At 39.5% G+C, this 64,919-nt stretch overlaps 11 protein-coding genes and 6 long non-coding RNA genes across 44 annotated transcripts; 5 read left to right on the top strand and 12 right to left on the bottom strand.

The window, feature by feature from the left end:
• Positions 1-11,089: 11,089 nt before the first annotated feature.
• Positions 11,090-17,996, bottom strand: LOC116928685 (Fanconi anemia group M protein homolog). Its single transcript, XM_032935777.2, has 7 exons — positions 17,427-17,996; positions 16,971-17,369; positions 13,358-16,910; positions 12,449-13,287; positions 12,102-12,347; positions 11,838-12,030; positions 11,090-11,527 (listed from the first exon to the last, which is right to left on the bottom strand). The coding sequence occupies exons 1-7, from the start codon at positions 17,821-17,823 to the stop codon at positions 11,431-11,433; spliced, it is 5,724 nt and encodes a 1,907-aa protein (XP_032791668.2). The 5' UTR covers positions 17,824-17,996; the 3' UTR covers positions 11,090-11,430.
• A 189-nt stretch (positions 17,997-18,185) lies between these two features.
• On the top strand, positions 18,186-20,499 carry LOC116928688 (kelch domain-containing protein 3). 5 transcript variants are annotated; one of them, XM_032935784.2, is made up of 12 exons: positions 18,186-18,364; positions 18,478-18,525; positions 18,695-18,806; positions 18,879-18,985; positions 19,048-19,299; positions 19,359-19,463; positions 19,520-19,628; positions 19,725-19,811; positions 19,897-20,005; positions 20,064-20,182; positions 20,249-20,327; positions 20,395-20,499. In XM_032935784.2, the coding sequence occupies exons 2-12, from the start codon at positions 18,487-18,489 to the stop codon at positions 20,456-20,458; spliced, it is 1,182 nt and encodes a 393-aa protein (XP_032791675.1). In that variant the 5' UTR covers positions 18,186-18,364; positions 18,478-18,486; the 3' UTR covers positions 20,459-20,499. The 5 variants fall into 5 exon arrangements, with proteins under 5 accessions (XP_032791675.1, XP_032791674.1, XP_032791676.1 ...); XM_032935783.2 differs by having other exon boundaries at positions 18,443-18,525; XM_032935785.2 differs by having other exon boundaries at positions 18,186-18,377; positions 18,458-18,525.
• On the bottom strand, positions 20,456-22,307 carry LOC116928689 (upstream stimulatory factor 2). Of its 2 annotated transcripts, none has more exons than XM_032935787.2 (6): positions 22,068-22,307; positions 21,714-21,847; positions 21,529-21,651; positions 21,302-21,456; positions 21,106-21,237; positions 20,456-20,996 (listed from the first exon to the last, which is right to left on the bottom strand). In XM_032935787.2, exons 1-6 carry the CDS (start codon positions 22,097-22,099, stop codon positions 20,817-20,819), a joined length of 756 nt encoding a protein of 251 aa, XP_032791678.1. In that variant the 5' UTR covers positions 22,100-22,307; the 3' UTR covers positions 20,456-20,816. The 2 variants fall into 2 exon arrangements, with proteins under 2 accessions (XP_032791678.1, XP_032791677.1); XM_032935786.2 differs by having other exon boundaries at positions 20,456-20,999; positions 22,068-22,306.
• A 311-nt stretch (positions 22,308-22,618) lies between these two features.
• On the bottom strand, positions 22,619-25,465 carry LOC116928622 (synaptic vesicle membrane protein VAT-1 homolog-like). Its single transcript, XM_045178139.1, has 11 exons — positions 25,306-25,465; positions 24,991-25,240; positions 24,790-24,928; positions 24,509-24,724; positions 24,142-24,441; positions 23,876-24,070; positions 23,455-23,803; positions 23,247-23,306; positions 23,129-23,134; positions 22,912-23,052; positions 22,619-22,801 (listed from the first exon to the last, which is right to left on the bottom strand). Exons 1-11 carry the CDS (start codon positions 25,463-25,465, stop codon positions 22,788-22,790), a joined length of 1,830 nt encoding a protein of 609 aa, XP_045034074.1. The 3' UTR covers positions 22,619-22,787.
• On the top strand, positions 23,709-25,566 carry LOC123475456. Of its 2 annotated transcripts, none has more exons than XR_006650566.1 (3): positions 23,709-23,848; positions 23,940-24,965; positions 25,028-25,566. It is a non-coding gene; the product is annotated as an uncharacterized LOC123475456 (long non-coding RNA). The 2 variants fall into 2 exon arrangements; XR_006650568.1 differs by having other exon boundaries at positions 23,711-23,848; positions 23,923-24,965.
• Positions 25,567-26,301: 735 nt separating this feature from the next.
• On the bottom strand, positions 26,302-29,392 carry LOC116928687 (synaptic vesicle membrane protein VAT-1 homolog-like). Its single transcript, XM_032935780.2, is given in 13 exon segments — positions 26,302-26,440; positions 26,569-26,679; positions 26,748-26,837; positions 26,900-27,037; positions 27,103-27,384; positions 27,387-27,501; positions 27,572-27,766; positions 27,842-28,147; positions 28,207-28,422; positions 28,493-28,631; positions 28,698-28,947; positions 29,018-29,190; positions 29,257-29,392. Coding segments are annotated over 12 exon segments (2,007 nt in total). The 5' UTR covers positions 29,172-29,190; positions 29,257-29,392; the 3' UTR covers positions 26,302-26,429.
• A 988-nt stretch (positions 29,393-30,380) lies between these two features.
• Positions 30,381-31,028, bottom strand: LOC116928691. The gene is made up of 3 exons (XM_032935791.2): positions 30,947-31,028; positions 30,784-30,868; positions 30,381-30,706 (listed from the first exon to the last, which is right to left on the bottom strand). The coding sequence occupies exons 2-3, from the start codon at positions 30,833-30,835 to the stop codon at positions 30,480-30,482; spliced, it is 279 nt and encodes a 92-aa protein (XP_032791682.1). The 5' UTR covers positions 30,836-30,868; positions 30,947-31,028; the 3' UTR covers positions 30,381-30,479.
• A 474-nt stretch (positions 31,029-31,502) lies between these two features.
• Positions 31,503-32,516, bottom strand: LOC116928690. 2 transcript variants are annotated; one of them, XM_032935789.2, is made up of 3 exons: positions 32,114-32,516; positions 31,937-32,056; positions 31,503-31,850 (listed from the first exon to the last, which is right to left on the bottom strand). In XM_032935789.2, coding segments are annotated over exons 1-3 (360 nt in total). In that variant the 5' UTR covers positions 32,115-32,516; the 3' UTR covers positions 31,503-31,611. The 2 variants fall into 2 exon arrangements, with proteins under 2 accessions (XP_032791680.2, XP_032791681.2); XM_032935790.2 differs by having other exon boundaries at positions 31,937-32,019; positions 32,114-32,513.
• An 816-nt stretch (positions 32,517-33,332) lies between these two features.
• Positions 33,333-38,770, bottom strand: LOC116928686 (embryonic protein DC-8). Of its 4 annotated transcripts, XM_045178135.1 has the most exons (32): positions 38,633-38,770; positions 38,388-38,554; positions 38,224-38,316; positions 38,053-38,154; positions 37,930-37,995; positions 37,804-37,869; positions 37,559-37,732; positions 37,290-37,496; positions 37,109-37,225; positions 36,998-37,036; positions 36,867-36,932; positions 36,719-36,805; positions 36,565-36,651; positions 36,390-36,497; positions 36,191-36,277; positions 36,043-36,129; positions 35,895-35,981; positions 35,699-35,818; positions 35,532-35,618; positions 35,335-35,421; positions 35,176-35,262; positions 35,022-35,108; positions 34,866-34,952; positions 34,717-34,803; positions 34,570-34,656; positions 34,411-34,497; positions 34,251-34,337; positions 34,132-34,185; positions 34,001-34,054; positions 33,825-33,938; positions 33,629-33,760; positions 33,333-33,553 (listed from the first exon to the last, which is right to left on the bottom strand). In XM_045178135.1, the coding sequence occupies exons 2-32, from the start codon at positions 38,488-38,490 to the stop codon at positions 33,543-33,545; spliced, it is 2,844 nt and encodes a 947-aa protein (XP_045034070.1). In that variant the 5' UTR covers positions 38,491-38,554; positions 38,633-38,770; the 3' UTR covers positions 33,333-33,542. The 4 variants fall into 4 exon arrangements, with proteins under 4 accessions (XP_045034070.1, XP_045034069.1, XP_045034072.1 ...); XM_045178134.1 differs by lacking the exon at positions 38,633-38,770 and having other exon boundaries at positions 38,388-38,612; XM_045178137.1 differs by lacking the exons at positions 34,717-34,803; positions 38,633-38,770 and having other exon boundaries at positions 38,388-38,612.
• Positions 38,767-42,769, bottom strand: LOC116928621. The gene is made up of 13 exons (XM_045177934.1): positions 42,605-42,769; positions 42,357-42,527; positions 41,926-42,264; positions 41,647-41,793; positions 41,448-41,530; positions 40,966-40,992; positions 40,807-40,887; positions 40,658-40,694; positions 40,462-40,567; positions 39,615-39,704; positions 39,399-39,456; positions 39,171-39,286; positions 38,767-39,071 (listed from the first exon to the last, which is right to left on the bottom strand). The coding sequence occupies exons 1-13, from the start codon at positions 42,703-42,705 to the stop codon at positions 38,961-38,963; spliced, it is 1,467 nt and encodes a 488-aa protein (XP_045033869.1). The 5' UTR covers positions 42,706-42,769; the 3' UTR covers positions 38,767-38,960.
• Positions 42,770-44,271: 1,502 nt separating this feature from the next.
• LOC116928692 lies at positions 44,272-46,956 on the top strand. 11 transcript variants are annotated; one of them, XR_006650572.1, is made up of 9 exons: positions 44,311-44,521; positions 44,579-44,701; positions 44,810-44,973; positions 45,033-45,097; positions 45,158-45,284; positions 45,357-45,529; positions 45,603-46,204; positions 46,274-46,377; positions 46,438-46,870. It is a non-coding gene; the product is annotated as an uncharacterized LOC116928692 (long non-coding RNA). The 11 variants fall into 11 exon arrangements; XR_004397366.2 differs by lacking the exon at positions 45,603-46,204 and having other exon boundaries at positions 44,272-44,381; positions 44,596-44,701; positions 45,357-45,602; positions 46,438-46,955; XR_006650569.1 differs by having other exon boundaries at positions 44,313-44,521; positions 45,357-46,204.
• A 635-nt stretch (positions 46,957-47,591) lies between these two features.
• LOC116928683 lies at positions 47,592-48,821 on the top strand. Of its 5 annotated transcripts, XR_006650561.1 has the most exons (8): positions 47,592-47,606; positions 47,663-47,814; positions 47,895-47,946; positions 48,015-48,126; positions 48,210-48,385; positions 48,450-48,554; positions 48,615-48,702; positions 48,773-48,821. It is a non-coding gene; the product is annotated as an uncharacterized LOC116928683 (long non-coding RNA). The 5 variants fall into 5 exon arrangements; XR_006650562.1 differs by lacking the exon at positions 47,592-47,606 and having other exon boundaries at positions 47,654-47,814; positions 47,902-47,946; XR_004397356.2 differs by lacking the exon at positions 47,592-47,606 and having other exon boundaries at positions 47,656-47,814.
• Positions 48,822-49,615: 794 nt separating this feature from the next.
• LOC123475454 lies at positions 49,616-50,725 on the bottom strand. 2 transcript variants are annotated; one of them, XR_006650564.1, is made up of 3 exons: positions 50,366-50,725; positions 50,200-50,297; positions 49,616-50,118 (listed from the first exon to the last, which is right to left on the bottom strand). It is a non-coding gene; the product is annotated as an uncharacterized LOC123475454 (long non-coding RNA). The 2 variants fall into 2 exon arrangements; XR_006650563.1 differs by having other exon boundaries at positions 50,200-50,292.
• A 147-nt stretch (positions 50,726-50,872) lies between these two features.
• On the bottom strand, positions 50,873-52,497 carry LOC116928682. Of its 2 annotated transcripts, none has more exons than XR_004397345.2 (3): positions 51,653-52,497; positions 51,506-51,586; positions 50,873-51,081 (listed from the first exon to the last, which is right to left on the bottom strand). It is a non-coding gene; the product is annotated as an uncharacterized LOC116928682 (long non-coding RNA). The 2 variants fall into 2 exon arrangements; XR_004397344.2 differs by having other exon boundaries at positions 51,657-52,497.
• A 116-nt stretch (positions 52,498-52,613) lies between these two features.
• LOC116928680 (focadhesin) lies at positions 52,614-57,723 on the bottom strand. The gene is made up of 13 exons (XM_032935773.2): positions 57,521-57,723; positions 57,193-57,416; positions 56,799-57,126; positions 55,918-56,730; positions 55,635-55,843; positions 55,223-55,579; positions 54,842-55,162; positions 54,608-54,785; positions 54,448-54,549; positions 53,967-54,391; positions 53,774-53,903; positions 53,534-53,719; positions 52,614-53,467 (listed from the first exon to the last, which is right to left on the bottom strand). The coding sequence occupies exons 1-13, from the start codon at positions 57,581-57,583 to the stop codon at positions 53,336-53,338; spliced, it is 3,468 nt and encodes a 1,155-aa protein (XP_032791664.2). The 5' UTR covers positions 57,584-57,723; the 3' UTR covers positions 52,614-53,335.
• A 32-nt stretch (positions 57,724-57,755) lies between these two features.
• On the bottom strand, positions 57,756-60,460 carry LOC116928681 (nuclear pore complex protein NUP214). Its single transcript, XM_032935774.2, has 5 exons — positions 59,982-60,460; positions 59,528-59,626; positions 59,328-59,444; positions 59,004-59,221; positions 57,756-58,934 (listed from the first exon to the last, which is right to left on the bottom strand). The coding sequence occupies exons 1-5, from the start codon at positions 60,374-60,376 to the stop codon at positions 58,060-58,062; spliced, it is 1,704 nt and encodes a 567-aa protein (XP_032791665.2). The 5' UTR covers positions 60,377-60,460; the 3' UTR covers positions 57,756-58,059.
• A 134-nt stretch (positions 60,461-60,594) lies between these two features.
• Positions 60,595-63,442, top strand: LOC116928684. Of its 2 annotated transcripts, XR_006650560.1 has the most exons (5): positions 60,595-61,588; positions 61,655-61,794; positions 61,914-62,205; positions 62,714-62,878; positions 62,944-63,442. It is a non-coding gene; the product is annotated as an uncharacterized LOC116928684 (long non-coding RNA). The 2 variants fall into 2 exon arrangements; XR_004397359.2 differs by having other exon boundaries at positions 61,655-62,205.
• The last annotated feature ends 1,477 nt before the right edge of the window (positions 63,443-64,919 follow it).

The raw sequence follows: 64,919 nt of genomic DNA, 5'->3' as shown, positions 1-64,919 counted from the left end.
TCGTCGCTGATATAGAATAGGCATTCATTCAAGCGCGAATAGAGCAAGCTAACAAAATCACAACCAACCTAACAAAGAAATTAAGAAAAAAGAAAGGGCTTCTAATTTGATCGGCAAGCTGTATAAGGAGGAAACTCAAAAAAGCGTTTCAAATGACTAAGATGTGACAAAATCAACTGATCACATTTTTCTTTGATTTAAATTTTTAAAATATTATGATTGAACACATCGACATATTCATTCCGCCTTCCCTGGGTCACATTTGCTTAGACGTAGATGGAGCGGAAGTGATCCAATAATGTCGTGTTAAGACTCCCTCGCCCCACTCTAACGGAGCCATTTGACCGATTCCCTCTAGTATCGTACATCCTTCACACCTTATGACCTTAACATAATATATTATCCCACTCTCCCCTCCGTCTTGTTATCTGTTGAAAGTTATCAGTATCAGCCGGCATCGTATAGCTGGTGTAAAGTTTTTTCTCGAGTACGGCGGATACGGTACTTGTTGTGGAGGGTGCCATACTACTCTTCAAGCTGCGCTTTCTCGCCATTGCCGTTACAGAAGAACAAACTCGTGCGTATACTACACGTTTTACTCAGAACAGCATCAGGCTGATTGTGTTTGCTATACCATAGATAGTAGGGCTGTTTGATTTCCGTGGAAAGAGAATGGGAGAAATGTAAAGGAAAACTTTGTGCCAAAAACAAAAGTGGTCCCTATATACCGGCGCCATGGGGTTTCTGCTAATATTTTACTGTTTTCGCATTGTCACGATTTCTGAAATGTGAGCCCCGGCAAGGTTTTTGCATATCGAATGCAAAATAAATGTGAATACATTTAATGAGAATGGAAAATGGACTTTTTCATGTAACAATTCACTGCGATTCAGATGTGCGAGATAAACAATAAGCAGTAACTAGCAGAGAAATAGCCTTGGAGTAGAGGCTTTTTGTTTTCTCTCTTTCATCACTTTCGCTGCGCTTTCTATTTAATCGTTTTATTCCACACTGAATCTAGAGCATTACCTCCAATCCCACGTCCGACAGAGATCTAATACCATCTAACACAAAGTCCTTGGAGCTTCAGCACTCGCTGATTAAGGGAATACTCTAACGATATTTGGTGAGTGCGTTGGTGTCGGTCCATTATTCTGATGACTTATGTGGGGTTTATTTTATGTTTTCAAAATTCGACCCGCTTACGTATTACATAACGTATTTCTGTAAGCTATAAGGTATGAGTCCGAATAGCTGTAATGAAAAACCAGGAGACAAGACTAAAAAAGCATATAGCTACTGCCCAAGACCTATACTGTTGTATGGCCCTACAAGCACTGCAGAGAATAAAAAGCAGGTCTATTATTGGTTGATGTCATCCGTTGCCATAAGCGTTTTTCTTATTTTCTCGACAGATTTCGAATAGGCCTACAGTCATCTTAATTAGGAAACGTGTCTAATCCTTACATTATGACGTTGGATTAATAGAGACGATGAGATACGCAAAGATAGGATCTATACGTATATAATCGAGTTGAAAATACCGTCTGGTATATTTCAATTTTTGGCAACGTGTCCCCGTTTGGCTTCCTATCCTCTTCTGTTAGGCTAAGTCGATATCACGGCGCGTCTGGCCTACAGGGCGCAGCCGTGAGAAAAGAAGAAAAACGTCGAGGCTCCACATTCAATCGGACGTAAATCCTAGAGAGGGATGCTGATCTTTTTAAACAAAGAATGAGAAAGAAGAAAGAGAGAAAAAAATTCATCAAAAAACAAAACAAACAAACAAAAAACACGTCGTTTTATCTTCTATAGGTGTGTTTCTGCTCAATCTTTGCAAAGCAATAGGCCGGAAGGTAGATCTATCTATATGTACAGCCGCATTGAAGTAAGAACAATAAAAATGGAAACGTAACTATATACTTATTCTGTATAGGTAAAATAAAAGCAGACCTAGTAGAAAAGCACAACATTGGCAATCCCAGCGAACGCTACACAAAATACGATCGAGTTGTTCTTAAGCCAAAATACCATCCGGGAAGTTCGGAGGGATCGTCATCAGCGGATGTTGTTTGGTCTATATAGCAAAGTCGGCGTGCCATTGAAGCAGAAAGGAAAAGTAAAATAAAATTGGCGGCCTCCTTTTTTTGAAGTACACGCCACTCTTTCCATCTCCCATCGAGAAGATGAGCCCCTCTTTCTTTAGCAGTTATAAATAAATGATGGGAGACGCCAGAAAAGGAGTGAAAAAGAGAGAGGATGAAGCAAACGAAGAAGGAATATAGTAAAGCTTCTACCCCACGGTGTGATTCCCCCCCAAAAATGATGTGCGAACCAATTGGATGTGGGGTTTATATGTCTTGATATCTTTTATATATCCACCTTTGGGAAATGAAAAACAGCTACTTGGTCAACATACACCCCATGAGAAAAGAGAAGAAAGAAAGATAGAAACAGACAACGAATTCCTTTTTTTGTATTTTATTTTATATTTAGGTGATCGCCTTTTTGTCTCATCTCTTGCGTTCCCGGTGCTCGGCAACGCTCCATTACTTGCTCAATAATAACTGTCTGTGAGACTCGTTGAAACTATTCTGTTTCCTAGAGAAGGAGTGAATGAAAGAAAAGAGATGAAAACATACTTGGACACAGACAGTGAGAAAGAGAGGGGAGCGAAGAGAAATCGAGCGCTTCACTGGCGCATAGAAACGGAGCTATAGCCAAGGATATATACCAGTCAGACTTATATCCTTTGCAATAATGGCTCTTTTGATAACTGTGTTTTTGTCACATCGCTGGTCTTACTTGACCGAGTTTCTCTATCCTATTGATTTCAGTTCGTTACCTGCCATTAATTGCATTTCATTGCTGGGTCGTTTGCACCAGACACACGATACAAACTAAGACCAGCAACTACAAAAGCGTACAAAAGAGACTCGGGCATTAATTGAAAAAGATGTAACGAATGGAAGTAAGAAACATGTAATCGGCTCGGTCTCAATTTAGCTGAGAAATGTACACATATACGAACCGATGCAATCCGATTAGAAGTAATCAATGAAACGAGAAATGGTCGCGTTTGAAATAGGTCTAATACAAAAAAAAAAAATCTCAATTATCTGTGTCACTAGTTTCAGATTACTGGAGATAACATTTAGCAGCAACCAGTCCTTTTCTGGTTGCCAAAACATGATGCTCTTCTGTTGCACTCTACAGTCGGCCACTTGTTCCTATAGCAACTTATTTGCCAGCTTTCCTCCATCTAAATATCTCTTGTTTCTGCATTGATGCTTTCCGCTTTTCTCTCCGCCCCGTGTATATATGTTGATCAATGCATCGTATGGAACTAATTTGCTGAACTCAGGGATGCTTGCTGTTGCTAGGAGGAAGGCAACGCTTCAAGTTGTAATGGAGATTGAGAGGAGTTGAGCTAGAAGACGGGCCGAGTGCTACAAAAGCTGCTGCTTCAAGCGAAGCCCGATCAGTTCGTAAACACATATCGGCTCATATACTCTTTGCTCTCTAATGCACCTGCTTCAATACATGCAAAAGAAGGAAGGAAAGAGGTTTACAGATCGGCCTTTTCCTATAATGCCCGGTCCAAATGGATCAAGGCAATTCAAACAGGTTGAGTGAAGTCTAACAGATGGGCCAGGGGACATATATGCACGTGTACAAACAGATAACCAGGGGTCATTGTTCATGTATTTGGGCGAGTGCGTGAGTAAAAACACAGGTGGTTTGCATTATGTGATTTAAGTTAGGCTTCACATTGTTTCGCATGTATTGTTGATATGTTGAGTGCACGAAAAATTAAGACGAGCTACATTGTGTAACACACAAAATCAGATAGTTTATTTTTTAGAACGTGAAATGTTTACTTTGTTAGTCTCGTTCTTTGAACGAACAGCGAAGTCGAAAACTGGCGCCATGTCTAAAATGCCATTAAAATGTAAAAAGATCACGAAAAGTGAATTTTCTTTTTTTCGATCTCCCTTTGCTACTTCCTTCTATTTTTTAAGCATACTTGAATTGGCTGTAGTGTAGCATGCACGAAAAAGAAGGGACAAATCGTCATTGCCTTGAGGAATTGACCCGAGAGGCTGTCGCTAGGAGCAGTCGGTGACATGGACAGGAAAGAACTTCCGCCTTTTTCTGGAGATAAGAAAAAGAGAGTTCTTTAGTCGTCAATAACGACGTAGAAAAGATGGCTCCAACGTGAAGAAAAGAATAGTTTCTTTTGGCTCATTCAAATTCGTTAAGCTGGGAGTGAAGTAGACGACGATATGGCAAAGCCAATTAACTTTGCCATTGATCAAGTCTATTATAAAGTTGGCATTCAGACGATGAGAAAGAAATAAGGACGAAGCTTCTTATCGCTCGTCAGTTGGTGTCGAATAGAATTAAAAGCTGCTGTTATGCCAACGGAAAGAAAGCAAATAAATCCGATTTTTTTATTCAGGAATTTCTGTGATGATTATATACAAAAGCGGGATGGACAGACAGCGTATAATAATCTTAAAGAATACTGATCCAATTTGTATTAGGTAAATTAGATACACGTACTCTTCGAAAGTGGACATGAATTGGAATATATTAATATTTGTCCCGAATTCAGCGTTTAATTTAGATCATAACGTGCAATTTTTAACGATTCCAATAGATCAATATTCGCATCCTACTTCAATTATTTCCTAAAAATTTAACTAAATATAGCAAAATATGGATGATTGTGGTTTCAAATTAAACGAGGATGACGAATATCGAATTTATATTGACCTAGCAACGATAGTTTTTGAGAAATAAAAATTCAAAGTTAATGCCCTAAAAAATGCACTTTAATCGCAATTTACTCAACAACCGCTCAGCGTATGGAAAAACTAATCATTTATTCAGAATCAGCGTTGAATTTTAATTATAATGTGTTATGTTTTATGGAATTCCAAGAGATAAAAATATTTACAGTTTTTGAAAAAAAAATAGAGGAATCCCCCGGGGAAGTCCCGGGCAAAATTTGCAACATTTTAGTTTTTTTTCTTAAAATTAACTTAATTACAGCAAACTATGCATGATTTGGGTTCCAAATCAAACGAGGATGAAGAAACCAAGCTTTATTTTAAGCTAGGATGCATGGTTTATGAGTTATTCAAATTAAAAGTAATTGGTCTAAAGAAAAGCGCTTTTGATTTCTATTATTTTCTTGAAATTAAGTTAATTATAGCAAACTATGCATGATTCAGATGCAAAATGAAGCGAGAATTGCAAAAATGTGCGTTATTTTGATCTAGGATACACAGTTCTTGATTAATTCTAATTAAACTTGATTGGCTTAAGAAAAAGCGCTTTTGATTACAATTATTTTCTTAAAATTAACTTAGTTATAGCAAAATATGCATGATTTAGGTGTAAAATAGAATATTAATTTTAAAAATGTGCCTTATTTTGATCTGGCACTCATAGTTTTGGAATTATTGAAATTAAGAATCATTGCACTTAGATAAGTTTCACTCTTATTTCAGTTATTTCCTTAAAATTTAACTAAATATAGCAAAATATGGATGATTGTGGTTCCAAATTAAACGAGGATGACGAATATCGAATTATTTTGACCTAGCAACGATAGTTTTCGAGTAATAAAAATTCAAAGTTAATGCCCTAAAAAATGCACTTTAATCGTAATTTACTCAACAACCGCTCAGCGGATGGAAAAACTAATCATTTATTCAGAATCAGCGTTAAATTTTAGTTATAATGGGTTATGTTTTATGGAATTCCAAGAGATATAAAAATTTGCAGTTTTTTACAAAAAATTAGGAGAATCCCCCGGGGAAGTCCCGGGCAAAATTTGCAACATTTTAGTTTTTTTCTTAAAATTAACTTAATTACAGCAAACTATGCATGATTTGGGTTCCAAATCAAACGAAGATGAAGAAACCAAGCTTTATTTTAAGCTGGGGTGCATGGTTTATGAGTTATTCAAATTAAAAGTAATTGGTCTAAAGAAAAGCGCTTTTGATTTCTATTATTTTCTTAAAATTAAGTTAATAATAGCAAACTATGCATGATTTAGATGAAAAATGAAGCGAGAATCGCAAAAATGTGCGTTTTTTTTATCTACGATACATAGTTCTTGAGTTATTCTAATTAAACTTGATTGGCTTTAAAAAAAGCGCTTTTGATTTCAATTATTTTCTTAAAATTAACTTAATTATAGCAAACTATGCATGATTTAGGTGTAAAATAGAATATTAATTACAAAAATGTGCATTATTTTGATCTGGCTCTCATAGTTTTGGAATTATTCAAATTAAGATTCATTGCGCTTAAATAAGTTTACTTCTTATTTCAGTTATTTCCTTAAAATTTAACTAAATATAGCAAACTATGCATGATTGTGGTTCCAAATTAAACGAGGATGACGAATATCGAATTTATTTTGACCTAGCAACGATAGTTTTCGAGTAATAAAAATTCAAAGTTAATGCCCTAAAAAATGCACTTTAATCGCAATTTACTCAACAACCGCTCAACGGATGGAAAAACTAATCATTTATTCGGAATCAGCGTTAAATTTGGGTTATAATGGGTTATATTTTATGGAATTCCAAGAGATGTAAAAATTTGCAGTTTTTGACAAAAAATTAGGGGAATCCCCCGGGGAAGTCCCGGGCAAAATTTGCAACATTTTAGTTTTTTTCTTAAAATTAACTTAATTACAGCAAACTATGCATGATTTGGGTTCCAAATCAAACGAGGATGAAGAAAACAAGCTTTATTTTAAGCTAGGGTGCAGTTTATGAGTTATTCAAATTAAAAGTGATTGACTTAACGAAAGTGCTTTTGATTTCGATTATTTTCGTTAAATTAAATTAATTGGAGCAGAACTATGCATGATTTTGGTTCAAAATAAAATTATATTTTACCGAAAAAAGAACAAAAAAAACTGACATTTTTTATTTTTTATTTTTTAAGTTCAAAAAATTTCATGGTACTGTGCCGTTAGTTTGGCTGTATTAGATTACTTTTTTCATGTTCTGTTAGTATGGCGGATGGCTGTCGTCACTATAAGTGGAGAATGCCTGGTTCAGGCAATAGTCGTATATGTGTTCAAGTGAAGTCTTTCTCTTCTTATAGTCATCCCTTTCTATATGTCTCTATGAAAATTATTTCTTTTAAAAATTTAAATTTGTCAATGCCTTTCGGCTTCAGACGTGATATAGCAAGTTAGGTAGACAAGCCTTAAGATGAAATTCAAGCCTGACACGTATTTCAGAGAAAGGTATAGCACAATATCTTCCATAATTGCCTATATCAGAGTTGGTTGGCAAAAACAACCTTTCCCCGAATTTTGCAGTTCTACCTCTTTCATTTTCATTATGGTGTATTGCGTTTCGTTGCTCCTCGAAATCAAATTGTCTTATCATCCATGTCATGCTTCCATACTTTTGATCAGCACAAACAAGATTATACTCGGTGATTCCGTTTTGCCTGTTTTTCTTTTGAAATAAAAATGGAAGATATCTACTGTTAACTGATGCGCTGGATATTGGATGCGCTTCGTCGGCTCTCACCGATTTTTCTTTACAGATTACAAGTAAAACCCACAGCTTGCATTACATAAAAAGAAAAACATTTAAAGAAGAAGAAAAGAAGGAGAAAAGAAAGCAGACAGAAAATATACTGAGAAGAAGACAAACAAAGAGAGAAAAAAAAGAGTATATCCTCGCAAACGGCCTGTTTGATTCCAAAACCTTCTAGAGGATATATTCAGCGAAGAAGGAGTTAAGTAGAGTGGAGCTAAAGTATAAGAAAGAGAAGAGAGAGGAGTGAACCGAGACGAGGGAGAAGACAGCGTGCGCGACACTCGAGCGTGCTTCTATGCGTGAGTGTGCGGCACAGTGGTTATTGATTGCTTTTAAAAGCGCATCTCGCTAGCTCTCTCTCTCTCTCTCTCTCTCCTTCTCGTTTTCGTTCGTTCACTCTCCAGTCCCCGTCATTTAATCTCGGGCACGTCTCGGATGATTTCCAGGCCAGAATCTGACACGAAGGCGTCCATTGCTGCCTACTCTTTTCACCATTTCTCTGTCTCCTTTTGCTCTTATACCTTTGCTATCTCTTTTCTTATTTTTATTCCTTTAGTTTGGTAACAGAAAATCTTCTTGAAAGTATAGCATGTATAGCTACATGCACCTACCTTGCCATTCGATAGAGCCTCCTTCCTCCGGCGTCCGTCCAAGGAGCCTCTTTATCATTTAAGTGAATCCATTCGTAGCAACGATGGAAACTGGCAAGACGAGGTCGTAAGGCTGAGAGAGTTAATGTGTATGTGTTCTTTCAAAAATTCATGTACAACTACTAACAGACTCTCTGCGAAGATCATGGGTTGCTTCGGGCTCTCGTGCATTGTTTATGTTTCGTATAGAACCGGCTGCACAAACACTTCGTGGTTTTTCTTTCGCATCCAGGCACTTTCAATCTTTGATGGCTTCCATTGTCTTTATTTTTGACGTATCCGTTAAGTTCTGTCTATACCAGAAAAAACAGCAGTGTAGGCATCTTGTAGGAGAATATCGTTATACCGTTTGATTCCCTTTCTGACTGGAATCTTTCGTTATGCGACGTTCTCCATCTGCATGATCTACGCTGAAGTGGGTGGGGCTATAACAAAATGAATAATAGACGACGTGTCCGAATAGTTAAAGAGCACTGCGTCCCGAAAAACCTCCCGACTTCCAACTTAGGTTTATGTCGGAATTTGAATATTTTATGTTTTGGGTCTACGAACTGTGGCTGTTCCAAGTTTCACCAATACACCAAAACTAATTAACCAGGTGAGGAGGTAATCTGCAATTCAGGCATGATTTTCAAAGCAGAATTTGTGAGGGGATGGTGGATGTATTAGTCCCTTCAAGAAAATCGGGCAAACTTTTAAGCCTGCCCCAAGCTTTCCTCTACTGAAGCGGAGTAACTCGCGTTCCTCTTATCTGTTGCTCCATTTCTGCTCTGTTTCATTTCTTAACAACAAGTTTCCATCTCTCGCTGGTGCTCTCCACATTTTTTAAAATCATTTTTTCCCCCCTCGTACTGGGGTTTTGTTTATTTGATAAGCATACCTCCGTGTCTCTCTTTATTTTAATCCTTTCTCTCGCTGCGAGCAAAGAACAAAGAGCACGAGAGCAGGGGACCGTTGTGTGGCCCTGGATTACTTGGTGAATAAATGACATCTAATTAGTGGTTTCTCTTTGTTATTTTCGTCCCACGCTCTCCAAGTTCTCGCTAAATCAATCCCTCTATTTTTGATGATTGAAAACTCAATTTCTGTTAGACTTTAACTTGGTAGACTTGCACAATGAAAAACTATTTGATTGTTTTGTAAACATTCGTGCACATTCTGCGTGAATGTAACGTCAACGGCAAATGATTTTGTTTCATAAAGGAGAAAAAGGGCAAAACATATCGACATAGAAAAAAAAACGAGACAGTCGGCATCAAAGGTTCTTTTTACAGACGGTCAGAATCAGAAGTTACGAGCAAGGCTAAGCCAAAAGAAAAAAAAACGAGAGTACATTCGCGAGTGCGACGCGAGATTCCGTCCACCTACTCGCCCATGAGACAGAAGCATCTCGGATATTGCCGACTGAAAGAAACCAATTACACCCGGCGTCCCGACCATGAGGTATTCACGTGTGTATAAGTCTTACTGTATTCTACACCAGACGAGCCACGAGTTTGATGCAGAGCCAAAAATACCAACAACAAGAAAGCAGGACGTCTAAGATTTTCTTCAGCTTCTTTTCCTTTTCCCTCCTTTTTTTTTTACTCTTCCATCGCAAACAGAGATTGGCTCTGTCTGGCAATGGCGTGTCCGGTCCACCCTCCATTTTTGGTCGTGTGAGATGACGAGACGAGTAGAACTTCTCTGTATAGCGGCGTATATGCAAGTTGATTCTTTTCTAAAGAAGAAACGATGAAAAAAAAAGACGATCTGCCATATTTCTCTATTGACTTGAATCTGGACCCCAAATCCAATCATAGGCGCTATACAGGTTTAATGCGGTAGATAATAACGTCGATATTGCTTACTGTATATAACGTAGACAGACATCTTTCCTACAATTCTTGTTCCGTCGCTCGTTCGTATTTAGAGAAACATCACTATGGGGGGCTCTTTCACTTGATTATCCAATCCCTCGATCTTGGACGCGTCGCCCTCTCGTTCTCTTTTGCGAAATTTTCAAACGTCCTTTCTGATGGCGGGCTCTAAATAGATACTGTCGAAATCAGGTCTATATACTCACTGTTCAAACTACGGCATCCAGTTTCCCCGACGACGAGGTCGACGGGAAATGAACGAGGAAAAGACTGAACACCATCCAAACGACAGCTGCCTCAACTCACGAGAAGATCTTATCACATCCAATGAGTTGCAACGCTTTTCGGTGATATCGTGTTCGTCTTTGAATCGTTACAAGATTTTACTAGCTGGCCAAGCGAGACGTCACAGATTCATCCGATCCCTCCAAATAGCCGATTTTAGAAAACAATTTCGTTATTTCCCTATAGTTTTACGTAGGATTTCATAGTAGCTACGGAGGGTAGCTATAAATAAAAAAGGACATGTAGCGTCGATCGTGCACTTGACGCGATCAAGTTGACTTCAACGTGTCACCAGAGAGATGAAACCCAAAGATTCCAGGATTCGTCTCCAATGTCTTGGGGAAATGACGGACTTCATCATACGATTGGTTGCTCACGATCACCAGCAACGAGAATCAAAAGCAGCACATTCAAGTGCTCTGCGCTCGGTCATTACCTAGCGACCCCTTCAGCCTCCTTGGTTTTCGTCGTTAACGACGCAGTGCTGAAACGAAATCCTCGTTTTAGAAAGAGCGTGAATTTGAGTGGTACCATGGATTGTTGTCTGTTGGTGTCGTTGCATTGAGGACACGATGATAACTTTGTTCCAAATACTTGCACAACATGCATACTCTTTGTCTACATGCCATTCGTTACGGTTGCCAAAAGGAATGCATAAAGATCGCATCCTTGTTAAATTGTTAGGTGGAACTGGGAAGAAGATGAACAGACGACACGTAAATGTGGATGTATTGAAATGCTTTCACGCGTGATCCGCCTGATGAGATGCGACTATCGTATCAAGAGAATCACAAAAAATTGCCGAAACAAAAAAAAAAATTTAATAAAAATACAAATTAATAATAGTAGTAATAATAAGACAATTAATGACTTCATTCTTCCCATCATTAAAATTCGAAGTTTCCACGTAAAAAACGCATTTTGTAGGTAAACGTAGCAACCAACACATACCCATGTTTATAAAGTAACAGCCGATGAAGAATACTACATATATCACAGCAATATTTAATAATTTCGGGTATAGTTTAAGGCTACTGCGGCACGATCCAGCCATCATCTAGACGGTGCCTGGTTGACTCGAAAGGCTTGGGCGATATTCCGAGCTTTACCGGCAGTGATTTTACAACGCTGGGTAAGCACTTCGACGGAACTGCAATAACAAATACAAACAGAAAAAGAGATATAGATTTAACAAACATAAAAAGTCAAGTGAGACAAAAAGAAGTTTACGGAAACAAAAGGCCATAAACGAATTCCTTGCCGGCCATATTACGCAAAAAGACGAGAACAGTAGGAACGAAAGGGAAGATTTCCATGTTATTGGAAAAACTCAGAATACGCAATTGAAAGCGTACGAGGTGGAAGCTGGATGTAAAATAGGTTGTGAAAGAGGGGTTTGCAGAACTGAGAGTAAAGCCCAGAAGCATTCAGGCGTGGAGAATATTATTCGAATTACGAACCTGCATAAGATCTCGCGAAGGGATTTGAACTGCGTGGCCATAAGCACCGCCACTGCCGGATTGATCTCGGGGATGCGTTGAAGAAACTTTAAAATATCATTCTGTTTCGAGTTTAGATTTTCTATTCTCGGAAGAGACAATTCTCTGAGTGATTCCTGACGACCCAGGTCGTTCAACAAACGGGCAGTATGTTCTATCAATGTCGGTGGATGGAATCAAAAACCATTTGAAATGCTCTTGGATAGCGAGAAAAACAAAACATACCTTGCGAGTCGCTATACAAGACGGACAGATCTGTCTGGGCCAGTGTAGCTAGCGTTTGCAAATAGTAAGGCGTATTCGGTTTGAAGATGACGGATGATGCGTCGGGTAGCGGGCAACCGTTGTTGAACCGCGGATCTCTCGCTGCCGACCGATCCGCTTCCACAATCAAATAAGGCTTGTCGTACAACGCCATCAGGCGGCGGACCAGATCTTGTAATCGGCATCGGCTCGCTCCATTGGTGAATTCTAGGACGGAAATGTACTCATATCGTTAATAAATCAGTTTGGGAAATAAAGAAAAATGAGGAAGTTCCTGATTTCTCTGACACGAACAGCCTCGAACCTACCGGAATGCAATTTGCGGACGACGCCAAGTTGGGAACTAAGAACGAAATCAGCCACATCGAAAGAGCAAACATGCGTGGCACAACGGTGTTTCACTTGCAAGGTAGAAATGATTTGGGTGGTCGTAGCTACCTGTCTCGAGCTAATGAGCAACGTTCGAGGAGGCGAAAGAGGGACAGGATTGGAGGCAATGCTACTAGTGACGCTGCTAGAACTGACACTACTACAGCTGGCGCTGCTACTGCTCTCAACTCTAATAGGATTTTTCATTATAGCCCCGCTGCTTCCGGCTGTTGGTAGAAATACGGCTCGATCGGTAGCCGGAACCATACTAGTCTCGTTAATGGCTCGACGGAAAGTGTCCTTTTTATCCTCCGGCTTTGTTGGAAGTTCAACCCGATTCGGTGGCCCTTTGTTAGTGGCTGAATTCAATCCGAGTGTGGTTCTCTGCGGGGCGACTGACGTTTCGGATTTGATCGATTTCTTTGGTGGAGGACCAGCATCACTCTCATCCGAGGACGAATCCACATAAGCGATTCTCTTGCGTGGTCGGACAACGGCCGAAGTGGAACGTTGCCTATTCAATTGAATTCTTTGGGCTCGTATTCGAGCGGCTCGAGTTGGCAATTGCGTCAAAGGCGACTTGTCCTTGGTCGTCTTTTCTAGTTTTTCTGCATCATCGCTGTCGACGCAAAACGAATCAAACGCATATTCAGAATCCTGTTCGACGACAGCCTGTGAGAATATCTCACTGCGATTCATTTGCCTGGCCGGCTGGCGGAAGACAAAACCCTGTTGCGCCACAGGACTCTTTACGCTTTCCAAGTAAACTGCTCTCATCCTGATAATAATTAACGAAAATATTAGTTTAGTCCGTTATTACTCCATTCACAAGCTTTGCGTCTACTTACGTTTCATTAACGGCTTGGGTTCCTAGGTCGTCGACGAAGCTGCCCTCGTACCCATCGCCGTTATTTGTCTCCTCAAGTTCATCACCAGAACAGGAGCCCTCGACAAGTGAGAGTTCAGCTTCCTCATCCAGGAAAGCACAGGCTGCTTGTTTACTTTGCTTGATCAATGGCTTAGGTCGAAAGGATGATTCCGTTTTCTGAGCAACGGGAGTTGACTGCGTCATGAGGGGATTTCGCTTGGAGTTTAGCTTTCGGCAAACCAAGGGCGAGTCTTCATCACTTGTCATTGTCGTTATGCGCTCATTGATGGGTCTCAGTGGAGTGATTTCAGAAATGTCAGGTATTTGTTTAGGCGGAGTAGCTTCAACGACGTCCTCATCGGATTCAATAATAAAGACGGGCGGTTTAACCGGTTTGACAGGCGGTGGTTTCTCAACGACCTCTATCGAATCGTCATCGATTTCTGGACCGAAAATATCATCGAGCTCTCGACGGATACCGCTAGAGTCTTTAACATTGGGTGCTGGCATGATCTTCTGAGGATCATTGTTGTTTGTTACGGTTTTAGTATTTTCGATCTTTGGTTCAGTAATCAGATTACCCGTTTTCGTTGCGGTCCTTTGTTTCTCGTAAGCTTGCTCCACCAATTCAATGTCTTCCAAGTCACTCAAATTCAACTCGAAACCTTTGTCCCAGGCCGATTTCAAGTCAATTGTTACCGTTCTATTTAGTGGTGACAGTTGAACGTGCACTGAGGCGGGCACGGGCTTCGTTGGCTGTTGGAGCTTTACTTTCGGTTGGGCAGGTGGTGGCACAGGCGACGGTGCCAGCACATCTTCGTCATCCCAACTGTCGGGGAAATCTAGGGAAAAGTTCACCTCAGGCACCACAGAAGGTTTCCTGTTTTGGACTTTAAACTCCGACGTGACGCCTAACTGGATTGACACTTTTGATTTTGGCCGAGCTGGTGACGGAGAGGGAGTGTTTTCCAAGAAATCGAAAACGGGGGATTCCGTGAGAAGCGAAGGGCCTTGCTTTGTTTTTAGTGGTGTGATAAGAGCAGTGGTGGTAACCTCCTGTTTAACAGACTTCGGAGAATCGGGTAAAGGTGAAAAGCTATCGAGAAAATCCACTTCCAACTCGAAATTCGGGAGTATGTTCTTCGTCGCGTTTGCTTCGTTTGCAGGTTCATCATATGTGTGAAACAGATCTACGATCTGTGTGACTGATAAGACACTTTGATCATGAACCGAGATTTTGGGTACGTCCGGCTTTTCTTCTTCTGTAACCCTGTTCTTCACAACCTCGACTTGATTTCGTTGCCAATCATGCTCATTAGCATTCCCATCCATTCTGAGTCGTTTGGCCGGTGCAGCTGCAGCCCACTCTAATGACCGTTTGACTGGCCCTTTCTTCCGACGTTGAGACAAAATAGGTGATGGTTCCAAACAGAAAGTAGAGGTTTCAAGCTCAGATTTAGGTGGCGTTTGCATCGCGATTGTTTCATTCACGTTCGACTCCATGTAGGTACGACAAGCTTCAGCGGGCTTGCGAACGGAATTGGTAGACGCAAAAGGAGCCACGAAAGGCAATCGTGCAGCTGTTATGTCATTAATTGAAGCGTTTATCTGTACAGTTTGCCACTGCGATCGATCTGATGACATACCTTTCGCCCAGATATGGTTGACCGTAGATTTCTTCGAAACTGGGGCAGACAGATCTGGAAGTATTTCGAAGGGTTTACGATACGGTTTCGAGAAGGAAGTCGTTCCTAACGTTGACGTCTCCGTTGACACGTCAAAGCAAAATGGAGGAGGACTAGGGATATCTACGCAATCGATTCCGACGGGGACTCTTTGAAATAAATCAAGGAAATCTTGGCTGTAAAGTCCAGAATGATGTACTGTCGAACTCAGAGCTTGTGGAGTTCGCGAAAACGTCTGTCCGATGTTTGGAGAGAGAACGTCGGATCTATTATCTAGTGGGGGAGATGAAATGGCGTTGGCACCAATTTCTGATGTGTCCATCTGTAATTGCTGTTGATGATTTTCGTGTGAATTCTCCCGGTGTGATTGGATGTGCTCAAGAATGTTGACATAATGTTTCGTAAGCGTCGAATGGCCGACCGTGTGATAGGGCTGAAGGGTGCATTGCCATGGCAGCCACTTGTCCAGACTCAGTTTCGGTTTGCCATCTAGCCCATCGTTGTTAGAATCATTTGCATTTAATTCTGGGAGGACCGGCACGGGTTGATTGGTTTGGAAGTTCTGCGCCCAGTAGTCCATTTCAGTGTCCGATAAGTAGTAGCACTTGGTTGTCTTGGATTTTCGACCGGCGACTACATTGCTGCTAGCCGAAGGAACGTTAGACTTTCGTGGACGGCTCGTTGGTGGTGGGAAAGCGGTCGTGACATGCATAGGCATTTCATGGCACTTAGGCGAAAGATGCCTTGGAATAAGACGTGGTTCTTGACTTAAAAGAAATTCTTTTAACTTTGGATTATCAGCGATATTTTTGAGGAGATTTTTCTTCTGGTACACGCTTTGATTGTGCACATGCTCTTCTTTACCTTCTGTCATTAACATGACAATTCGTCCGTCACGCTTTCTACCTGTGCGACCACATCTCTGGACAAGTCGTACAGGAGATTTGTGAACGTCATAGCAGATGATCATGTCAACATCGCCTATGTCCAGTCCTTCTTCACCGACGCATGTTGATACTAGGGTATTGTAGTTACCTTCGGTGAACTGTTTGATGACGCGAATCTGATCAGCTTGCGTGAATCCTTTAGTTTTAACACCAGTTGTGTTGTTACCGTGGCCGACAAAGTTCATGGCTTTAATTAAAGGGGCGTACTCTTCAAGAAGTGCCACGATTTCATTAACCGAGTCACGGTATTGACTAAAAATCATCACGCGGGTCTGCCTGTTCTCTTTTTCAGCCTGCTGGAAATGCTCTAAAACAATTTCTTTTAATTTCGTCAATTTTGGGTGACTGACAGCAGAGCCCACTTGGCAGCCATTGCCAAATTTAGACTTGAGATCCTCCATCATTTGGCTGAACCCATTCACTTTAAGCAACTCCGTACGGGTTCGATTGTGACCCGTTTCGCCATCAACTACGTCCGTCTTTCCAGCTAAAAAGTTATAGAATCCACGAATGCCGTGTTGTAGGAGAAGTTCTAGAGCATGTGTCAGAGTAATGCAGAGGGCGAAATCTCCTTCTATCATTCCGGAGCGATTACGAGGAAAATTGTCGGGCGGATTCTGACGGAATTTGTCACGGGATTGTAGTAGCATATACTTGGTTAGAGAACCAATGTCTTTCGAGAATAGAACGCCTGCTTCCATCAAACGCCGAGCACACACGCCAAATATGTTGAGGAATGCATCACGCACTTGGGTGATCTCGGGTCCTAAGGGCACCACCACTTTGTCGATCTTTCTGCTGTGACAATAAGGCACTATATCAGGGGAGTCTTCGTTACGTACTTCTATTTTTGAGATGCGTAAATTAACAATCACCTGTTGAATAGCTTTTAAATCGCTACCTGGGAAATAAACGAGAATGAGTTTTCTACCGATAAGTAACATATGCACATAAGACCTACCTGGTGTTGCACTTAACGCCAGTATCCGGAAAATAGCCCCATGTTTGCACAGTTCTTGAACTACTTGAACATAAGCGTAGTTCCCCAATGCTTTATGGGCCTCGTCGAGGACCAAACATTTGACTTCATTGGCCGGACAAGCGGCACGGCTGATGTCGTTGGTAAGAATTTGAGGCGTAAGAAAAAATACACGTTTCTCCTGCCATTGTTTTTTCCTATCCGCTGGACTCATGGCTCCAGTCATCTCACTTGTAGCATCTAGAGGGATCCCCATAATTTCATAACAAGCTTGGATTTGCTGAGCAACTAATGGTTTGGTAGGGGCCATAAAAATAATTTTGCCCCTAGGATACCATCTGAAAAAGTTGTACATAACTACAGCTGCTATAAAGGTTTTACCTGTAAATGAAATTTATCATTAACATTCAAGCTACAGAACACAGAATTGCAATTTACCCAATCCAGTTGGCAAAGTGACCAAAGTATTGTGAAACAAACTTGTTTCAACAATGTCTCTCTGATATTTTCTTATTGGTTTATTAGTTGGGTAAAACCATGTATTTCCTGAAGCAATATCAAATCCTGGTAAATGCTCTTCAAGAGTCGATGTAGGTGTTTCTGTTGAATATCCAGAAGTTGATAATGAATGTGATAGCGACGGAACGTTTGTTTTACAGTTTGATTCATAGTCTCGAAGACTTTCTTCAAGAGCCTTTCGTAATAAATCATCATCTTCGTCACTGTCGATCACCATCAAATCTTCATTTGACGTTGTTTTTCTCGACAAACTAGGTTCTGTGGTTTTAGTGCCATTTTGCCAAGACTGGAATAACGTTTGCTGTTTTTTGCTCATTTTCAATTGCAGTCAAAACGTGAGAAAACTAACATTTACAAATTCTCATTGCCGACATATTTTTTGTTCTGGAATTTTGTGGAGGCAAGAAATACTTTTGAAGATAACTGATAAAAAGCAACAATTTGATTTGAAATCATAGTTTTCGTCTGCTACGAAAAGCCCTCTTGTAACGGAATGCAGCATCTAACATCATAAAAGGCATACTCTTCGTTCTCTACGTTTAGTTTTTATTTATTTTACATAACTTTTGAAACCTAATTTATTTGTCTTATTTAAAAAGACGTCGTTGCGTCAACGGTTTAGCCATGGAACATTTGTTTGCAGCCTTAGTTGGCCTAGCCCATCCTCGCTGGTTGCCACAGCGGCACGGCCCCAGGCCAAGTTAACGTTGTTTGTCGTCTGCTCTTTCTGTTCCTAAATACCATCCTTTAATTTTCGGTGTGTCTAATGTTGATAAATTTCGTCTCGTGGAAGGACAGATCTGATTGAGAGTGAAGATACACTCTCGTGCCTTATTTTGTTAAATTTCTCAAATGCAGTAATAATTTTTGGTTTGTTTCTTGATTTGTAATATAACTTTTAAGCTTAACATGTATTATTATTTGTATCTGTTAAGCTTAGTGAAATTCAGTTTATTCCTGATGTTCTGAGTAGGTTGGGATGCCGTGGACGGTCCGACTAGAAGGCGGTCCTCGCAGAGTAAGTTACCAAATACAGAATCCTACTCGAAACTGTCAAGGGCAGACAATTAGTTTGCCTGAGTGGCAACTGCCCATAAATTTAACATAAACATATTTTGAGTTCTAGTGTGTACTTTATTTTAATGAAACCACTTTGTGTTTTATTAAACTACTTTGTGTTTTGACAGGTTAATCATGCAGCAGTGGCTGTCAATGAAAAAATTTTCTCATTTGGGGGTTATTGCACGGGTGAGGATTACAAACTGAAAAGACCTATGGATGTTCATGTTTTGAACACTGGTAAATTTTGTGATTGTTAGCTGAAAATATGATAATCCTTCTATTAACCCCTTTTTAAATGTTTCTGGGTAGTTAATTATAGGTGGAATGCAGCAAAAAACCCAGACCGTAACAGTCCTCAGTATAATCTAGTACCATATCAGCGTTATGGCCATACTGCTGTTGTGCACAATGATTTGGTAGGTCATTCATTCTGGAGTATGTATCAACTAGCTGTTCCTAAGTTCATTTGCATATTTAGGTATTTATTTGGGGTGGACGGAATGATGAAGCTGCTTGCAATGTATTATTCTGTTTTGATACAACTAATCTCATGTGGTCACAACCGAAAGTGTGCGGTGAAGTCCCTAGAGCAAGGGATGGGCATTCCGCTTGCATCATTAACAATTGCATGTATGTTTTCGGTGGCTATGAAGAAGATACCGACCGCTTTTCTCAAGATGTGCACGTGTTAGATCTGAAAACCATGGAATGGAGATACTTGAAGACCAAAGTAACATTTTTCTTGTGTGTGTAACCGTAGTCGGCGTTAACGCGTTTTGATCTTGTAAGGGAGAACCACCCAGTTATCGCGACTTCCATTCAGGCACCCCCATAGGCGACTACATGTATATCTTTGGGGGTCGTGGAAATCAGTTGGGACCGCATCATTCTATGGTAAGTTTCCATGTGTCTTGAAAAATTACTGAAAATAAACCCATTCTCCCTATTAGGATGAAGTTTACTGTGATCAAATTGTGTTTCTGGATACTCGAGCGCAGACATGGCATCGACCGGATGTAACAGGATTTCGTCCTGTTGGCAGAAGAAGTCATTCAGCGTGTAAGTAATGCATCAGTTTTTGTGGGGGGGTTATTTTATCATTTTTATTTTTTAAATTAATGTGCGTTCGTTAATTAATTAACTTTTTGGTTTTAGTTACCTATAAGGGTAATCTTTTTATTTTCGGTGGATTCAACGGCATTTTGAAAATGCATTACAACGACCTGTTGAGATACGATCCAGGTACCAATATAAGTCAATAATTGCTGTAGTCTTCTTTCCCGTATACTTGTGTTTGTTCGACGTGTCCCATCGAATTGTGCTGCAGAAAATTGTCGCTGGTGTGTCGTGAGACCAAGAGGTCACGGCCCATGTGCAAGACGGCGGCAATCATGTTGCGTCATCGGTGATCGAGTCTTCCTGTTTGGTGGAACAAGGTTGATTCTTTTCTTCCCGATGTTCATGTAAATTCCTTCTAATCGTTATTTTTCTCAGTCCGCACCCAGATCTGAACCTGAATTTGACAGCAAACCAGCAGCGTGAGAATTACCCTGGATTGGAACCAATCGAATCTCCCTTAATGGATCACAATGATTTATTTGTTCTAGATTTTGGTAAAGCGAAGCATTTAAAAGGGGACAAAAAATCAATTATTCATTGTAAATTTTCTATTCTTCTAGCGCCTTCCTTAAAGACAATGGCCATCACGAACGTTATAGAGCACAAACTCAACGTCGAAGCCTTACCAGAATCCATCAGGTATTAGTGATACCACAAGATTTAAAATGTTGCGTACATTACATTCAACGTTCTATTTTATTCCTAGGTTCGAAATTAGAGCAATGACTTTCCCTAATAATGTGACGAAGCCTTTAAATAATGCAGGGTAGTTTTAACTGTGTTGTATTAAACCATTTCTTTTACCTTCTTATTTTGACTGGTTGAATTGTACAAGGATATGTTCAAATAACTGCTTTGAACAGCGATTATTTCACAATCATTTAAGAAAATGGGAGAACCTCCCCGGTGGTCAGTTCAGAAGTTTTAAAAAATTGCAGTGGGAAAAGAATAACAATTACCGGAGAAATGCAAACGACCAACATTTTTGTCTTGCTTGATCGACACAGAATCAAAACGAAACATTCAGTCCTATTTTATACAGACGACACGCGCAGAATTCACTATTCATGTTTAAAATTAACGAAAACAAATTACCGACAACACAAAAGATTCATAACCTTTACGATCTTAGCTCTTGCCGATTCCGGACATATGTAGCTGTTCTAGTTCTTTTCTCAAGGCAGCATTTTCTGTCTGTAACTCTTCAACGTGATGTTCCGACTGGCGGAGTGCTTCAGCTAATTGTTGGTTAGCATTTCGTATATCAGTGATGTAGTCACAGGCTTTTGAAAGGATTCCGCCTTTACTCTGCTGCACAAGAAAAAATCATAAAGAGAAATAGTAGAGCAGCATATTCCTTGGGCTAGACCCAGAAAGAAAAAAACAATGCCTTGAAGAGTTATTTTGGTTTCTTTACCTGACCAGTTTTTCCTGCGTCATTGTGAACGGAATCTGGCATAATTTTTCCCAATTTTAGGATCCAATTGTTAATTTTGTCTCTCCGGCGGCGTTCCACTTCATTATGGCTTACTCGACGTCGATCGTCTCTCTGCAAAAGCCAAACTTGCGTAAGTCGTTGACATAAACTACTTTAGTGATAAAGCATAACTAACAGGTTCGCCATGCCCAGCCCCCGTTGTTCTTGAAGCAGGTGGATCTCTGTTAACTTGGACATTTGTTGTTGGAACATTTCCTCTCGGTGCAATTGTACGTGGGGTCCCTCCAGTCAACATGTCCGGTGGTGCTCCAACAATGTAGAACTGTCCTGCTACTCAGATGTGATGCAACAAACAGATAGACATGATGAATTTGACCTGATTTGAAATAACAGTAGATTTACTATTAAGGGGATTTATGAGCGCTGGCTGAGCAGTTCCAGATGTGAAATTTCCAGTAACAATTTGCGGCAATTCTATCATTTCTCCAGAAGAGCCAACTTGCATAACCCTATACATTACAGCATCTAATAAAAAAAATCTGGAAAATTAGCATACAAAAAAGCAGTATAATGAAATGATAACTTACTCTCATTAGGAACTGAGTTTCCACCAAGGTCGGCAGCAGTAAGAGTTCCTTCTTCTTCGACAATAGTTATTCCAGGTGCCAAAATTCTATCATCAGCTAACATCTCGGGGTCATCTCCACTGTCTTTGTCAGGGCTTTACAATGATGGTAAAGTAATGAATCAATCATTCAAGTGGAGGAAAGTCATTTTCATACAACAGCCCTCTTAAAACAGTTCTAATACAATCTCAGAAGTTAAAAAATTATTATGTTCTCTAGAAATGCTTAATAGCATTGATTAATAGCACATAAGGGAATTGCAGTTTACTCGATCACGAAAATCCTATTTGTATACACGAAGAGATTAAAACGTACCTATTGCCAATTCCTTGTTCAAGACTGTCCATGATTTGTAAGGTAAACAAAAAACCGAAACCGGATAGAAGTCGAATTCAAATAACAGGTAAGAACAAAAAAAAGACCACGCGGTGATAAATATTTTTCAAATTTGAATCATCCAAGAAAAATGAAAACGTCACGGGGATCGGGCCAAGTCAGGTGACCAGCCCTGCTGCAATCAGCTTGAACGAATCGCCCATTAGATTCCCTTGACTCGGAAAACTCGGGAACTTGAGAGGAAAAGAGAAAGGCAAGCCAACTCAGAGACATCTGTAGTTGAAAAAAAATAACGTAACCACCGAAAATGGTATGCGAGCTCTGGTAGGGAGACCGTGCGGGAGTTATATTTAGTTTCATATGACGCACACTTTTAGTTTAAAACTAGACACGAACGGAGATTATTTGAATTTTTTTTTGTTAAGTTGTTCCACTACTTATCAACATTATTCAAATTTACTCACCGATTAAAAAAGATAAACCTTACTGTCGGTCTTTGTAAGATTCGCAGAAATAACTAAATGATTGCGTAACCTGTTCCGTTTGTGCCTTTATTATGGTATGAATGAGGTGCAATATAACACTTTTTCCTTGTGTAGGTATTATATGAAAAATGACCAAGAAAATAATCCTAGTTCTCTTCACTGAAAGAAGCGGAGCATCGTGATTTCTTAACTCTGCTGACAAGCAGTCCGATATTCAGTCACTGGTACCTGCGGAAATCATAAACATAAAAGGTCGCTAAGTAATTTTTCCTTACTGACACATGCATTTTAATAGAAACTAGAAAAAAAAATGTTTTATCAAGCGAAAATAAACTAACGATAAAGAGAAAATGCTTCACGCAGCTTTTCTAGAATGCCATGTCCATGTTGCTGTTCTCCTTCCTCCTCGAGTAAATTTGACGGAATGTCATGCTTTGAAGATCCTACCTCTATTTTGCTTGTTGGGGAAGTGGGCTCATCTAATTTCATTCCGGCATTCAAAGCAAAAAATTTCATAGGTGTATCATAAGTTTTATGCTAATGAGTAAAATATACCGTTTTCTTTAGTAATAGCAGTTCGTTGTTTTCCACGTTCGACGGTAGTAAGATTTCAAAAAATTACCAAACACTTTAGAGGGTTTCTAGTAATTTTGTAAGACTAATAAGTTGTTACCACTCGCTTCACCGGGTGGTGAAGCTGGAGGTGGTGAAGCTGGAGGTGACTCTGCCTCGCCTAGGTGCACCAATGGAGTCGGAATGTTGGATACGGTTTTCCCGAAAGATGAAACGTTTTGTTTGTATTACGACGGGAAGAACAAAATAGTAAAAGAATAGCCAAAAAATAGTAAAAGATAAATTCCACGGTACCGCGAAATACGCACCTGGTTCAGGAATGGTGTAGCTTGGGGGGCCTTCGCCTTCTTCCGTTCTAAAAAAAGAAACATTTCCTATAGGAAATAAATTTGGCATCCACCCAGGACCGTAATAATCGTGACACCGTTGCTGTTCTTCATGCTGCTGATGTTTTACGTGCGCTTCTTCCTCGTCCAGAAATGTTTTATCGGTAGGAACGTCTGGTAGGTTTACCGTACGCTGTCCGCGTTTCACGTTTTTTTCTGCCAACAAGTAATAATCACTGTCGGACAGCAAATCTCCTTTTGTCTTTGTTGGATCAAGGATAATTTTGCCAATTGGTTCGTGTTCTTGAATGTGTTGCAACGCTTCAGTAAACTGGTCATCAAAATATTGGAAATAGCAAGAAACTCAATTTCAAACGTACGTTATGAATAGGAAGTGACTTACGTCATCAAAATGGAGGGTACAGTCGAATACGGCTTTGATTTGCCCAGCTTGCCACATCTTGCAGATTTTGTCGAATACATTGCGAACGAAGGGACGATTTTTTTGGAAATACAACAGGCTACGCAGATTGAAACCACAAATGCCCTTGTTCTCCTCATACAGCTTTAATGGAGAAAACTTGTCTTGGCCCACCCACTGCGACAAACCAGTAAGGTATTTAATTTAAAAAAATCCCGATTTTCCACAAGGAATTGTTTTTAACTCACCGATTTGGCCATTTCAAATATTTTTTGGAAGAATGATGTTTTGTCTCCAAACAGAACGTATTTGCCCATAGGTCTCAGCAGGTTAAAGTCGCGTTGGAAATTATCATCATAATGCCAGTCTAGTACTAGATCAACACCGTTAGGTGAATTCTGGCGAATCTCTGAGACGTAATCAGCATCGTGAACAATTTTGTGGACCGTTTTGTCAGCCGATTCGCTTTGTCTCTCTTCGTTGTCCATAGCGATTTTGAAAATTCGGGTATAGGGTACTGTGCGAGCCATTTGAGTCACCATGGTATCCTATAAAAAATAAAGTTAACTTAAGATTAAAAAAAAAAAGAATAAAAATTGCAGAGCTTAAAGTTACCAATCCACCTGGAATCGAGTGCATGAGAACAGCTTCGCCAGGGCTAAGATTGCCCATATGAAAAAGCAGTGTGTGAGCTACGATTCCATCAACTGTTAGAGCTACAGCTTCGTGATAGCTCATCTTCTCGGGGATTTTGAAACAAAGATCCACATGACAAACAACGTATTGACTCCATGCGTTTCGTTCCGGAAGAGCCATAACTCGATCCCCCAACTATATGACACGCAGGTAAACAGCAAAGGTTTTTAGGCAAACCAATTTGATCAAACAAAAGTTACACAAAATTCTGTGACGTCTTTTCCGAGTGCGACAACTTCGCCAGCTACTTCACTTCCCATAATTAAGGGAGGTTCTAATGATCGGGCCCAGTTGTCCAACCGACCGATGCGTGTCAAGACATCGTGGAAACTAACTCCGCTGCGGAAGGAAAATAACCGTAATTGAGGCTCATTCGGTGAAACTGTACATGATTTGATTACCATGAGTGGGCACGAATGAGAACTTCCTGTTTCACAGGTAGTGGCATTGGAACTTTTACCGTGTGGATGTTTTCGCTAAATCCAAAAGCTATTAGCTGGACGCACTTAACGTCATAAGGCACATCCTGATTCAATAACACAGAGAAGTCGCCACCACTATACTTCACATGTCGGCGGATCCTATTTTTGGCGAGCTTCTGCATACGACGATGTTTTTCTTCATCCCGTCGACGAAGTTCTTGCATTTCTCCTGACGAAGACGTAACAAACAAAAGTGTTCAGGATCAAATCAGAATTCATATTGGCACGACTTACTCTCGACTTCTTCGGATGCGGCGAAAGAGCTTTCTCGCTGGCTGTTTTCTGGCTCATCCTCTGTAAAAGAAGAATGCTCATCCGAGTCAACATTCACTGTATGAGAATCTGGAGTGCTGGTAGTATCAAACGACGAAGTTTCATGCTTTTCTGGTAACATTTCCACCAATCAACAGGTATCTTAAATAAAGGAAACAATTTTTGGTCACATTGTACGGGCCTTGATGTATAAAACAACAAATGAACAGCATCGATAACTTACGACAACAAGAAGATTTTTGAAATTCTAAGGTGTTCTATTTTGCTTAGGACACCAACGACGGACTGCGTTGGCGTGGAAAGGTCCAGGTACTTATATTACTAGGTCAACGTTGACAATACTCTTGCCTTTTGGTACGACCGTTTCTGGTATCGAACGTCTATCGTAATTACTTGTTTTTGTCCCTAGCCTAAATGTCACTTAGAATGCTGCTGGAAACGTCTGGCGAAAGATGACAATAGGTAAAAGGAAACAAAATAAGCTGTAAGCGCATCGCCAAAACAAAACGCCATAAACAGTGATTTACAACTAAGCGATTATTCGACTCGCCTCACAGCCAAATCTACAGTAGTTAGCAATATACTATAGAACAACAAGGAATGCTCAACATTGGCTAGTCGTTTCTATAACCACACTATTCTCTGAAACAAGGGACTTTTCAAGGGAACTGATATGCAATTTAACAAGGTCATAAATTCCTTGTTAAATGTTGTTAATTAGCCGAGTGAAAAGCAACGTTGGCTCAAAACCAATTTGGAGCATCGCGTAATCTGATGCAATTTATCTCCGCCCATCCCTCTTGAGTATTGAAATATTCCATGAAACATTCCAAACCATTGCTAAATCGGCTATTCGAAATTCTTCAGTCATCCTTCGACTTGACGGTTCATGTTTCAATAGTTATGCATCCTTATTATCAAAACAAATAATTAAAATACAACCAATGGAAATGTGAGTTATGTTTACAAGATGTTTATTTGGAATGGAATCATGCTACAAAGGCAATATCTTTATAAAAATCAAACGACGAAACCATAAATCTGTAATATAGCGCGAATTTGGCGAATGTCTCGTTCATCCAATTCTATTCACTACCTATAATAATCCATAAACAACAAAAATGCAATTATTCAAACGAAGACGTATTTCATTTCATTGCAATTAGTGACGAGAAACTTGCGATTTACGACCACCAATTCAACGTGAAAAAGCAAGAAACTCACGGAGCTTTCCCAGGAAGCTTGGTTCACGTTTACTCTCTTCCGTCACTGCTCCTGGAAGGTCTTCTTTCAGTTCTTTAAATTCCGTTTTGGTCAATGGAACTGTCAGCTCAACTAGATCAAGAAAAACCATGTGCGTCAAAACAACTTCCACGAGCATACCAGGATGCATACACAAATACCTTTTTCTTTCGTCAGGACGGGTTGGTCTCCCATTTCCATGGATGGCATGACAGACGATGGTTCAGTTGACGTAGAAAGGTGCGAAAAAACTGAAATATCACAATCAATTTTTTAAGAAACAATAAAAATACGGAAAATAAACTGCTCTCACCGTTTTCAACCGAATAAGGTGAAATTGAAGGCGGCTGTGGTATATTGGGGAACGTTTCTTGGGTGGTTGGAAATCCTGCAACTGCTTCAGGAAATTGAGTTGTTACGATATTTGATTGCGGAGTCACACCACTTGCTTCTACGAAACAAGATTTTCAAATTAAACGGCTTCAAATTTGCATTCAAAAGCTTCTTGCTACAAACCCGGCTCTTTAGACAAGAAGCTTGGAGTTAGTTTCTCCTTGATAGTCTCGAACGTTGAGCGACCTTCATTGCCGCGGCCGCTTCCTACTGGAAACAGATTGGGGATCAATCCTGAACCATGAGGATGTTGTTGTTCTTGCATTTTCTTCTGCATTTCCTCTTGCTGTTTGGTGCGTTCTTCTTCCGGCGACAACGGCTTATCTTTAGCTAATTCTCCTGGTTCAGGGAAACCCAATTTTTGTAGCAGAGGTTTCTGTTGCCAACGCCGTTGTTTCACGTTTTTTCAGCCACGACGAAATAGTCACGCTGATGTAGTGATTCAGCTTTCGTCATTCTTGGATCTAGAACAATTTTTCCACCTTGTCCGTTTTCTTGCATACGTTGCAAGGCTTCCGGGAACTAATAGGAAAAGAATTGTTGCATAAAGAAAAGAACTTTTCGTTAATAGAACAGCAGTCGTTTGACTTACATCATCGAATTGAAGCATACAGTCGAAAACTGCTTTAATTTGACCATCTTCCCACATTTTACAGATCATATCAAATAGCTCGCGAACGTAGGCTCGATCCTTCTGGAAGTACAGCAGATTGCGTAGATTGAAACCGCAGACGCTCTTATTCTCCTCGTAGAGTTTCAATGGAGAAATTCTTTCTTGGCCCCACCACTGTTATAAAATCAATAACAGATAACAATACTATTAAACCAGGGTTGTCATTGAAGAATTTCTTTAAAACTCAACAGATCTGGCGCTGTCGAAAAATCCACGGTTAATCGCTGCATAAGTTCCGAACAGGACGTACTTGCCCATTGGTCTTAATAGATTAAAATCTCGCTGGAAATTATTATGATACTGACAATCGAGTATTAGATCAACGCCATGAGGTGAACTATGACGAATCTCGGACACATAATCAGCGTCGTGTTCAATATAGTGAACCACTTGGTCGGCCGACTCGCCACCTAATCCACCTTCTTCTCTGTTCGTTGCTATTTTGAAAATTCTGGTGTTGGGTACTGAGCGGGCCATTTGAGTCACCATCGTGCCCTATAAGAAGAATAACAATATATAAATGAATAGCAAAAACTTAAGGAAAACATGTATACCAATCCGCCAGGTGTCGAGTGTAGGAGAACAGCTTTGCCAGTGCTAAGATTGCCCATCGGGAAAAGCAACGAATAAGCTACCATTCCATCGACGGTCAAAGCTACAGCGTCGTGATAGTTCATCTTCTCGGGGATTTTGAAACAAAAATCCACGCGACAAACAACGTATTCACTCCAAGCTTTGCGTTCCGGTAGAGCCATAACTCGATCCCCCAACTTGCGTAGAGCGTAAAAATAGATCACTATAGGACGGGATCAGGAACATAACGAGATCTTAAAACCTTACATTGAAGTCGATGACGTTTTTCCCAAGTCCTATAATTTCACCAGCAACTTCACTGCCCATAATGACAGGCGGCTTTAGAGACCGAACCCAATTATCTAGCATTCCGTTTCGTGTCATTACGTCATTGAAATTAACACCACTATTAACCACAAAAAAACTCTTGAAAAATTAGACTGTAATGAAGGTAATCAATTTTACGGATTACCAAGAATAAGCTCGTATGAGAACTTCATTATTCATCGGAAGTGGTAGCTGTATTTTGGCGGTGTGGACATTCTTCGAAGCTCCGAAGCTTGAGAGCTGAATGCAATTCACTTCATTGGGAATGCGTTGACTCAACAGAAGGGAAAGGTCTCCTCCGTTCTGCTGCAGATGTAAATCGATCCTGTTTCTATTTTCCTGTTGCTTACGATGATATTCTTCCTCGTCTTGTCGACGCAGTTCTTGCATCTCCTCTGAGAAAGTGATATTGCACAAGATGAGATACCCGCAGGAAAGAATAAACAACAAAAAGCAGGATCTTACTTTGAATTTCCTCGTCTTCACCGATTGACCTTTGGCGCTCACGACTTGCCGGTGGAGTTTGAATTACCGCTGGATTTTCAGCTAATGTCGATTCGACTGTTTCAGGAGTCAATGACGGATAAAGACTAGCCGGATTTTCATTCGTTCCAAGCATTTTGTTTACGAACTTTCGCCTTGAAAAAAAATTGAAAAGATTTAATGCGATTCACTGGCTAATTTTAGCTTTATAGAGGACTTACAGCGACACTTTAAGATATTTATGTTCGTGGTCTTTTATGGAGGACTTGCAAGCGCAGACTGTGTCCTCCAAGGGTTACACGATTTGTTTTTATACGGACGCGTCAACGTTGACCGAACTAACTAGGAAATGGCAGAATTTTGTGTTGAACTAGCGATAAACAAATTTTTCTTTGTAAACTTTTTTGCGAAGAATCGTTTTAGCATGAGATACCAGCTTTCACTGTCCCATATGCGTGGCATTTAATCGTATGGTATCTGCGTAAAACGCTAATTATATTTTTAAACGGATCAATTCGTTACAAGACGCACGGCAGACGTTCAACTAATACTACCCCGATTGGCAAAGTCTGAAACCTGCGAAGATTAGAATTCTGAGTAAAATGATCAAAGGAACGCCACATATTCGTCGTCCCTTTATCTTATTCCTCGGTGCTGTTCTTCCATTTTCTAAGAAAAAAATTCGCTTTCTAAACTAAGAGTGAAATTTTTTAGGAAACAAAAAATAAAATGCCAAGGTTACTATGTCGTCTAAAGCTTTTACGTTTTGCGCCATAAACGGAAATACTTTCTAACGGTTTTTTAGTTGGTATATATTTCCGGAATTTGTTTCTCAACGCCTTTCTACTTATGCTGAAACTAATCGTACCCCTTTTGATTTTACTGATTATGTTCCAGATTTTTCCTCTTCTATGAAATCCAACGTCCAGTAGAGTGACGTACAACGCATTTAGCTTTTTAATAAATTTTAGCTGATGGCAGTAAAAGGATAAATCAAAAGAGTTATCATCTCTCTCATAAAGCTATACCGTATGTTAATTGTGATAGACGCATTCTTGTAGGTAACGACAAGCTAATAAGGGAATGCAATCGGTAAACGAATGCAATCTGAAATCGATAACCTTGTGAATCGACATATGTAAAGTAAAGTCAGCTTGTTTTCGTTATGCTACTTTTTTATCATGCAAAGCACTCGCTTATTACGAACGGGGTAAAAACGACAACATCCATAGGTTTTCACTAGTCAATGGGTTGTGCTCCGATCTCTTCCGTCTAGATCGTGATGAACAAGTTTGGATTACGTTGTGATCACAACACGCATTACAGAAATGGTAGATTTAAATTCTTAATCGTAATAAGGTCTGTATTTCTTTAAACAAGTAGTCTAGACATCACAGAAACAGTCGCAAACATATTCCGTACAGAAAGCAATAATCGAACTCTTTCAATTTCCTCTGCTGAATGTTTCCTTGATGGTCTCCACCATACCTTTGCCTTTATCCTGCACCTTGCCGGCTGTATCAGAAATGCTCTCTTTCATCTTTCCCAGCATTCCTTTGCCTTGTTCTGATGTATCGCTAGCCGTCTGCCTAGTACCCTCAGCAAATTCTTGGGCCTTTCCTTTAACGTGTTCTCCAGCCTCACGACCTGCCTGTGCGGTGTCACCAGCACCTAAAGTTAGAAGCGAATGATTTGGTTTTTAAATAGAAACACGGTTGAAACCCGATTAGAAAAAAACGAAGTCATACTTTGCTTTATTTTCTCGCCAGCAGAAGCCACGTTTTCGCGAGCAGTGTCCATTATTCTAGCAGATCTCTTGAACGCTTCGCTTATCTGCAATGGAAAATGCGAATACGAGACAATGGAATAGGAAATACAATAACACTGAATGTCATTCGAAACAGTACTTACTTTTGAGAGATATAAATTGTTTTCTTTCCACGTGACGGATCGAAGTTGAATGACAACAATCCATTAAGAGTCGACCGTTTTTATAGGTTTCCAATGCTGGAAAACTGACGTCACCAAGCATATGGGTTTTTCAGATCGATCGGAAAAACACACACACATAGAAAACGTTGGTTATACGTTTTTCGCCTTTACTTTTATCTGAGAAGAATATTAAGAATGGCTTGTCCCCACAGATGTTAGCGCTAAAAAAATTAAATATAGGGTCTATCGATTTTTTATAACAAATGGGTACATCCGTCGTTCCGGCCGAACATACCGATGAATCCCTGTTAACCAAAGGAACCGTGTGGGTATGTTCACCAGCATCGCGTAATTGTTTTGCGTAAACAAGAAAACAAATGTCACGAAGATATTTTCAATTTCGGACTCGTTTAATAAATCACGCTTATCTTTGCTGTTGATTTTGATCTATTAATAAGCTACCACACAAAGCTGTAGTATGGTCATTAAGGATTTATGGTATTTTTACTGCGAAATGAAGAAAGGATAGGTCTGATTTCTCATGTGATAAAGAATGTATTTTTGATCTTTCCAGAAATTGGGAAAACATTCGGAAAAGCCGAGGGGTACATTAGGTTTCCAAGGATAAAGCAAATTCAATTCATTTAATTTCCTTTGCTGTACGTTTCCTTAACATTTTCCATTTGGCCTTTGCTTTTGCCTTGGACCATGTCAGCTGCATCGGAAATGGTATCTTTCATCTTGTCCAGCATCCCTTTGCTGTGCTCTTGTTGTTGTGTCGGTCTATCATAAGCTGTTTGCTTGATTCCCTGACCGAATTTTTGAGCCTGTCCTTTAACTTGCTGGCCAGCCTCACGGCCGACTTGAGCGGCTTCATTGGCCTCTATTATGAAACAAAATTTGTTAATTATAGTATTGGACTGTAGGATAATTACAGTCAAATCAGTCACTATGAAAAAGAGATCCTACTTTCCTGTATCTTTTGGCCAGCAGAAGGCGGATCTTTACGAATCGGAGCATCCATCATTTCGGCGGATTTTTTCGATGATTCTCTTAATTGCAACAGGAAGAAAGGGACATCGGATGACACTCGTTTGGAAAATATGAATTAACGTAATTTCAGTCATTATTTAAGATGGTACTTACTTTGAATGATGCAATTTTATTGACAGAGTTTACGACGATAACAAATCAACAATAGTCCTCTTTTTTTTAAGGATTGAAGTGCATTGGAAACAAACGTCGCCATCTACAGACATTAAGGGGATTTTCAGGTGCATCACTTGGAAACAACAACGCCAACCATACGTTTTCTTTTAACCATTATCTAAGAGAAAGCAGAACCCTTCGCTTCTATTCGCAGAAACCAGATCATCATCACTAGGGAGGGAGATATCCATATGTTCTAAAAGGAAATCGATATCCTTGGCGGAATACGTGGACGTCTGTAAATAGCTCCTCTCTATGGCGAGTCAATATGTTTACATTTGGATGTAGGGCTATCTCTTTGACGTATTGGTCCCATCAAATACGGCTACTTTCAACAGAATCAAGTTTATTAAAACGAAGTGATTATTATTAAAACGAAATGAAAAAAGTTGGGTTGGCGGTCGCTTGCTAACCAATCTGTCAACCCAACTAATACACGAGTATGTGTTTCCGATATGCATGTGACGTGGTATGTTCCACACTTGAAGGCTAGCCAATAGGACAACTCGAATGCCGGCTTCGGTTCCGTAATGAATTTAAATTGGCAAGTTATGTTTTTATAATATTATGATAAATGATGGTAGCTACCATTATCTTGCTCATCACCCGTCATCACCATAGCCCAGTTACAGCTGCAACTTATTAAACTTTACTTACAAATTGGATTTTGCTAGGAATTGAAAATTGTAGATCTCAGAAGCGCTAGATCTCATTTTAAAGCAATATAGACCGTCATAACATGCATTAAAGCCAAACTCGTGTAACAACACACTACGCCGTATACAGCAGATGGTCATCTCTGCAGTGAATGTGTCTCCGATAGCCCATGTCGACACCGCCATCATATATGCCAAGTTTGCTGAACTCTAATCAGGTAAGAATGCGTTAAAAAAACGCTTCGTCGAACGTTTCTCAAATGCCCTTTGTCTTTTACGATTGACGCGGGGTGACCTGCTTGTGGGTAACAAGAGCCTGCTATAAAGCAACAGGGTGTGGCCTCTAGATACACACCTCATCCTTTTTTCCATTTGTATCATATATACGTGTATATCTTTACAGCGGCCACTAAACACCGACGAAACCTGACGATACTTTATTAACTAATGAGTTGACAACTGCCGAATAAGCAGATTAAGCCAAATTTTAAGATCAGTCATTTTTGAAGGAAAAAAAATTAAACTGTATTATATCGAATTATTAAGGCAATTGATTTCACATGATTTCACACGAGACGCTCGTTAGCGAAAGGTAAGATTTTCGTCGAATCCTTCCAACAGAAAGCAATAAAAAAACACAAAATTTTGAGCGCTACAGGTGACTTCTTCTGCGAGGCTCCTTTAAGACATCATCCCCTGGTTTCCGTGATTTACTCGTTCCCTGGTTGGAATAACAGTGATAATAAATTGGCGATGCCTTGCATAATTGAAAATAAACGGACGTTTGTTGCTATACTTGGAGTGTGTAATGCAGTTCCCGAGTCACCCACTTGTCCATGTTCTGGTTCCTCCCAAGTTGTGTGGTGTTTGACTTTCTCATCCAACCGCTTAAATTCGTCAACTTCCTTTGTATCCATTTCCTGCTTGTCTAGTATCAAGAAACGGGACGTTTTCAAATCCATCTGGATAAAACGGAACAACTAATAACGTACTTGACTGAACATTTCCCGATTCTGGTTTCACGCCCTCTGTCCCCGGTATGTCTTCTGTCCCATCGCCGGGAGCGGTAATCCAATCGTGAACAGCTTTGAGAACACCCTTCTCACCTATGACCAATAATAATGTAAGCAAAAAAAAAAGACGTCTGCTACCACCAGTGAAACAATACCTTTCTCTTCACCAGTGATGTCTGTTCCAGGCTGTTTGCTTCCTTCCTTTACTTCTGAATTTGGTAAGAAAATTGTTTATTAAACATTTGTCTTGTCTCCTGTTTTATCAGGACATTCAATAGATACGTACCACTAAATACGGTCCTACCCCCTGCTTCCGTAGTTGGCTGTTGTTGCTCACCCTCTTTACAAACAACAGTTTAACAATGACACGAGAAACGTTTTAGAATGACTGAATTCAGTTTTTACCTCGAGCTTTTTCTGTGGCTTTTGCTCCCGTATCCTGAGCGGATTGTTTGGCAGCAGCAGCGTAATCCATGGTTTTCTCTTTGCCTTCTGAAATTGCATTAGTTTCGGTTAACTTTAGCCAGTAAAAATGCATGGCAACTTTGATGAACTTGAATGTTACCTCGTCCTTTTTCTGCGATCTTCGATCCCGTCTCCTGCACGGATTCCTTTCCTTGCTTTGCTGTGTCCTTTGCCGACTCTTTCAGCTCTACACTCATAAAAAATGTGTTATTCACATTTGAACTCTTGGCACGTAATTCGAGTTTTGATTTGTTCTTACCGTGTCCTTTCTCACTGGCCTTCTGACCGGTTTCCTTAGCTGACTCGATTCCTCTCGAGGCCACATCTTTCGCCGATTCTTTCATTTCTAAACAACATAACAAAACATTTAGCTCGTGCAACATAACATACACATCCAAGTACAAACCATGTCCTTTATCGGCCGCCTTCTGACCGGTTTCCTTAGCCGATTCCATTCCTCTGGAGGCCATATCTTTCGCCGATTCTTTCATTTCTGCGCAAAATATATTTTAAGCTCGTACAGAAGCGAATAACTAAACACGTCCAAGAACGTACCATGTCCTTTATCGGCCGCCTTCCGGCCAGTTTTCTTAGCCGACTCCATTCCTCTCGACGCCACATCTTTCGCCGATTCCGCCATTTCTACGAATAGCAAAACAACAAAACGCGTAATTTGTGGATGCGTTCAAACACAGGATCACTATAGCATACCTTGTCCTTTATCAACGGCTTTCTGGCCCTTTTCCTTCAGCGATTCCATGCCTTCGGAGGCGACGTCCTTAGCCGATTCTTTCATCTCTGATAACATGACAGATGTTGCGATAAAACCACCGATTCACTGTGTTAATTCTACAAAATAACGAACCCCGTCCTTTGTCAGCAGCTTTTGATCCCCTTTCCTTGGCCGATTCCATTCCCCTAGAGGCCATGTCTTTAGCTGATTCTGCCGTTTCTGAACGGGGAAAACGAAAGTTAACACACACATCTTCTACCGATTTTCTAGATTAAGATTGTTTGAACGTACCTCGTCCCTTTTCGGCCGCACTTGAAGCCGTTTCCTTTGCATAGTCTTTAGCTCCCACAGCCTTTTCTTTCATCGATTCTTTGATATCTGTGATAAACCAAAACACAAATTAAATGTAATTTTTTCGTCTCAATTGATTGACGTGCCCGGGAAAAGACTCATTCCAAATGGTACAAATTGCCTAACAAATTACTGACCATGTCCCTTGTCGGCAGCTTTGGAACCAGCTTCTTTGGCAGACTCCACTCCTCTTGAAGCCATTTCTTTGGCGGATTCAGCGGTATCTGAAACCAAACGTTAAACAGTAACGTTAAAATTAACTGACATAGCCTCCAAGATCCGAGCTACAAAACGTAACACTTACCACGTCCTTTCTCCGCGACTTTTGAGCCAGCTTCTTTAGCAGTTTCCACCCCTCTGGAAGCTTTATCCTTTGCGGACTCCACTCCTCTAGAAGCCATATCTTTGGCAGATTCAGCAGTTTCTAAAATTGGACAATCAAAATAGCGTTGAACTCTTCAGCCAAACATGGGAAAACGTCCGTTTGGCGAGACACTCACCGCGTCCTTTCTCGGCGATGTTTGAACCGGTTTCCTTTACGTATTCCTTTGCTCCGGAAGCCTTCTCCTTTGCGGCTTCCTTAACATCTGAAATAAATTCATTCATCGAAATTAGCTCAATATTTAAATAATCTGAACGATATCTTACCATGTCCTTTCTCAGCAATTCGCGATCCGACATCTTTGGCTTTCTCGACTCCTTCAGAGGCCATTTCCTTAGCAGATTCAGCGGTCTCTGTAAAAAGAAAACAGTACTGTACTTTCACTCTCACTGAATGTGAATACCACAAACTTACCCTGTCCCTTTCCTACCACACTCGAGCCCGTATCTTTAACATACTCTGTTGCTCCAGTAACGGTCTCCTTGATCGATTCTTTCACATCTACGGAATGCCAATGATGAATAAACACGGAATTAAAATACATTCCTAAGTCTATTCCTCGACAACGCCCACGGGTGGTGGAGTAATTCAACTTGATCGATGATAGTATTACCGTGAGCTTTTTCAGTGGCAGGCCGCACCCAATCGCGAAGCGATTCCACGAATCCTTTGCCTTTTTTCGGCGCTTCCGCTTCGGCTTCTCTCAGCGACGCTTCCTGGGCTGTGAAAATTCGTATGTTTCCTTAGTGAGGCATTGTAAATGATAGCGAAATTTATTTTCAGTTTACCTTGTTTTCTTTCGCCAATATCAGCGCGGGTTTCTTTTAAAGTTTCTTCCGCTCCTTGACCCAGATTTTCTACTCCTTCTTTGAATTCTAAACGTAAGAATAATAGATAAGCTCAAGAAAACACCGTTTGTATTAAGGATATAAAATAATTTACCTCTTCCTTTGTCTGCCAAGCCAGAACCAGTTTCTTGAATGGACTCCTTTGCCCCGGCGGCTTTTTCTTTCATCATCTCTTTGGCCTCTGCATGAACGATTTTACGCAATGACATAAGATGCACACCTGTTATACAAATAATTCTTACCATGTCCTTTCTCCATTGCCGCATCTTTGATGCCCGTAGCTTCTTCTTTTGCGGCTTCTTTGGACTCTGCAAAAGGACGTGAAAACGTTACGTTAATCACAACAATCAACTAATGCAGTTTGAGAACATACCTTTGGCTTGTTCAGCGCTAGATTTAGTTCCCTCGCCAGCTGTAACAACAGAATTAAAGAAAGTTAGCTTCTTAACAATGTCGCGTAAATTTGAAGACCACGGTAACTCACTTTTTGCTGTTTCGGCGAATTCTGGCGTTAGGTAATCGCGGATTGTTCCCAAGATCCCTTTGCTTTCTTGCTGTCCTTCAGGCTGTTGAGCAGATTCCTTCATAGACTCCATACCCTCTTTGGATGCATGGAAAAAGGATTATAACAAGTGCATAAACACGTTTAAACTAGTAAATATTACCACGGCCTTTTTCCGCGATATTTGAACCAGTCTCTTTCGCCGATTCCTTTGCTTCTTCAGCCGTTTGTTGGATGTTTTCCTTCGCTCCTTGGGCCGATTCCTTTGCTCCTTCAGTCTTTTCTTTGAGAGTTTCCTTAGCTCCTTCGGTCTTTTCTTTAAGAGATTCTTTTGCTCCTTCAGCTGATTCTTTGATGTACTCCTTGGCATCTAAAGCGAACCATTATCCGTTTTTGTAGCCGTAATTTTATTGGGATTAGAAAGTTTCACACCATGGCCTTTTTGAGAGAGGCTTGCGCGAGCATCTTCTAACTTTTGTCTGGCTCTAGCAGCTGCATCGTAAGTGGAATCCTTGGCGCCAGTGAGTGTATCCTTGACGTAATCTTTGGCACCTGTGGCAGCGTCCATGGACGTATCTCGGGCACTGGCCATGGTGTCCATAACGGCTGCAGAAAAAAAAGGCGACAGTAACGATTAAAAACGGAAATTTCACTCGTATGCTAATTGTAAAACCAACCGTGAGTGCCACCAGACAACGTGCCCATAACGTACTCTTGAGCATGTGCTGCCGTTTCCGAAAGACCTAAACCATAACAACAATTTGAACCATTGCAGATAGGTGATATTTAAAGCAAACACTTACTTTGGAGACTTTCGCTTACAGTACTCTCGACAGACTCCTTCGCTCCTGCAGCGGTTTCCATTAAATCTAAACGAGAAAACTACTCAGGAATATATTTTTTTAAACACAAATTATTTAACCTACCATGTTTTTTCTGCGTGTATGTGTCGCGAATAGTACCCAGTAAACCACGAGCTGATTCTTTGACTTTATCATCAGCTTTTTCGATGTCATGATGTGTAATTTCTGAACGTCGTTAAAAGGATTTTTTTTTAAATAGAACAAGAAAAGCCACTTTGGATTTGTTTAAGGTACCTGCTGGTTTACTTTCAGATGAGGTTGGTGTTATACTTCCAATGACGGACTCGATGAACGAGGGTTTCCTCTCGGACTCTAACGATTCGGGTTCTGTAACATTGGATCTCTTGTTAGTAAAGCAGCAAGAAAAAGTCAAATGCCATTAACATAACATCACTCACGATTTTCTCCCTCGACGTGGGTTACGGTTGCGAACTGTCTAACCTCTTTTGGGTCGGGCTGTTTCCCGATAGGTTGCTGGATATCCTCTTGTTTAGAATCCATGCTAGCTTTCAAACCCTGGCGAAGTTGAACTCTGGGAAATGTAAGCTGTAAAGCACGAAAATGGCTAATACCAACCAAACGAAACATTAGTACAAGACTTGTAGGTAGATGTGGCTCGAGAGCCGGATAACTAATGATTCACCTTTCTAAAAGCGTAGTTGATTAAATACTCGATCTGGCTCTCCTTAGGCGACGAGCAAGCGAATGATCTGAAGTCTTCGTTGTTGATGTTCTCGCTTATAAGCCTCCCAAAACGTAGCCAACGCGATGACAGTGTACGATTTAATAACGTTTTGTATTGTGTTTGGTCCTTTTTTTTTCTGTCGCGATACAGTTCAAGGGAAACGTACATCTCATGGGAACCGATCGAGAAATGCATAGCGTAATTCCATATTTTGTGGCAAGGACACTTTATGACATGGCAACGACAACTATATAATTAAGGGACATTTTACTCGTGTTTTTTTAATTTACATGATGAGCTTGAAAGAGGTAGCAAAATCTGGTAGCTTTTTCACGACAAGTTGAAACTCGGCTTCGTTAATTGAACGGTTTCCTTCTACTCCGGCCTCTTCCAGAATCTGCAAGGTCAATTGGTAGAAAAACAAAAATACGTATGAGTAAGAGGTTTTATCTGGGTTTTTTTCTTTTCCATATTTCTGTTATGAAATAGCATTTACATAGCCGACGACTTCGTCCCTTTCCGGTAGTTTGGTAGAATTCTCTGAATCGCATGTTAGAAAATCGATGAGTCTCCCGAGATCGGAGGCTGTCAACAGACCATCGTTGTCAAAGTCTGCAATAAGAAATGGGATGGAGATATACATGTATATATATAAATCGACACATGATACGTTTAAAAATAGAAAGATAAAAAAGAAAAAGAAAAAGGAAATTCTAAAAATTACCGTAAATTCTAAATGCAAAAGATGCGCGGACGCTGGGTGGGGCCTTCTCGCAAAAAGCCTTGGGAAAGCAAGAAAACAGTAAAAAAAAAACAAAAAAGAAATCTGATAAAAAAAAGGACACATGACTAACTGAAATACGTAGCACGACCTTGCTGTGGGTGAAAAGAAAAGAAAAAAAAAACCGTTGGTGCTAAGGAAAATGAAAGCTAAACTTACCGAAGCTAGATCGACGAAATCGTCAAACGAGAAACAATCGTCTTGTTTGGAGGAGAAAACGTACGCCAGACGCTGTCGGAAAGGATTGCACTGATAGAATCAAGAGAACAAACAAAAAAGATATTTATGTCTTCGTCTGTTGTTTGGTTGTCTCCGTGAATGAGGGACGATGGGAGGAAAACAAACAGTGTTCGCCCTACAACGTGAGTTGAATTTACGCAAGATCGGATGTGGGCCATGCAACATAACGTGGTAAAAATTGCTGACTTTGTGATGTGAGACCAGGATTCGGATGAGCTAATCATTCATGGGTTCAAATTACTTTCTACGTCGTCAATTAATCCCGCTGAAAGATACCGATCGGGTTCGGTGTTCTTTAAATGAAACTTGTGAAAAGCCAGCAGCGTAGCGGCTGATGAATCAAGGTCGTGATATCGGTGAGTTGTAAATATGTGCCCACTACGCAGTTAGAAGTGTTTCCTTTATACGGTATTTGATAACACGAATTTGCACCTTCCCTGTTAAGTGATGCAGTACGTGTCCGCATAGAAGAGTGACTTGGGTTAATTACAAGTGAAAAAACAAAAAACAAAAAGATCTCAGCATCGTAAAAATTTCAACATAATTGGGGACCACTTTATGAATTATGAAATCTGGGCCATATCCAGAGCGCTCGGAGTCGCTTCTACGCCCACAACACAGAATTTTCCGCAGTTTATTACGCAGTTTTATGAACCCTCAGTCACGTTTCGATGCTGTTGGGTATGCATGTGAAAACAGACATTTACAACTGGGAAAATCCTGCCATTGCACAAACAGATATCTTATCAGTACATTGAATTAGTACCTTGAGCTCTTCAATTGACGCAAAAATATCGGCCGCTGGAAGTCTAACGCCAAATGGATTGGCTTTTACGGCATTCGGATTTATGCGGTAAAACCGGTCAAACAATCTATAGCAACCCAGTTTTATTATCAATTTGTTCCAGAATGAAAAAAATTTTGATAAAAATTGTGATTAGTCATTTTTACTGGTATATTACCGAATGATATCTCTGCGGCTGAAGTAGGTAAGTTCGCCTATTTTTTTTTTTTAGAGTAAAACGTTAAAGAAGTTTCATAACACAAAAGTGTTGTAAAAATTTTTTATTTTTTATTTTTTTTTTAGTATGGCAATGTTTTTCTAACTTACAGCATTCATCGATGTCTTCCAGTGATAGTAAAGTGGTTGGTTTAGCTCCCATTACTTTGTAGACTCCTATTCTGGTGGGGTCTGCGTCACGTGTTCAAAATACCAATGTGTCAAAATGAAATAAAACAGAAGTTTCACGCTACAATGTGCAGAACGGACCAGTGCTGCTAGTTTGTCGAATGACGGTTCGTTAAATGCCTTGTGTGAAGAAAACGATTCTGTTGCAGAGACGGAACTTACACGCTGTTTTATCTCGAGTGACTTCGTGTGTGTGAGTTACACTTTCTAAATTTATCGATAGCTGCAAAGTCACCCAAAACCCACCACACACTTCCAACGTTGCACCAAAACGAAAAATGCACGAGCACACGCCCATTGTGCCATGAAAACACGTATGGCATTAGATATAGCCAGTAAAAACTCGGTTGACTGAAAAATAGAACGCTAGTTCACAGTCACCCGAAGCGATCGGACGTGGCGTGATTCGAATTACTTCACGACTAGCCGTTGCTGGTTTACTGGTTAGCTGGGCTCTAAGCCGGAAAAAACTCAGTCCTGTCCTTAAGTATTGTAAGATGATAGCTCTATAGCTCTTTCTTCAAGGACTAAGGAAGTGGACAGCCAATATTTTAGTTTTATACCGTCGTGTGGATTTTCTTCCGCCTGAGCTGATGCCTTAGTTAGTTTAATGTCAAACGCTTTATTCTTATGCAACTTCCCTGTACTTGAAGATTAAGAATGCACAAATATTATTGAATAAACTGTACAGGTTCAATAAGTCAATGTATACAACATCTTTGTTTATTTGATTAACTCGATCTACAAAACGTAAAACATGTTCAAGCTGTATTGAATTCGTGACTTCCCCGAGTTCTCTGGACGAATTTTAGTTTTTCAACATTGACATCAGGGTACTTGGCTTGTAGAGCTTCTTTATCCATATTGGGGAAGTATTTGAGAAGCATCGCTGCCTCTCTTTCATGAAGTCTAAAATAAAATTTGGATGAATTATTTTTTAACGGGTGCATTACAATTAACGTGAAAAAAAAAAAAAAAATGGAAAAAAAGAACAGAAAAACCACAGCTGTATTAGAAATTGTAAGCATACAAAAAACCCACCTTTTTTGTTTAAGTTTCAATTTTCTTTCTTTTTCTTTGATTAGATATTGGAACTTTAATGTTGCTCTATCTTTCACTTGTGTCACTGCTTCTATTGGCTCACGGATGGCAGCTAATGGATCGGTAGGATCTAAAGTTTTTTCAGCTCTAGGTTTAGGTGCTTCTTCACCAATTTCAAGCTGCCAATATGCATCATTTCTTTCATGAATGACTTGTTCAAGTCTGGTCATACTGTCCTGAATTTTATCAATTCGTTCTGGTGATGGAAAGAGATAGCAAGCTTCACGACAATTGTACTCCATCGTCAGCAGCATGTTCCTTTCCTTCAGGAGCACAAACCTAAATGGTTGCCACAGGTTTATCACATGTTATAATAGTAACATTTTATGGTCTATTATTATTTATGTTCAGCAGTTGATAATTTCATGTACCATAATTTTTGAAGATCAATATTACTCTTGATACGAAGCTCGTCCACTGTCCATGAACGACCACTTTTGACTTCGCTAGCTCCAAAATTTTTAGGATCGTCGAAAAATTGCATTAAGTTGGATGATTTAAACGAGGTCATGTGAATGGAAGTAGAATTTGCCGGTCGGAAACTTAAAAAGACAAAATCAATCAAACTCGATAAATCATTGAAGGTCAATAGCATAGATTATAGTAAAATTAGTATTACCATTTTGACGGTGAAAACAAACCAAACGTTTGCTGAGGATTAACTTTTTTATGAAAAGAAAAAAAACACGTGAAGAATTTGTTTCTCACAGGCGCGGCCATTATGTGTTGTCTATTGTGTATTTTTTTTTTTTTAGGTTGAATCAAGGCCTACTTCATGGTTAAGGCCTGTAAACTTGAATACCTCCTATGGCGGGTAGGCGTTACTCAGCGAGAGCCAATCAGAAAAAAAAAGAAGGTAACGATGGCACCATCTGGCGCTCGCAACTGTTACCTCATTGAAAAAAACACCCCCCCAAAATAACTATAGCACTGGGGACCCTTACTCCGTTCGCGGCATTTTAACAAAATTAAACACTGATTTCGATTAAGTTATTGGTTTTTCGTTAAACCAGCGATTTTACCTTTGAAATTTCCTGGTAAAGCACAATCACCACATCAGCGTCACCTGGTATCCACGGGGCAAAAGCACTTTTTAATACTACAGGGCAAGTTTTGGCACTACCAAAAAACATTTTTGACAATTTCCCGATAGGGATTCTTGCAAAAGGGAATGGCATACTTCATGTCTTTTTTAAAAGTATAAGGCCAATTGAAAAATAAACTTGATTTCCGTGATTAGCATTCAATTCTGAATTGAAATCATGTATTTTAAGCGAAAGTTGAAATTTGGCCAAAAATGGAAAAGTGGGAAGGGTATAGTCTTCCCACTTTTGTCAAATTCTGCGAAAAATGACATCTCATAGAATTCGACAAAAATCACACGGAATAATCCAAATTGAACGTTAATTTCGATTAAGTTGTTGGTTTTCTCGTTAAACCATCTGTAAAAAAAAAGTGCTGCCCTTTTTAAAACTTAGTTTGGGGTTTTTCTGATTCCAAGTGTTTGCTACTCTGGAAGTCTGGATCAGTTTCATCCAAAATCGATTAAATAAGTGGAAAACTAATATTTTATTCGGAATTAGCTTCTCATTTTGGTTGTAATTGGTTAAGTTTTTTAAAATTCCAAGTCAAAATTCTAAGCCGAATTTTCGTCGATCCAATAAGTCGGTCTTAAAATGTCGGGCTTAATTAATAGAGTTGGCTAACGTCCGAAGTTGCCAGTTCGATTAATTGTGAAAAAAAAATTGGACACAAACTAGTAACAGTTTTTGCATGGCGGCTTACGGAGTTTCGCCCGTTGTAGGTTTAGTTTTAATTTTTTCCATTGAAATTATCTTTCTTTCCATTCATAATTGGATCACGAAATTCCTTCGTTATCAGGTAATCTTGTAATTTTTATTTGACCTCGATATAGACTGTACTTTATTTATTATTAATTTTTTTGTAGACGTGTTTACTTTCTGTAGCAGACAAAAATGGATGTTGTAGAGGAAACTGGCGGGCTGATAAGGGAGCCCGCCAGTTTTTGTCTGCTACAGAAAGTAAACACGTCTACAAAAAAATTAATAATAAATAAAGTACAGTCTATACCGAGGTCAAATAAAAATTACAAGATTACCTGATAACGAAGGAATTTCGTGATCCAATTATGAATGGAACGGAAGATAATTTCAATGGAAAAAATTAAAACTAAAACTACAATGGGCGAAACTCCGTAAGCCGCCATGCAAGAACTGTTACTAGTTCGTGTCCAATTTTTTTTTCACAATTTCATCGAACTGGCAACTTCGGACGTTAGCCAACTCTATCAATAGATGGCTACACTGTTTAGTGGATCCTGGATCGTCTGCTGTAGAAATTCACCGAGACGTGTTCAGCGAGGAGTTAATTGTTCAGTGCGTTCCGTTTTAAACATTCTTTTGGCTACTCGTTAATACACTAAAATTTGCCATTTATTCGTACCAACCTGAGCGACACTTTTTCACGACACACACGATTGTTTGAAAGTTGATTTTTCACTAGACGTCATTTGAATGTACAGTTTAGTATATTTGCATGTTATTTCCTTCAGTTTTTATTTGCTTTCAGACAGTGTTTTCATATCTTTAGGTGCAGTTCCTATCCACAGCCCCCAGTCCTACTCTCCTACAGTGTGCAAAAATAGACAGTTGAAAAAGTCTTCTTATTGTGCTAATCTGCACAATGCCAGATTCATGTAAGCAATCTTGAAATCACCTATAAATAGTAATGTTGGTTTATATGTGGCTTTCATATTCAAATCTATGACACATAATTATATTAGCTAAACTGTTATTGAACATAGGACTACTCTGTATTAAAATACTCTTTCCTTAAGAAAATTTGCAGCTGTGGATTTTCTTTAGATGACTCTTGTATCGGAAATATTTTCCTGTTTCTTGGAACCAGGAACATAGGACGTCTTGATGCCAACCAAGTGTCATTGGAAAGATTGTAAATGATGTTAAGGTATTTGACAAATCTGTAATTGTGTTAATAAAGTGACTTTTTTGGTATTCCTAAATTAGCTGGAGAAACCTAAAGTTGGAGGACAATACATTTGTTTCCCGTTACTAGTTTTGTAAAACAAATGGTAAATTGGTAAAATGAAACAACATGTGACCTATTACTTTAAATAAATTGTTTTCAAAAGTGGAGATTGATTCCAAATCTTCAGCTTCCCAGGCAGACACCCATCCACGAAGCCATGGGTGATAGATGATATCCACTGCGGGCAAAACTGCGTTTTAAATTGGTATCACTTTTACAAAACCAATCAGGTATAACAAAAATGGCATTTTTTAAATTTTTTATATAGAATTATGTTGATTCATTGCTTCATTGGACAGCAGATTTAGATCACTTGTCTATTCTGAAAGAGATCATGTGTCTCAACGAAAATGGCTCTCCGTTTGCGACATCAGACCTCTCCAGTGTGTCATTCTTATGCAGAACTCTTGAAATCAAGTTGAAAGTTTAAAACCATCTCAGGAAAATCTCAGGAAATCTCACAAAACCAGGAAAAGTTGGCCCTTCTTCAAATTAATAAAGTCAAATAAGACTAAAACTCATGGTTCAATTATTTGGACACTTTACAGGTATTTCATACACTTCAAAGTAGTAACCCTTTCGTAGTTTTTACGCCACATCACTTGTGCCGGCTTGGTTTTAGTTAACCTTATTCTCAATTTTATGACTTGTTTTCCAAGATATGTTGAAATTGTGTGCCGTATTTGATGTTCCTAGATGTAGTGAAATAATATTGTAACGAATGTCATTTTAATGTGTATGTTTTTCCTATTGCTTTCTATATGTGACCGCTAGATGGCTTTTTCTAGCGTGGTCTTATTATTCTAGAGCTAGTCAGTTCTCGCCTGTACGTTGTCGGTTTAGCGTTGTATGTTTCTCGGCTGGTGTATTGTTGCTATTTCTTTAGTGTAATTTAGTTTTATCCATTAGGGCACCATTGGAAGTAGTGTTAGAATTATTTAGAGTAGTCCAATGGTGAAAGGGACCTATATGTTTGCGCCTTGTGTCGTCAGGCCAACATTTATGTAACTTTGGCTTTGGGCTGTAAGCATCAACAAGTGTTTATTGCCTCAAACAATTCTACCTGTGACAATATCTTGTCTTGAGAATCGAAATCGTTGAACAGAAAGAATAAGCTGTCGGCAGAAGGCATGGCATATCTATCAAAACTGTATTTTTTTTTTTAGTTTATCATATAACTCACAATGTTTTTTTTTTTTTCCTTTATTTTTTTTTTTAGAAAGAAGATTTAAATGCCTCCAAAAAAAGAAGCTACCCAAGAATCTAAACCTCTTATTGGATGTATTGGTACAAGTCTGAAAATAGTTGGACTCCTGGCTGTTGGTAAGTGAGATCTTCCAAAAATCATGATATATGATCATCACATCTTCCAACTTTGCATAGGCAAGTCTACCTTTTTCAATGTGCTAACAAAAAGTGCAGCACCTATAGAGAATTTCCCACTTTGCACCATTGATCTGAATGAAAATAAGTGTTCTTTTAGTGTTTATAAACACAAATTTTGGTAACTGTCATATTAAACTTTTGGTCTGGTGTTCAAATAAGGTAGCAGTTCCAGATGAAAGGTTTGATTGGTTGCTTCAGCATTATAAACCCTCAAAGTAAAGTTTGAAGAATCATATCATTCATCCATTGTATTCTTGATTGTTTTTCACTTCATCACAGTCCCAAATTCACTATTTACTGGATCAGAAGCTCATACAGCTGGCAGCAACAGAAATTATGTTCATACTAAAGGCAGTCTTTCTTAAGTGTTATATTTACAAAACATGCATGACTGTGGATGTAATGAATATTTGATAAACATACCATAAATTTCAGATAAATAATCCTTCAAAATACCAGCGTAAATAACCCCCAAAATTGAGAAAAATTACAAGCAGTGATTCAACTTTTCAGAGATAAGGCACCTATCGAAAGATATCTCATTAATGAAGGCCGACTTCTTGCACTCTTGCAGGCCTACCAACTGTTCTTCTCTAATTGTAAAATTATAACCATTCAATTGAGGAATTTTGAATAGATTCTGCACTGCCATCTATCGTCAATTTAATCAGTAATTAAGCCCGACTTTTTGTACAAAAAGTTGCCCTTATGTTTCCGTTTATTTAAAAAACGGCTGGTTTAGCGAAAAACCAACAGCATAATTAAAATCAGCGTTCAGTTTTAATAATGCCGTGTGATTTTTTTTGAATTTCAAGAGATGTCGTGTTTTGCAGATTTTGAGGAAAGTGGGAGGGTATACCCTTCCCACTTTTTCATTTTTGGCCAAATTTTACATTTTGCTTAAAATATATGATTTCGATTCAGAATTGAATGATAATCACGGAAATCAAGTTTATTTTTCCAATGATCTCATAGCTTTTTTTTAAATAAACGTAAAAAACGAAGTTAGTGTTCTAACAGCACTTTATTTGAGTTTGTTTTAAAAACGGCTGGTTCAACAAGAAATCTATTAACTTAATCGAAATCAGCGTACAATTTTGATTATTCTGTGTGATTTTTTGTTCTCCAAGGCTATCGGGAACTTTGCAAACACCGGGAGCCGTTGAGTTAAAAAAAAGTCGGGCTTATTTTGTCGGGCTTATTCTATTTCCCATTTGTGCAGTTAGGAAAACTAGATGGCGGTGCCGTTCCTCTGGATTGAGTATGCTGGTTACATGGAAGCATGAAGTTCATGGATGGTGCAAGTTAAATCGGTGTTAGCAGTGTTTCTTAAGTTTGCTGTGTTTTAAAGGATTGTTCGTCTTAAAATCAACGGTAGTTTATCTGCTATAATATATTTCTATTGTTATGTATGTATTGGAAGTGTAACACTTCAAAATTATTGCATATGGAAGCCAACAGACTTTCCTTTGTTATCAGCTAATCGAACTGCAGACCCTGAGAATAGTGAGCTATCCATGTCTCTGTTTTCCAGCATGCCATACCTCACAGAAAAACTTCCTATTTCATTTTAGCCTACCATCAAATGGAATAGCATGATTATTTATACAATGATCATTTCTATGAAGCCAAATGCCTGTGGATTCTGACGCTGAAGATCTACAATGACCAAAATTCCTTAGAATGGTACACCATCTGATTTGTGTTATTTATTGCTCAAAGAATTGTGCAACATTGAATTAATAATATTTCTCATCTTTTAATTGCAGTCTTCATGTATACATGTACTATGTTTTGCTGTCTGTCAACCAACATCAACCCATTCAGCCAGTATTCTCTGCTTGTCAACTTAGCCAACAATCAACCATCAGTATTGAATGCATCCACTCCTAAAACCTTCACTACTCAAACAACTATCTTCCGTAGACTTCAACACCCAATCAAGGTTTTTTTTTAGAATAGTTAATTTCTCTGCCATTACACTAATGTGGTATGATTTGCTATTACAGATCTTTTTAAAACTTTTTCATCGGATCCCATTTCGACCAGTGCCGCAGTCTTCGTGATCGTAACCGGTCAACATGCATAGACTTAAATGCCATCGCCTCATTGTGGTATTTTAATTTAACCTATTATTTAGCAATCTCATTTTGGTATAAAAATTTCTATCCTAGAGCTGCCAATTGTTCATCATCTTTTCCAACCAAAAATCGCCGTTCTAATACAAATCATCCAGTCATGCGTCGCTACAGAATTTACCACGTAAGTTTTATTTGATTCGCATTCAAAACTAATTATATCAGTGTTCTTATTTATTGTATTTGCTATTTAGGTGACGTCTACTTTTACTGATACATGGCAGCGTGGAAGATTCTTGGACTGAAAAAATACTCGTGGCGGGGGCGTACAGAGCAACGTGGATCGTCACACTTTTTCTGTGGTATTGTTTGTTGTTGCTAGTTAACCCGTTGGCTGCCACCCATTTGCTCCCCTTTTTTTTTGTAGCTGTAGGGACCGGGCGCGCTGCTCTGCCCTATGGGGTGGAGCAGTTGCAATGCCCTTGCCCGCCGCAAGGCGGTTAGGCAATGCACCATTAGGGACTTCTCTTTGTTCGATGCAGTGATGGTTACCTGAGGGTGTGCATTCCCTGTAAAGGTTTCCATCATTGTGTCAGCCCGGACTTGTCTTCGGACAAGTTCCATCAATCGTGGATCCTTCAGACAACGATGCGTAGTGAGTAGAAAAAACAATCTACGGGTTGTATGGCGTGGCAGCCAACGGGTTAACTAATTGTTTATGTGTATGCATGTTTGTAGTTATGTATGTATGTATAGTTGAAATATGTAATGTATAAAAGTGGTGGAATTGAGGGTGGAAGGCGGGATAATACAGAATCAATTCTATTTATAACTTTGTATTCATGTTTTATTTTAAATGTTGAAAAAGAAACTATTTTTTGAGATATTACAATTAAAGCCATCATTAGGCAATATACATGTACAAGTACTTAACCACAATTTCAATTTGAACTAGAAATTCCTATCATTTACAGCTTTTAACGCACCAGATGTATTAAAGGCTCTCATGTTCACGCTTGACTTCCTCTTGATCCTTTTGATATTCTCAAAGTACTGACACTTAAGTAATTTTGTCGACGTTATTCAAATTTTTGAAAATCATTCTATCGATATATTTTGTAAACTGTTCACATTTGTGACGCCACTGGTAAGAAAACCATTTGATAAACTTAACTGCCTATTGTGTTCAAGTTTACTTTCAAAACAAGAAAACAATGGTATAACATGGTATTTTGACAAGAGATAACTTGTCAACAAGGAAATCATGTTGAGTATTTCAAGATACTGGGGAAAAGGGTTAAGTTTCAATCTATGCAACAACAAAAAAATTTGAATTTTTTTCTAAAAACCTTAGAAAGTAGCTTAACACGTTCATTTACTGTGAAGGTATTTTGCCTTTAACAGAGAGGAACAATGAAGTCTAATAGCACGTCAAGAAGGTAGTTTAACTTAAATACTCCACTCCCAAAACATTTCGATGCTGGATGTGGGCTGCGGCTCAATGCTCTAACTGGTAGTAGGTACATAAAGGGTGAAATAAATTAGCAAAAACTTCCTGTAACAGCATTGAGCATCCCAGAAATCCAAAAACAAGTGTGGGCTAAAAAATTAGTCCAATGTTCAACAAATAACAGACATAATCATGGTTGAAATATCAAACATGCTTTCTTTCCATTCTTACCAATAAATGCTGCTTTCCCATTTTTTGCCAAATGCTGACAATTCAAGTCCCAGGATGATGACAAAATGTTTCCAATTCTACAGGTCAGATTGGCTGTTCTAGGTGAAACCAAATAATTGCTGTACCACCATTGGTTGTTCAGGACAAGAATGCTTGTACTACTTACCGACTTCGATAAAAATGCAACACCAAGTGACAAAAAGACAAGGAGGTCGTTATGAAATCGCTTAAAACAACGACGAGAAATAACTATAAATAATTTAATATGAGCACTGACAGTTTCAACAAAGACTCGACGCTTTCGTGTAGGTTGCAAAAATTGTTCTATCACGAAAATGTCCGATTGGTAGAAATTGGAAAATGTACTTTTAAAAAGGTAGTATCCTTATTTATAAAGGAAATGGATCGGAGTCGTTCCAAAGTATTATAAACATGCATATGCAAATTTAAAATACCGTAAGACCCATCAGACAACACTACGTGGTAAATGCTGGCTAGTACCATGCTAGTTAGTAGTTAGGTACGGTAGTACACTCGCTTCCATAAATATGTAGGCCACCGCCCGCGGGTTGTACCGCTTCAAAAATACCTTTATGCGCGCCTTTATGGTATATTCGACAATAGAGTAGGAAGGGGTTACATATGAAATTTTCCGCTAAAATAAAAAACTTTGTTTTGCTGACCCATCCCTCAAGTTTATTTTCTTCCTTTCACAAGCTTAAGTAAACATTCCGTAAAGGTATATTTGAAGCGGTACAACCCGCGGGCGGTGGCCTACATATTTATGGAAGCGAGTGTACCTACAACCACAGAGACAACGGGATAAAGGAAAGAGGTAAGAATCATTATCGCTATAACGTTGCCAGATCAGGGTTGAAAAACCTAAAATTTCAGGAAAAAAAAACAAAAACAAAAGAGATATAGAAGCTATATTATCTAACTCTCTGAAAAAAGTATTAGATTTTTTTGTCTGAAAACCCCAAATAACCATCTGAACAAAATATAAGGTTCGCAAATATCATATTGGCAAACCTATATTATATGCTTGGTGTAATCATTAAAGAAGATCGATGGAACAGCTTTTTGTTTACCAAACTAAGTCGATTAAATAGGAGTACTTGAGTAAATGTATGATTGTAAATTAAACACCTCCTTTGAAAATATCCCTCTACCTCCTCCCAAAATATCTGGACGGCCTACATTTTCAAATTACAAACAATTACGACCAGTAGATAATTCATGGCTACAGGTAAAATCAACAAATGGTATATTATTCAACAACTTTGTTAATGTGTAACTGATTTACCTTTCAAATGATTGGATGCAATTTATTTCAAGATATTCCAACTGCAACCAGTATGGTATGAAACATATGGTCAAGTCTAACCTGTAGAAAGTCAATTATACATTATAACCCCAATACCAAAGCAATAAATAATGTAGTTATACTCACTTACTGATTCATGAGCTGTTAGATTTGAAGTTTTGGTTAGACTATTGGTGTTTATGGTGCTTTCATACAAGCAGACTTGTGCATTGAAGCTACAACATGTGAGATCAGCTGAGAAAAACTTTCATTGTTGAGATGAAATTTAATAAAATGAGTGTAGCCCACATTTTACTACCATGGTGGAAGTCTTTGACATTGTCATAACAACCAATCAAACTACACTTTAGTTCCAACAAGAATAATTTCAACAGACTTCAGAATTATACCATAATTTGATACGAATTTGCTTTTTCAGACATTGAAAAAACCATAGGGTTTTCAAAAGTACTAGGAATTTCTAGAATGAAAACCCTTGCTCTTAAGTCTTAACTGTGACGACAACTAAAATGGTGGAATTTCACCATAGCCCACTGGATGTATAAGTTCAAGCACGTGGATGAACCATAAATTTCTACTGCAGACGATCCACTAAACAGTGTAGCCATCTATTGATAATATATCTAGTTTTAATTGATTAATTAAGCTCGACAATTTAAGCCCAACTTTTTGCTAAAAAAATCGGCTTAGAATTTTGACTTGGAATTCAATAAAACTTAACCTTTAACAACCAAAATCATGACCTAATTCAGGATAAAATATTAGTTTTCCACATAATTAATCGATTTTTGGATAAAACGGAATCAGATTCGCAAACACTTGGAATCAGAAAAACCCCCAAAACTAAGTTTTGAAAAGGGAAGCACTTATTTTTCTTTTTTTTTTAACAGGTAGTTTGACGAGAAAACAAACAACTTAATCGAAATCAACGTTCTATTTGGATTATGCCGTATGCTTTTTGTCGAATTCCACGAGATGTCGTTTTTCCAGATTTTGACAAAAGTGGGAAGGCCCTTCCCACTTTTCCATTTTTGGCCAAATTTCAACTTTCGCTTAAAATACATGATTTCAATTCAGAATTGAATGCTAATCACGGAAATCAAGTTTATTTTTCAATGAACCTTATACTTACTGTAAAAATAAGTTCCACACGCGGAGAAGTAACGGGATTAACGATACACAAACACAAAAGACAACGACCTAACGTAAACGCAATAGAAATTACTCATAATTCATAAACACGGTCTTTAAAAAAGTCCGTTGCTAGACCACGGCCTTCAAAAGTAAGTTCGCGGCCTGATTTCGGATACTTTTCGTAATTTTTCGTCTAACGCCACCTATCGTTAAATAAATCATACCCGAAACTCAGATCGGTCGTCTAAATCGCTCGGCAATCTCCTTCCGTTCAGCCCAAAATTACGGGGTAATCGACGTTAACTGCAGCGTTATCTTCTCCACAAGACGATATCCCCGCGTTCTAACTTGGAAGGTAAGAAAACGTATAAAAGATTGATGGAGGGCCCTATGCGAAAAAGAAATAACACCATCTATCGGGAGAAATCTCAGAAAAAATGTAGGGTCGGTCGACATGACTCATGAGGAGACATGTATAGTATGCCATTCCGTTTTGCAAGAATCCCTATCGGGAAATTTTTTAGGAAAATTTTTTTCAAATAGTTTTTTTTTCTTGCACGTCTGAATGCCGTTGGAGAACCCAAGATAGCACGCATAGTTTCATGACAGCAAGCATAAGTGTGGCAATTTTGTCTGTCCCGTTAGAATCTTGTATGGTTGAATACGAATTAATCTTCAAATTGCCAAAATTCGAATAAAAACTTCTTTGTCTATGCCGATTGTGGAAGGAAGAACATCCAGAAGTCTGCCTCTCAGCTCAGTATTCACGTATTCGTTGTCTAACATTGTCAAAATCCAATCTTGCATCTGAATAACAAAATTATTAGAAACATTATTTTCTATGGAAGTGCATTATCCTAAGAGGTGCCTCACGTTTTTCTTAACTACAGCCCACTGTGGTTGGCCGAACAGGTGACTCATGCCAAGTGAGAAATATTCCCAAAGATTTTCTCTTAATTTCTTGGACTGATCGTCCTTACTCAGTTGACGATGGAACACTAGCGTATCAGATATGACACCCACGACCAGAGCAAATAAATCCATCAGACTAAGAAAATTCTGGTAATAAAAATAATTAGTAGGTTAGTAGAGTAATGTCCAAAGAAATATTACCTGATCTTCAGCTAGAGGTTTCATCGCTGTTAGTTGAATGTACGACATAAACTGCAAAAGGAAGCTGTGCGACGATTTGAAATTCGCACCGATACATTGGTGAACAAGTTCCGCGGTCTCATTGTCCAGTCTGAATGCATAATTGATCAGTATAGTTAAACAGTTCTTTGGAAATAGACAAATAGTGTCTTACTGTGGTAAATAGAGCGCAAGTTGCAACGCTTTCAGAAGAAACTCCAAAGCCGCTTTAGAGTGTGATTCGTTTGAGGCAAAGAGAAGCGTTGCAATCAACTTTTTAGCTGTGCTGGTCGACGGGACGCACAATGAGCGATGCGCGCCCGACACTAAGCAAAAACAACTTGCAAAATGTTTTAGGGATTGGAAATCATCGGCTAGAATCGGAAACAGTTTCACTAGAATATTAGCAATGGTTTCCTTCACTTCAGCGGGGATTTGAGGATCGACAGTATTTAAGGAGTGTCGTAATCGAGTTAAGATTACTGAAATCTGCGTTTGTTCATTGTCCAATAGCACATAAAGGAATTCTTGCACAGATTTCACCGGCAGCGCCTTACAGATGGATCCCAGGTACGAAAGAGCAACGACGGCTGATCTTCCCTAAAAATCAAAAATGAAGTATTAGTTTCTTGAGATACTAAATATTCTTTTCTCACGTCTAGAGGATCTTTGGCGAAAACATTTTCGGCAATAGTCTGGGCGGAAAAAGAGTGAGGAACTTGGCTGAACACGATTTCCATGAATTCCGGCTCCAGATTCTATAAAAAAATTCGATAAAAATTAATGGGGCCCGCTAGAATATTGAATAAAACACACGTATTGTTGCGCTATTGGTAAAAGTGACATCCAGTTCAGAGGAGGTAAAGGCCTTTCAAACGGTCCGCCAAGCACTTTAAAGGCAACGGACATCCTCACTCGACTGACTGAATTGATTTCGCAAATTCGCTGCATGTAGACAACCAAAGCAGCCAGGACACTGTCTTCTTTCAGTGAACTGTGAGATTCGTTGAAATTAGGAAATCATAAAACTTGCACATATAAGATTTTTACGAAGAATAGTTGGATGGTTCGTTTTTCTTCGTGGCATCGTTAGCTGCTTTTTTATAAATCCAGATCGGCATTGATCGGATTTCTTCTTCGATCAGATGAGAAAGCAGGGTGGTGAAACCATTCATTACAATTTCGTCATCATAGAAATCCATAAGTTTCATCCAACAGAGGCCCGGAAGATAGTCGAGGACATCTTCAGCCTTAATGACAGTTTCTGTTTTACCGGGTGGCAGATATTTTGCAGGCACTTTCAAATCGTCCTTGCTCGAATCGGGCATGCATTTCAAATTGAAATCTTTCTTGGGAAAACGACTTAAAGATCTGTGCAAAAGACAAGCTAAAGTAAATTACAGAATAATATTTGTCACTTCGAGCACAAACCTGAGTGCGATGCAACGAGCTTCCGGCGAACTCGCCGTAGTAGATATTCGAAACAATGTTGTTATGGCTTGATGGATAAATTCGTCATATTCCTCATTGTCGATCCTCAATTCGGCTGTCAGTCCAAGTAAATGGCAGACTTCAGATACTACAGACGTTCGATTATCCTGATTTAGTTTTGGTGCTAGAAGATCCCATACGGATTTCAGATCAACAACTTCGGCACGACACAATGATACCAGACTGCGGAGGGATAGAGTGGCAATTGTGGCACTGCTGACAGTGCTTATTTTGCCAAGAGAAGAGTTGAGCAAATCCGAAATTATGGATAGCAGTTCCGCCCCATACTTGTCTGATCTAAAACACAAGTGAAGAAAGAATGATGTAGTTATAAGGCTTAATTTATTTTTACCTATTTTTACAGATGATGTCAATTGCTGTCGCTTTCGCGATAAGGAATTCTTCTGTTTGTTGTTGGTCCGTATTCAAAACTTTCTCCAAATACGGATATACACGATCCTCTACTTTCCACAATTCGGCAAGTAATCGAGTTCTCACAGGTCTTAGCTGTGGGCTAGAAGACAATGCCTCAAAAATCTGGAGCACTCGTGGTACGCAGGTCTTAAAAAGGGAAATGGCAAAAGGGATAGTAGAATCTTGGAAGCTAAAACATTTTGACAGTTACGAATAATTACCTTGTCTATTGCTAACGAAGGAAGATGATAAAGAATAGCAAGTTTGGCTTTTCCGTTTGAAGGTGTAGTTAGTTTCTTCAAAAGTAGTGTTAGCAACGATTTTGCATATAACTTAGTGGACGAAACGTATTCAACAGCAGCTTCTAATGCAGAAATGTGCCCTGAACGCCAAAACACAGCGCAATTCAATAAAAATATTGCATCGGATAAAGACGAGCGATCACATGACCGACAAGAATCCGAAAGATTTTGTGGCAAATGATGTTCGAAGCGTTTAGCGAGTTCTGCTGTAGCTAATGCTATTTGTATGCTCGATTCCGAACGAGACAAATAATGAATATACCGCGTTGACTTAGGGCTATCCGATAGGGCCTTATCGGATGCCAAAAACGGTGCTGGTGTTGACTCAACAATTTCTATTACATTCGATTCCAATTTGGTTGAATACGGGAATATAGGCAAAACCGCACATTGAAGTATACCCCAGACGTATGGGTTGCAGTGCTTTTTTGCAAGGCTTCGGCAAAAATCTAAAAGAGGTTCATAGCAATTGGCATGGCACCCCAGCAGAAACTGACCAACCATGACCACGATTGGTTCCACTTCTAATGCGCAATTGTCGATGAGCTGTTTCAGCAAAAAAACGCAGTGGTGAATCCCGAATCCAAATTTGTTGTGGCATGTTTGCATGGCGGAAATTAAGAGGATAGCTAATATGCTAGCTAAATCATCTTCACCTTTTTGTGTAATAGCATAGTCACACAACTGCTGTACACACATAAGGTGGAAGTTGCTGCTGATTTTCTCATGATTCTAGAATGACCATATTTAAAACATAATTCAGAAATATTCTTTACATAAAAATCTTAATTTATAAACACCTGTTGATGTTGCCACACCAAAGTTTCCAATAACCAATCAATGATTAAGGGATTTTTTCCAACATGCAACTTCCCCACAAGTGTGCACAGAAGAGAAGTACGTGCCTCATAGCGTCCATGACATAAGATGTAAATCACAAATGGTTTGATTTCCTTTAATGCTTGAACTTCAAACATTCCACATGAAATGATGTTGCTGATTTGTTGCATTATGTAAGGCCACGAATCAGGTTGCATCTCATACAATGAAATGAAAGGATGGCGTCCTCCCCGATACGACCCTCGTAGCATCAACTGTGCAACAGTGTCAGTCAAGAGACCATAATGTCTGCAAAATAAAATAATATTTAGTTACTTCTAGTTTGGCTATACTTGGGTTACCCCAGTAATTTACCTAGCTGTGGCAGCACTTGAGAGTAATGCGGTGATGCTTTCATTTATCCCGAGGTGTCCATTAAAGGTCAAATTGAGAACAGCATGGCTGGCCTCAAAAGCCACTGCGTAGTCAGGGTCCCCACAATGATTCCACAAGAAAGTTAATTCAATTATTTTTTCACCATCTTTATGATCTAGTTCTATGAGTTTGTTTGTTAATTGGTGTTCCACATCGCTAAACACCTAAATTTGTGTGATATCATCAGACAAAATATCAAGAATGTTAATCAATATTCTCAGACACGACATTCGAAGACAGGTTAGAAAAAAAATTTCAACATTTTTACCTGGTGAAGCAAAAAAGAATTCCCTTTGGATTGCTCAAGTTTTCGAGAAATCTTCTCCATCATTTACTTTTTATGTTGCTGATAAATAAACACACAGCTTAATCGGAAATGTGAAATTTGTTTCCGCCAGTTTGTTATGAATCTAGCGCCGTAGCCCTCTTGCCCACCAGCCACCACTACGAAGTTTTAGCTACTACCGTCTGCCAAACTTTTGCATCTCGCTAAAACAACAAACTATTTCAAAATTGTTTATGTTTGATTCGATTCTGGGGATACATGTATTGCATTTTCATTACTTCATGGAAACATTAACTAAACATTATAATAAACAATATTATAACAATGAAATCGTTGTTCGTTTTTACAGTTGTTAACTGTGACTGATAGATGTCATGGCAAACATAAGTTGAAAATAATTCAAACACTTGAAAACAAATACAGAAAAAGACATGAAATTTTGCCTTCTGTTGATAGAGTCTATTAGATACGGTGAATGCAATTTCATACGTCCTGCATATGATAAGTTATGCGCTAACGATTTAGTCCCACTTCCATTTCGGTTTATGGACAGTCAGCTTGTTTTTCTCTTCATCAACTCCCGATCGAAAATTTCCCGACAGACCATTGAAACTTCCTAGACCAGCCTGTTGGAAGCCTTGGCCAGCAAATTGGGAACCTCCATTGAGTCCAGAAACACTGCCAAACCCGTTCGGATTTCCGAATCCGGATAGACCGCCCAGCCCACCGTTAATGCCACCGAGCCCATTTAAACCACCAAATCCATTCACGCCGTTTATTCCTGGTGAACCACCAAGGCCCCCCAAACCACCAAGTCCATTCACTCCACCTAGTCCACTTGCACCGCTCAGGGCTCCAGTACCGAAGCTACCTGGATTGAAATTATTTACCCCAGCGAGCCCACTAGGGCCGCCGAAGTTGGAGCCTAGACCGCCAAATTGCGTACCGGAGGGACTGAGAAATTGCTGATTTCCACCAAACTGTGCATTAACCGGATTGAGAAATTGCTGGTTCCCACCAAACTGTGCACTAGACGGATTGAGAAACTGTTGGTTCGCACCAAATTGTCCAAACGAAGGATTCTGGAATTGTTGATTTGCAGCGAATTGCGAACCGGACGGGTTCAAAAATTGTTGATTGCCACCGAACTGCGAAGCTGAAGGATTAAGAAATTGTTGATTTCCACCAAACTGCGCACCCGTTGGATTAAAGAATTGCTGCTGGTTGCCTCCAAATTGCGATCCTGAAGGATTAAGAAACTGTTGGTTACCACCGAGTCCACCCAATCCACCGAACGATCCGAGTCCCGCGCCTGTTTGCTGTCCGAAATTAGACCCCAACCCGCCTAGTTCAGCCACACTTGCCGCTGTTTGAGGTGCCGTGTCAGGTGACGCATCTGCAACAGTCAATCGCATTCAATTTATTATTTCTTCAAGAAATTCGTTTTGCAGTTTCACACGCTTACCTGGTAGAGTATTCCGAATGGCTTGCAATGAATTGGTTAGCATGCTCTGCAGACCTCCAGGTGTGCTATTTAATTCAGTGATAAACGCTTCGGCCGTTGATGGACACTTGGTAAATTGCTCGCGACACCTATTGGTATCCCGATGTGCCACACCCCATAGAGCCGCTTCAATAGGTGCATAAGCTCCAAATTCTTGAAACCGCATCAATTGCAAAACGCTAAAAGAATCACACACACACACACAAAAAAAACACGTAGAAAGCCTTGAGCAAGACTTACTGAATACGAAACTTATGAGCCGTTTAATAAAGAATAGAATCTTACCCTAAAATAGACCGGAAGGTGCTCGGATGTGAAAGATTTAACGCCCCTTGTGCGTTTTCATTTAATGAGGGAAATACGGTTGGAGGAACCAGAGCGCTAGTGCGATTAAATAGACCTCTACCGAATGCAACAGCAACCAAAACATAAATGTTTGTTAAACGAATGTTGACTATATATGCGTAAAGAAATAGAAAGTTTACCTGTTGGCCATAAACTCGCAAGCTAAACGCGATGCGCATTTCATTCGATCCAGTTCGACAACAGTCTTTACCATGTTATTGACCTGTCCAACTCCTTGCCTATAGTCATGAATCAAGTGCAGAGTTACTAGAAAGCTCTTTTTGATATTTGTGTACAGTATATCAACAACTAGAAAATCGTCTGGTCAACAGGCTTTTTTCTAATCATTGGAGAAAAGTCAAACGAGTTTGGGAGCCTTCAACAATTTGCGAGTAAGAGAAAGTGTCACGTTCTGTTAGGCGTAAGTTGGAAAAAACCGTGTATAAAATAACACATTCTGGTTTATAAGGACAATGCTCTCACTTTCAAAATAAAACAAACAAAACTCTTTTCGTCTGTATGTTTGGGTATTGTACATTAACACAAAGAAGATAACGAGAAAAAACAAAAAAAAAAATGTAGGAAACTATTTACAAGATAGGAGGTGCTCCGGATGCAGCTCCCGAGCCAAGGGTACCCAAACTAGCCAAATTGGCCACGTTGGAGAGGCCTCCAAGAACGTCTCCCGTAAGGCCGTTTTGAGTGAATAGGTTTCCTGCTCCTCCGCCGAGTCCGTTGGAGCCCTGGCCGAATCCTCCAAAGCTACCTTGACCGAAATTGTTATTCAACTGTCTTTTTTCTCTGACGAGTTTGTGCATGTCGCGTGACACGACCAGATGATTAACAGCCGCTTCGACGGTGTGATAGAATTCCTCCATCAGTAAAGACGCGTCGGGGAGGTCTGGCTTTTCGACGGCACTCAAAGATTTCGTAAAGGCACCAGGCAAAAGAAGACAAACAGATGCGATTTGAATAAAGCGCCACATCATTATTATTTAAGGAATTAAAATCAGCAGCTGGGCACTAGAGGATCACGCTTCTAAGAGAAACACACATGGAATGAAAGGAGAAAACGCAACCGAAAAGAAGTATCCTCGTGCTGCGCACAACGGGGGAAAAAAGAAGGTCATCAGCTCGGGTGAAAGCCGCTTTCCACACGGATCACACGTATATGCATCACCATGTATGTGGACGCACCTCATCCGGAAAATTTCACTTTTTCCTTCATCATCTGTACCGTCTGAGACATTTTGGGTGTTTCCAACGAGTCTCTGTCCGATTGTAGGTCACAGGGGCCAGCAGCGTTGCATTGGAGTTATACTTCCCGGATCAACGTGGGAGCTGTTTGCAGATGGAGTTTTGATTCCATATTTTCTGGTGTTTAGGTCTACTATTTTGTTTTGTTTTTCTCTTCTTTTTGGATTTGAGTTTAACCAACTCTACTGACCAACGCGAATTGTATTAGCCGTTGAGAAACTTCACGAAAGGTGGCGTGCAACTATCGTTTCAATCTAAAAGAGGAGCCGCCGTGTCCGTTTCACCTGTGTATTCAAACGGTGAATCAGATCGTGAGTTGAATAGCCCAGTGTTCAAATCGAAAGCGAAATTAATGAATTCGTGTCAGAGGTTTCGGAAGGAGATGATTTTCCGATGTGGGGACAAGTAGTTGTTACAACTGAACGGACGATGAACTCAAATTTTCCCGGTCTAACGGGGAAAAAAAAAACAAGAATTAAAGGTGACATCATTTGATGTTTTTTTTAATATTTTTTGCTGAATATGCAAGAGAAAAAAACGCGCATGACGTCGGCCTCTATACCATAATCGGGTTGTACGAAAAATTGAATGTAGGCCATGTCCGTGCTCGGGTGAAAGGGGGAAGTTGCTTGTGAACACGCAAAATACGAGTTGAGGTCATCCAATTGCTCATTACCATACAGGGGGGGGTGTTTGAAGAATGGCCAAAACTACAATTGCTCTATTGACACAATCCACATTCATTTTTCGTAAATGTTAATAATCAGATTTTCCCCCGAAACGAATTAGATCCAATTCAATTCAACTTGATTTTGAACGCGGTCAACAAACACAAAGCTGTGTCTTCCTTTCAAGTATAACTACAATAATAACAAACAAAAAGGAATGACGGATCGTGAAATGAAACTGAATAAAAGTTCCTACCGCATTTTCAGCCGGACAAGGTATACTATAATGATCATGTACAGTTTCTATTCTGTATAATAGCTCGAAATTTCAATGTCTGCAAGGAACGATTTATCACTTGCGGTAGTCCATCATTTCCATATCAAACACCGAAATTATACAGTCTGGATATTAAACAATCCACACCGGAAATGGGCGCGAGGATATACAAGAAAAGCGGCTACAATAAAAAAAAAAAAAAAGGGTAACACAAGAAAAGAACATCTTCAAATCTATTATACTTACATTTATTATTATTTTTTGCTGCCAAGAAAACAGCTTGCATCTTACCGTTTTCTGTTTTGATCTCATAATTATATACAGAAACAACACAGCCATGGGTATAGACACCAACAGAAAAGACGGACGTCTTTTCTGTTGTTGTTGTTGTTTTGTTTACCTCTCGATGAGGAAATAAACGGCCGACACAGTCAGTTGAGCTCATTATTCAATTGAGTCATTACGGTGAGTTCGGTGGAGAGGGGGGGAGGTGACTCATTGAATATTCGTGATCAGGAGAGGGAAAGAGATTCAAACAAGACGAAAGATAAGCAACAATATACGAGAGAGGCAAGGAAGTTTGAGATGATGGTGCGTCACACAAACATAACAAAAGGTGAGTCATTTTTCAAAATATAAAAAAAAAATAAAAAAATAAAGGGAACTGACCGAAACGTCTGTTATGTAGGACTATAGACTAACTTTTTTCTTTTTTTACCCCCCGTTAAGACATCTGCAACAAGTTGAAGAGGAGACAAGGGGAGAGGGTATACTATATTAGGAACTGGTTTTTGGCTATATGCATGTTTCCTCGATGTGTCAGGTATCCACGTAGAGGGGTGGAAAAAGAGCAAGGGGATTGAAAAAAATATGCACCTGACTCACGACCATTTCCGGTGGATTTGTTCGTTTTGAAAAAAGAAAAAAAAAAGGGGACAAGTCCAACATAGAAAATCACTTCCAAATGTTTAGCATGATGCGGGGTTCGTTGAGCCGCTCATATGATTCAGAGCGTGCCCTCTCCCAATATTGACGATGCGGAGCATCCGACACAAAATAATCCCTTTAGAAAATGGACGGTTTCAAGAGTCAATATTGATCCTTCTTTTTTTCGAACATTTTAGTGGCCTGTTCAACAGCAGTTTGACATACGATCTATCTACATGGAATATTAAATGCTGATAGACCCTGCCTTGTTGGTGTAACTTTGTTTCATATACCTTATTCCCTATGCCTATAACCATTAGTTTTCTTTCTTATTTCTTCAAGAAAACTAGACGTCAAAATTGGTAGGTTGCGTCGCTGTTGTTTTTCTTGTTACTTATTTTTTATTTGTTTCTTTTTTTTCCCACAGAATTCTGTGCTTACACGTTTTGCAGTTGCGTCAACAAAAAATCAGAGGGAAAACGGTCGAAACAAAAGATGTTAATCGCTTGTGTATTGTTACGGGGGCAACCCCTGCTCCTTTTTCTCCCTGTTGATTGGATGATAACAAGACGTGAGCTTTTCGTTGTTGTACTCTCCCACTCACTCTCCCCCCCCCCAATTTCTTAGCTGTAAAGTCGTAATGTCCATAAGAGTCCCTCTTTTTCGACTGCTTCTCCGGATGGGAGGCTTATATATAGGAAAAGAAAGAGAAAAAAAAAGGAGATCCATCATCCACGTCCAGCGCGGTGGGGGTGTGTTTTCTTTTTCTATTTCTTCTCTTTTATTTTTTATTTTTTTCTTGTTCTTTTTCTATTCTCAACTGTATGTGCAATAGAAACCATCAAGAATGGGAACATCATTGCCGTTGTAGACACTGATACTGTACACATTCTCTTATATTGATGATATATACATATTCCCAGGTCCGAGAGTGTGTCTATAACAAGGCCAATAGATCCATCAATTGCTGACGTCATCGATAATGCGCCCTGCGGTTTTGGGCGAAACTGTCACTCTGTGTATAACCATATAGCGTCAAGAATCAAATGGAAATAAATCAAAGCAAGAAAACGGTTTCACTGTTTCTTTCAGCTTATATACGTTTCTTTCTTTTTTTCCTCACCTGATCTCAATGTCCTATATACCTGTTGCCCGTGTTGTCGTGACGGAGCCAAACAGCACAATAGCAACTGGAACTATAACCTATATAGAGTCCATTCAACAACATAGAAGGCCTTCCCTTTTTCTTTTTATTCTATAAGCTTCACTGCGGGTTAGCCATGGAAAAGTATACACACAAACTTTGGTCGGCTATATCTAGAAAGAAAAGAAACAAACTGAGAGGCCCCAGCAACGATGTGCTGTCACCTTCCGATGATCGGGCCCCCAATGTGAGGGAATGAAAAGAGAAAAGAAAAAAGCAAGTCGCTCTTAAAGGTCCTCTTTTTCTCGCCGTATTGTATTTGATTTTTATATGCGCATATAATAGGGCAACACCTGCCTCCGCGAAAACAGCCCCTCCGCTGACAATAACAGCGTTGACGCGTTTTTTCTTCCATCAACCCCAATGTGAAAGGCCCCCAAGAAAATGTGGGGAAAAAAGGTATACATGTATAAATAAATACTGAATTATTATTTATTATTTTTCCTTCCTCCCTGCGTTGCATATGTGAGTGGGGGCTACCTATACGTCTTGACGGGCCTTCTTCCGTCAAGCTTTTTTTTTAGCTTCCTCAGAATCTCCGACACTTACCGGCCATTGTCGCCAAAGGTGAATCGCTATACATGTATGGGGCCGTCATGGGGCCTCGCACCTCTTCGATCTGAATATATTTCTAGATTGTTATCTCAAGTGGGTCGACGTTGTTCCGAGTGCGTGGAGCAGTAGATTTTTTTTCTTTTTTTTCCAACTGAAAATGTAAAAATACATTGTGATGCAAAGGAAATAAACATTTTTTTTTGTTGACAAAAAAATATGTTGAGGTGAAATGAATAACAGCAGCCCACAATAACAAAAGAAATCGTATAAAAATTGTAGAGGGAAATATAGTAAATGTTTTCAAATTCATTTCGAATGACTTAGGAGTTTAGCCTTTCGGTTAAGCTTCAGCGCCCCGACGCCTAACTACCGAATAAATAATCTGACACTTATCTCCCTCGTTCTTTCCCCATTTGGGGGCCCTGGTATATATAAGAGCGTGTCTCAAGACTTATATATTTTCTTAACTTTTCGGGAACTGCTTCTTTACCCCGCTCTTTTTTTTTTTAGCGCATATCTCTCTACGGGCTTCCTGATGGCGTCGGTTTGTTCCCTTTAAAAAATAAAAATAAAAATAAGATATATAGGGAGCATTAAGACGACACCATTAAGAGCTCAGACGACGGCGACACGGGTTGAAATTG

The sequence above is a fragment of the Daphnia magna genome, linkage group LG8 (assembly GCF_020631705.1).
Source record: "Daphnia magna isolate NIES linkage group LG8, ASM2063170v1.1, whole genome shotgun sequence".
NCBI lineage: Eukaryota > Metazoa > Arthropoda > Branchiopoda > Diplostraca > Daphniidae > Daphnia > Daphnia magna.
This window is presented reverse-complemented; position numbering and strand designations above follow the sequence as displayed.

Coding starts and splice junctions, on each gene's coding strand:
- LOC116928685 (XM_032935777.2), bottom strand. CDS start 17,823: ATGAGCAAAAAACAGCAAACGTTATTCCAGTCTTGGCAAAATGGCACT. Junction 13,288..13,357: donor ACCCAAGCCGTTAATGAAAC/GTAAGTAGACGC, acceptor AATTATTATCAG/GATGAGAGCAGTTTACTTGG. Junction 11,528..11,837: donor CTTCGCGAGATCTTATGCAG/GTTCGTAATTCG, acceptor TTGTTATTGCAG/TTCCGTCGAAGTGCTTACCC.
- LOC116928688 (XM_032935784.2), top strand. CDS start 18,487: ATGCCGTGGACGGTCCGACTAGAAGGCGGTCCTCGCAGA. Junction 18,526..18,694: donor TAGAAGGCGGTCCTCGCAGA/GTAAGTTACCAA, acceptor GTGTTTTGACAG/GTTAATCATGCAGCAGTGGC. Junction 20,328..20,394: donor GCCTTACCAGAATCCATCAG/GTATTAGTGATA, acceptor TTTTATTCCTAG/GTTCGAAATTAGAGCAATGA.
- LOC116928689 (XM_032935786.2), bottom strand. CDS start 22,099: ATGGACAGTCTTGAACAAGGAATTGGCAATAG. Junction 21,457..21,528: donor GCTCATAAATCCCCTTAATA/GTAAATCTACTG, acceptor ACATCTGAGTAG/CAGGACAGTTCTACATTGTT. Junction 21,238..21,301: donor GGGCTGGGCATGGCGAACCT/GTTAGTTATGCT, acceptor TGGCTTTTGCAG/AGAGACGATCGACGTCGAGT.
- LOC116928622 (XM_045178139.1), bottom strand. CDS start 25,465: ATGTTACCAGAAAAGCATGAAACTTCGTCGTTTGATACTACCAGCACT. Junction 24,725..24,789: donor AAGACGTCACAGAATTTTGT/GTAACTTTTGTT, acceptor CGTGTCATATAG/TTGGGGGATCGAGTTATGGC. Junction 24,442..24,508: donor ACTCGATTCCAGGTGGATTG/GTAACTTTAAGC, acceptor TATTTTTTATAG/GATACCATGGTGACTCAAAT.
- LOC116928691 (XM_032935791.2), bottom strand. CDS start 30,835: ATGGACACTGCTCGCGAAAACGTGGCTTCTGCTGGCGAGAAAATAAAG. Junction 30,707..30,783: donor TGGCGAGAAAATAAAGCAAA/GTATGACTTCGT, acceptor TTCTAACTTTAG/GTGCTGGTGACACCGCACAG.
- LOC116928690 (XM_032935789.2), bottom strand. Junction 31,851..31,936: donor TGGCCAAAAGATACAGGAAA/GTAGGATCTCTT, acceptor GTTTCATAATAG/AGGCCAATGAAGCCGCTCAA.
- LOC116928686 (XM_045178134.1), bottom strand. CDS start 38,577: ATGTTTCGTTTGGTTGGTATTAGCCATTTTCGTGCTTTACAGCTTACA. Junction 35,982..36,042: donor AATTGCTGAGAAAGGACATG/GTAAGATATCGT, acceptor AATTTATTTCAG/ATGTTAAGGAAGCCGCAAAG. Junction 35,263..35,334: donor TGCGGCCGAAAAGGGACGAG/GTACGTTCAAAC, acceptor TTCCCCGTTCAG/AAACGGCAGAATCAGCTAAA.
- LOC116928621 (XM_045177934.1), bottom strand. CDS start 42,705: ATGGCCGCGCCTGTGAGAAACAAATTCTTCACGTGTTTTTTTTCTTTT. Junction 41,531..41,646: donor CACGAATTCAATACAGCTTG/AACATGTTTTAC, acceptor TTAATCTTCAAG/TACAGGGAAGTTGCATAAGA. Junction 40,695..40,806: donor GGAAGACATCGATGAATGCT/GTAAGTTAGAAA, acceptor AAAAAAAAATAG/GCGAACTTACCTACTTCAGC.
- LOC116928680 (XM_032935773.2), bottom strand. CDS start 57,583: ATGATGGAGAAGATTTCTCGAAAACTTGAGCAATCCAAAGGGAATTCT. Junction 57,127..57,192: donor TCAAGTGCTGCCACAGCTAG/GTAAATTACTGG, acceptor TTTATTTTGCAG/ACATTATGGTCTCTTGACTG. Junction 54,786..54,841: donor GAACCATCCAACTATTCTTC/GTAAAAATCTTA, acceptor CGAATCTCACAG/TTCACTGAAAGAAGACAGTG.
- LOC116928681 (XM_032935774.2), bottom strand. CDS start 60,376: ATGATGTGGCGCTTTATTCAAATCGCATCTGTTTGTCTTCTTTTGCCT. Junction 59,222..59,327: donor ACCTTCCGGTCTATTTTAGG/GTAAGATTCTAT, acceptor TGATTCTTTTAG/CGTTTTGCAATTGATGCGGT. Junction 58,935..59,003: donor CATTCGGAATACTCTACCAG/GTAAGCGTGTGA, acceptor TGACTGTTGCAG/ATGCGTCACCTGACACGGCA.